Genomic DNA, 72,089 nt, shown 5'->3' on the forward strand with positions numbered 1-72,089 from the left:
CTTAATTCAATCAGTGCTCCAAGATGAGTGTTCTACGTCATACGTAAGTACTGTGGGGATTTTATGTGGAGTTACGTCGGTGCTTCACGCCCAACCTAGCCTTCCGGCTACATAGTTTTGGCCCGCACGGGGCAGCCAGCAGGCGACGCGTGCCATCGAACTTAATAACGATTCAGTCCCTGGGACACACCTAGACACCACGTAGAGTCGCCGGAGACACGGGCCTACGTGCTGCTAGCCCAGTTTATTTAGAGCTAGGTAATAGTGTAGTGTATTGTGCATCAAGATATTGTGTGCCATGTCAGAGTGTATTTTTTGTAACTATCGCATCACGTGTACGAGTCCGCCCCTCACGCACATAAAAATCGTGAGCCGCCACTGAGGAAGTGAGCTGCGCGTGTGACTAGTCGCGTCGGGCAAACCGTTACGGCCAGAACGGGCAGCACCATGTATTGGGCTGTGCTGTATTAAATTCACCAACTATCTTCAGAAGCTTTGTGTTATTATTCAGGCATCCCGAGTGGCCATAACAGCTCGGGGGGCCCTACTGCGTTGACCCTTACCTCTAGCCACAAGGCCGAACCTTCCCTGAGATCACGAACCGAACAAAAATTACGTCTAAATAGTCAGAGGTAGCGGGGACGGTGTCACAGTAAATTGGACATTTTCCTAAACCCATCGCATATTAGTACATTTTGATTATTTTAGGAATAAAATAAATTTCAGTCAAATAATCTACGACTCGGTGAAACTATTGACTACAGTATGTCATATATTTTTATCTGACTATACATAAAACAATTATAACGAGGTGAATAAGTTATTGCTGGTATTAAAAGTAGCTAAACTAATATAACTAGTCATTCGCACTATTTTACAATATTCAAATGTAGCTAACCTGACTTAAACCAACCATCCATGCGTTTTTAAAGTATATCAGAACGATAAAACGTCTATTTTCAACAAATCGATGTTTCAAAGAACATCAAACTTTAAAATGTCTATCGGAATTGTGATTCCGTCAGCAAAGGAGGTGGCTGAATAATTCTACAAGTTGTGATGTAATGCCGATACATAATTCCGCTAGCAAGTGTTCAAGAATAAAATTTAGCAAAACTCCATCAGAATTAAACATTCCCGCTAACAGAATTATTCTGACAGCATCTTGAATAGGGTCCCTGAAGAAAATAAATAAATTTTGTTTCTCACATTTTAAAGTCATAACAATATGGAGGTTTTTTAAAATTTCAAAAATTTAAATAAAATATTTTATGTTAAATTTAAGAAATATATATACAAGTTTGAAAATTTTAATTAATCTTTTGGATTAACTTTTGTGTATTAACAAAAACTGAGTATCTACCAAATTTAACTGCTATGCATCTTGGTTTGAAGTCACGAAAAAGTTTTTTTTTTTTAATTTTTTTTGTTGACATGTTTGAAGTTTGTGTAGAAAATAAATACTGCGACGTAATCGGAAACGTACATAAATATTTACACAAGCGCTCATGGATAGGGATAAAGAATTATTGCAATTGTTACTTCTAACAACAGCGTGGTTATTAGTAAAGAGACGGAATAAGCGAAGATTCAGTAGATGGATGCCGCAGGCCTCAGTTTTACCTCCGAAGACAAAAATACGACGGAGAGGAAGAACTAATGTCCTATTAGAAATGAAATTTGATGACCCTTGTATATTTGATTACTACAGGATGGATGCTAAAACATTTGAGGCTTTGTTAAACATCATGGGGCCTCATCTTATAAAGAATAGTCGACGAACACCACTTCCTCCGCAAGTCAGACTAGCAATGACGTTGAGGTTAGTTAAAGTTGGATTTTACCTCTAATTATTTTATTTCTTGCAATTCAGCTTTTGCTGGTTGGTAGGGTATTCTGTATAACTACAGAGGATTATGTATCTTGTAAATGGCGAAGAACGCATGAAAAAAATAACTTCAATTATTGGGCACAGAAGATGGTAAATATTTACAATCGCGGTAGATGCCAAAAAAAATGCTAAAAATCTGAAAATACTTTTATTCTGTGCTCTTTCACTTCCTCTTTTCAAATCAACCGGCGGAGGTAAGAAATTCCAAATACTTTAGGAGATATCGAATTTTTAAATTTTCATCACAATACCTGTGAATTCAGGCGGCCACCATTGTTTCTTGTTTACGAGACGAGTATGATTTTTTTTTTCCGCGACGTAGGTGAACGACTACATTGTTGCTTGTTTAGGAGTATCTATTAAAATCTGAAAATACTTTTATGATAGTTATGTTATGTTAGGTTAGCTACATTAAAACACTTTAAAACACTATGGACGGTTAGTTAGGTTAGTATAGCTACATTAAAATAAACAGAGAAATATAAATATTAATAAATAAAACCGAGGTTGGCCGAAGGTAAATGGTTCGGGTGTAATCGGGAATGGCAGAACTTTATGTGCGTCTTGATTTACCGTTCGTGAATGCCTAATTAATTAAAATGGTCGATTAGGTCAGGTCAGTTACATTATTAATGGGTAAATCTGTATTGTACGGATTAGCGCCAAAAAAAATCGTACAAATATGAAATAACTTTCATTATATGATCTTTTACGTCCTCTTTTCAGAACCGCCTGCGGAGATTAAAAATTACAATTACTTTTGGAGATATCGAATTTTTTAATATTCATTTTTTGGCGATTTTTTTTAAAAAAAATTTTAAAAATCCGAAAATACCTTTATTCTGTGCTCTTTAGCTTCCTCTTTTCATTAAACCCGGCGGAGATCAGAAATTCCAAATACTTTAGGAGATATGAAATTTTTTAATTTTCATGATGTGCACTGATGCGGCGTTTCAGCGGGAAGCCTACGATTCACACATCGTTCTGGACATAACCGAATACTCACGTTGGCAAGCCTTCTTTTCTTAAAATTAGCAAGAAGTAATTAAAAATACTTTAAAACACTGTGGATGGTTGGTTATATTAGGTAAGTATAGCTACATTAAAAAAACTGTAAAATCATTTTATGGTTGCTTAGCAAATAACTTTTTAATATGTAGCTATCCAGCGCTAGGAAACCGTATACATGATTTCACAGTATTTTTAATGTAGCTATCCTAACCAAATCAACCATCCACAATGTTTTGAAGTATTTATAATGTAGCTAACATAACCTAATTGACCATTAGTTTTCATGAGTTGCATATTTATTTACAATAAACAAAAAAAAAAAACCGAAGATGCACGATCGGGCGTTTGCCTCTCGTCTGTTGAAAGAAGGCTTGCCAACGTGAGTATTCGGGTATGTCCAGAAGGATGAGTGAATCGTAGGCTTCCCGCGTTCACCATTGTTGCTTGTTTACAAGTATGATTTTTTTTTTTTTTTTCGCGACGTAGTTGAACGACTACATCACGTAAAAATAAAATTACGTGAGTTCCTACTGTTCATCCTTTTTCCCGGTTTGTTAGGTCAGGTCAGCTACATTATAAATACTACTTTAAAACTAAACAACCTTTAAAATTAATTTTAATTATTTTTAATGTCCGTTCAGTTTCAAAGTATTTTTACTGTAGCTGACCTGACCTGATCTACCTTTGTCCCGTTTTGTTAGGTCAGGTCAGTTACATTACAAATACTTAAAACTATACAAGTAAAATTAATTGATATTATTTTTAATTTCCGTTTATTTTGAAGTATTTATCATGTAACTAACCTTACCTAATGGAAAATTTCTGTTATTTAGGCATTCACGCACACACGGCAAAATATAAAATGGCGTCTGTTGAATGATTACATAGGGCTTGTATTGCAAAATAAGAACGGCGATATCTCCAAAAGTAATTGGAATTTTTTATCTCTGCAGGCGGTTCTGAAAAGAGGACGTAAGATAGCATATAATGAAAGTTATTTCATATTTGTACGATTTTTTTTGGCGCTAATCCGTACAATACAGATTTACCTATTAATACTTTCAAACTAAGCAGACATTACAAATATTATAAATTAATTTTAATGGTTGTTTAGTTTTAAAGTATTTATAATGTAGCTGACCTGACCTAACAAACCGGGACAAAGGATGAACGGTAGGAACTCACGTAATGTTTTTACTTATTACTTGCGCAACAAATAAAACATTAAAATTTGAAACGTTAAAAACTCAGATACGTTAGAGGCGGGTACATTCCTTTGCCATTAGTAGAAAATGATGTAGTCGTTCTACCTACGTCGCGAAAATAAAAAATCATAAACGTAAACAAGCAACAATGGTCGGTTCACCTATGCGGAAAAAAATCATACTCGTCTCGTAAACAAGAAACAATGGTGGCCGCCTGAATTCACAGGTATTGTGATGAAAATCTAAAAATTCGATATCTCCTAAAGTATTTGGAATTTCTTATCTCCGCCGGTTTTAATGTAAAGAGGAAGTGAAAGAGCATATAATAAAAGTAATTTCAGATTTTTAGAATTATTTTTCGCAAATACCGCTACTCTACATGTTCAAAATTTAAAAATTCCATTTCTCCTAAAGTATTTGGAATTTCTTATCTCCGCCGGTTGATTTGAAAAGAGGAAGTGAAAGAGCATAGAATAAAGGTATTTTCGGATTTTTAGCATTTTTTTTGGCATCTACCGCGATTGTAAATATTTACCATTGATGAAACTTAACCTACCACTTCACAACTTCACTCCTGGTTTTTTTTTTCAGGCACCTTTGATATTTCGATTTATAACTCCATCGCTGAATAAATTGCCAAGTCCAGGATGCCTTAAAATTTAAAAACGGTAAATATGTAGTTGGGCGGTATTTGCGAAAAAAAATGTTAAAAATCTGAAAAAACCTTTATTTTATGCTCTTCAACGTCCTCTTTTCATTAAAAGTGGTGGAGGTAAGAAATTCCTAATACTTTTGGAGATATCGAATTTTTAAATTTCATCATATGTAGTTGAGCGGTATTTGCGAAAAAAAAATGTTAAAAATCCGAAAATACCTTTATTATATGCTCTTCAACTTCCTCTTTTCATTAAAAGCGGCGGAGATAAGAAATTCCAAATACTTTAGGAGATATCAAAATTAAAAAATTCCATATCTCCCAAAGTATTTGGAATTTCTTATCTCCGCCGCTTTTAATGAAAAGAGGAAGTTGAAGAGCATATAATAAAGGTATTTTCGGATTTTTAACATTTTTTTTCGCAAATACCGCTCAACTACATATGATGAAATTTAAAAATTCGATATCTCCTTAAGTATTTGGAATTTCTTACCTCCGCCACTTTTAATGAAAAGAGGACGTTGAAGAGCATAAAATAAAGGTTTTTTCGGATTTTTAACATTTTTTTTTTCGCAAATACCGCCCAACTACATATTTACCTTAAAAACGACTTTCTACCTTATGCACGCACAGTGCACCTTCAAGTACATAATTGTGGGTGTATTCCAGTGTATCAGCTTTGAGGGCACCTACTCTGTTTTTTTTTAATGTCCCTTTGATCTTGCGATTTATACCTCCATTGCTGAATAAATTGCCAAGTCTAGGATGCCTAATAGAAGAACTGACAGAGAATGGAACAGTTTTAAATGTAGTCAAAGTATTGCACACAAAGTGATAATTTTCACAACAACAAAGTATTATATAAAAAAAAATTGGTTGTCTGTAAAGTCGGTTTACAGACAATAGTTTAACGTGACATCATAACAAAACATTGATGAAATGATTGATCCAGAAGAAAAGGAAATATATTCGGCCTGAGACTGAGCCGTAATAGGTTTTTGCAACCAAATCATTTAGGCATGAAAAATATTATATTCTTTGAGGAAGAATTTTTTTTAATTTTTCTATCTTTTGCATGATAAAATCTACCTCTGCATACTTTTATGAATAAAATTGAATCATTTTTATTGAATTATCACTATTTTGTATGGATACAAAGGAGTGAAATGAAATGTGCAATTGAATTAATAAAATTACTTTCATTTGCATTCATTAATTCAAATATATTTATTACTTTTTAAATGTTGCGTGCGCCGTATTTATTTTTACAAGTACAAAAAAAAACTTTGCAGCTGCTGGGTTTCAAACCGATCACCTTTAGTTTAAGAGTTAGGTACGCTAACCACACGCCCACGAGGCCATACTAAAGTAATGTAGTTTCAGATGTTATATATAAATATATATAAAATTTTTGTTCACGGTAGGGGAATAATATTAACACGATTTTATAACAAATACGCATCCCAAATACACCAAACTTATTTATAATGTGTTACAATATTTTTTAAAACATTGTGCAAAAGATCCCGGGTGTAATTTGAATTATTATGTGTAACTGTAAAACACCATTGTTGGTCCAAAACGTATTTGAATTTTCAACATTACTTTTAAATAACTGTACCGATTGTGCTGAAAAATGGTGGACGATCGTTAAATTACATAATATTAATAATTCAAACGACGAAAATATGATTGAAAAGTCAAATCGATGGTTGTTCCAATCGAGTGGAAGAGAGATGCCACGCATGCGTACAATGAGCAAACAGGAGACATCCGTAGTGGGACATCCGTAGTGGGACACTTTTTCGTGCGTGCAGCCGGCGTTCATCGATTTATTAGACGTCACGTCAATAAATCACAAGAAATAAACAAAACATAATAATTTTAAGTTTACATAACAAAGGTTGGCATGGCTTATTAGATACCTTACCTACATTGTCAAATACTCCTACAGTTGGCATAATTACTTACAACATTCCAGTTAGTAAACAACAGTAGTTACATTAGTTTACTGAATGTATAAAAACTGTAAACTACCGGTAAACTATATACAGTATTGCAGTAATTTTTTATAGAATTATTAGGAAAAATTTTAGGAACTAAATATAAAATCCATTTTTAAATTTCAAATAACATGCAAACATCTTGTTCCAATAATTCCACATGGCAAAAATCATATCCTTGTATGAGCATACTAGGTACTGTAAAATAATTTTGCTTTGTGAATGAAATAATAGAAATGTCTTAATGCCATTATACATAGTGATTATGAATAAGATAAGGATATAAAAATTGAATTATAATTTTTTTGCCTTTGTAATTCAAAAGCAGATAAAAAGTTGGGACTCTTAAGAAATTCCTCCTGACTAAGTAAATTGAAGAAACTTGGTAAGAAAGGCTATGAATACTTGGTGAAATATGGTTTTACCAGTTACTTAAGGAAAAATGTTTGAAAATTATAATTTTGGTGGTTTAATGAGTTACGAAAGAAGGTGAGTTAACTAATTATTTTTTTTCATTATTAAGTATTTAATAAATAGGGCTAGGTTTACCGTATTACCGGTAATTTGTGTGGCACCTTTTCACCCCTTTATACCTACAGGATTTCATTCCCATTGTTTAGTACAATTTTTTTGATCAGAGAGATAATAACGGACAAAATGCTGCAGATCAGTAGGTGTGACACCTGCCGGGCACTCTCTTAGCTCACGCTTACATTTTGGGAAGCTGAGAGGCACAGTGTTTCTATACAGTATGCCACAACAGTGAGTATTAGAAGGTACAATTTACCATCAGTGTTCCACAGCATGTTCCACAGCACCTAAGAATGGTACTTATAGGCACAACAGGTAACAAACCATAAAACCCAATTGTTTACACTTCTCACTCAGGGTATAAAAGTTTTTTGCCTCTATAGTTCATGGATAGCATAATTCAGGCACAAACGCAATTTACGAAGCACTGATAAAAAATTAATTAAACTCAAATAGTTAAAAACCACACATCTGATAGATAAAATGTATACGTATATAGTTTTGACAAAGCATTGTCAACCTACAAATAACACTCCCAACAGCTGCATTTTAAACTTAATCAAATGGCATGCTTTTCAAGTTATTTACAACCCTACATTCAAAATGCATATTTATATTTTCCCTCAACTTACATATCAAAATTCAAAGTTTTTTTTTTTTTTTTGCAATGCATTTAATTCACTAGTCAGGTGTCCAAATTTATGTAAAACTAGATGACCCAGTGAAATTTGTACCACCTAAAATTAATTTGATTGTAACTCTTCTTAAGTGATTACCAATCATTAAGATAGAGAATTTTAGCCACATCGTTTACTGTTTTTTTTTTGTTATTAAGGTAACTATACCAGTAGTTGACATCTTTTAGTTAATAATAAAAAAATTAGTATATGGGTGCATTCATAACAATGTTTGAATGTGAAAAATGTAACCTGATGTTTGCACTCTATGGTGAACTTGAGACATTAGGAAACCACCCATTAAGCATTAGTTAGTCAGCCATTAAAGGTATACTTGTATTGGTAATATAATTATTGTGCTATTCTCTTGTAAAAATACTTAAGCAGGTGAGTTTCTACATGCTATTGCCAACTGCATTGTATTTTATATCTTAGCAACAACTTTTGCTGTTGTAGTACTTGATACATGTTATTAAATACATTAAATAAAATATTGATCTTATGTGATCAATAAAATTATAGTTATGTATTAGGTGTGTCAATTACTGGAACACACACAAGTATGTTGCACCAGTAGTTGACAGTTCATGTCAACTACTGGAACAAATAATAAATGATGAATAGTGATATAAGACAAGTTATTTATTTACATTGCTGTATAAGAAATACCCACATAGTGGAAATTTTTGTCTTTGAATACTGGATCCAGTAGTTGACACTGTTAAGCACTGGTACAATACAAGAGTCTCCACTACTGGTACATAACATCAGGTTTTTAATTTCAGTGCCAACAATGCCTCCTATAAAAGGCAAAATGCTGGATTACTCCATGATCCAAATGGAAAAGGCATTAAAAGATGTTCAACGTGGATTACCATTTGCTACTGCTGCCAGGCTACATGGTGTACCGAGGGTCACCCTGATGAACAAAAGTAAAGGAATTTCTCCATTAGACCGTTGAATGGGACCACAGTCTGTTCTTACTAAAGAAGAAGAAAAGTTACTGGTTTACTGGATTTTGTCTGTTGCCAAAGCTGGGTTTCCTATTACTAAAGCTGAATTACTAGACAGCGTTCAACATTTAATAAATGAACTGAACAGACCAAACCCGATTGTTGATAACCGACCGGGAAGGAAATGGTATGAGTCCTTTTTGAAACGAAATCCTGAAGTACGGGAAAGGGTAGCTCAGAATCTTACATCCTCTAGAGCAAACGTGACAGAGGCTGCTCTGAGAAGTTGGTTTCAAGAGATATATATTTACCTTGAAGACAACAATTCCCTAAATATTCTCAGTGAACCCAAACGTGTATTCAATGCTGATGAGACAGCTTTCTTCTTGAACCCAAAAGCTGGCAAAGTGTTGGTTGCAAAAGGAAGCAGAAATGTTTATCAACAAGTTAACAGCGATGAAAAAGAATGTTTAACTGTTCTTGTAACAGGAAATGCAAATGGAAATTTAGCACCTCCCATGGTAATATTCAAATATGAGAGAATTCCTTCACAAATTGCTAGAAGTTTGCCTCCTGACTGGGGGGTAGGCAAATCTGATTCAGGATGGATGACAGGCGAGCTTTTCTTTGAATACTTGTCTAATGTTTTCTTTCCCTGGCTTGAAAATGAGAAAATACCTCGCCCAGTGATTTTTTTCATTGATGGCCATGCTTCCCACTTAACCCTCCATACCAGCAAATTTTGCGAAGAAAATGGAATCATTTTGGTAGCTCTCTTCCCAAATGCTACCCACCTCATTCAGCCAATGGATGTAGCCATTTTTCATAGCATGAAGGTGGCTTGGTGACAGAAAGTTCACGAATGGCGTTTCATCATTTACATTCTCCCACAATTCAAAGACATGATTTTTCACCATTGCTAAAGGAAGTTTTGGCAGAAACAGTGACACCCCAGATGCTGCAAAATGGATTTAAAAAGTGTGGCTTGGTTCCATGGAATCCAGATGCTGTTGACGTTTCAAAGCTTCCAACAAGGGATGCTCTTCTTACAGATCCTAAAGCAAGCAGTATCTATTCAGAGAATCTAGTTGTAGCACTGAAAGTTTTGGAAGAAAAGATAGGTATAAACAAACTTGAGGCCTTCAAGAAATCACATGGCATTTGGAAGGGTGATAGTCATGATCATTCATTGTTTTGTGTATGGAAGAGAATACAAGATCAAGTTTTGGGTTCAAATCAAGGTAATGCCAGCATGCCAGAAACCAGTCAAGAAAAACCAAGTGACAACACAAATGAAAGTACAGAAGATGTGAACAGACAAGAAGTCAGATCTAAGAGCACGGAAAACAGTCAAAATATATCTCCAGAAGAAGATAGTAGACAAGAGGTCAGATCTAAGACAATGGAAAAACCGTTAGATATATCTCAAGGAGGACGAGAAATTGGATGTGAAAGCATTGAAAATAGGCCTACAGAAAATTTGGACAATGGCATAGTACAAAAAGTTCAGCAAACATCTAGTGGGAAAATAATTCCTTCTCCATTTAAAAGAGCCCTGTTTTGGCCTGACACACAGGTGCAGAAAGCTAAAAGAATGAAGAAAGAAAAGATACCTAGTGTTGCGACTTCAAAGGAGTGGGTTTTATATCATGAAAAAAAAGAATCCCAAAAGAAAGAAGAAACAGCAATGAAACAAGAAAGATTGGAAGAAAGAAAATGAAAGAAAGAAGCAAAAGAGAAACTTTTTATGTTGAAGGAGAAGAGTAAGAAGCAACAGAAAAAGAAATCTTTACTAAAAGATTCTTCAGAAACTGAAGATGAGGAAGAAGATTGGGTGCAGTCAGGGGATAGTCTTGATGACATCAGCCTTATTGGGTCTTCTGACAATGAGTGTGATAATGACTTACTAAATATTGAAAAGGGAGACTATGTTATAGTATCTTTTCCAGGGGAAAAAAAAAGTGTTACAAATATGCTTGCATAATTCAAGATTTAAATGACACCGAAGCAGAAGTCATGGCTTTGAAATCTTGTACCGATGCAAAAAAAATTTCAGGGTTGTTGAATGTGATGTTAGTATGGTCTCAGGGTCTCAAATCTTGTATAAATTACCCTTGCCAAGTATGGTTAGTTCAGGAGATTCTTTGAGATATCATTTCAAGATGACCTTAGATGTACAAGGCTAGAGAACAATGTAAGACACAATTATATATGTTGTATACTGAGTGGGAATCATTTTCTTCTAAAAACAATCCTTAATCTGTTTTAATATATGTATAATTCCATTATTATTTAATGTCATGTGTCCATTCGGTGTAACTTTTTAATTTAGTTGGTCATCTGCATACTCATGTAGTCAACTAAAACATTTTACAAGTGTCAACTTCTGGTACAGTAACATGTCAAACACTGGTACGCAAATAAATTGTGGGTGTCTAATACTGGTGCATATGCATACGCATCATAAAAAAAAATATTGTTTTGATGCTGATTGAACTAAATCAGATTTCTAGATGGTATATTGTAAATAAAAGTTTAACAAATTATAAAACATGTCACAATTTGGATTCGCTTCATTAGTTTAGTTTATTCATTTAAAATTTAGAAAAACACTTATTAAAGTGTCAAATACTGGTACAGTTACCTTAAATAAAACTTGTTTGTAATTTAAATGAATTCCATGTATTTTATTTACATGAAAGTTAACATTCAATGCAAACTTTCTGGTAGACTACCTACATTTTTCGTATTTTTTTTTGGCACGTAAATAAACAAAGATTATGGCTTTCCAACATGCGAACACGCACCATACAGTTGTCCATGAGCGAACCACGGAAACTCTAAATTAATTCCGCAAACTACAGTGGTCATCAGTGCGGTTCACACGTGAAGTAGCTCGCCGCACATTTAAATGACTTCGACGACCTATGTCAGTTCGTCCTCTCCTTGGCATTGTAATGAACACTGTAAAACAACACGAATTGTTTTCATAATCACTGAAATCTGTCGAACTTACCTTGAGAACTTTAAAACTTATTATTAACCTCAAACTTATTCATTGAGTTTTGCTAAAACATATTTGAATTAATTTGTGGTTATGTCTAAGCCTGCTATGTTATTTTGCCTTGATTGAATGGCTGATCAAAAAGAATGTTTGCAAAATGTAATCAAATTCACTTCAATCAAATCAGTAGATTTCACACACAACTGCACGGAATTAAAAACACTTTGAGAAAACACAGTTATGCATGGCGCAGCTATCAAACGAAAGTTCCGTCACGTACGCCATCTTTTGAATGTAATCAGAAGTGGCAATTCCTATACAAAATTACCATTTTCAATTTTTTTCATTATTTTGGCTGTTTCTTTGGGTTTTTCCTGATTTTTTTCCTAAACCACCTCTGAATTGAGGTGAACAAAAAAAAAATATATTCAAACCTGTCAAGCTATTTTCGAGTTTTAGCGAAACTAACATTATGCAATTGATTTTTATATATAGAGACTAACTAATGACTGGCATGCGTTGCAATGCCTCTTTAATTTTTTTTTTTCCAAATTTTAAAAGTAGGTATACATAAACAGTGTGTGTGAGTGTATCTCTATCCCGTTCTATCTCTATACCTCTCTGTAACTCTCTATATCTCTCTATCTATATCTATCTGTATAACTCTCTCTATATCTAACTCTATCTCTCTATATGTCTCTCTCACTTCCTCTCTGTTGTAAGTTTCAACAATAAATGATGTAGCCAACCTTTTGCTTTTAACTCATTCTCTGTTTACTAGTATCGCACAGTACACACATAGCCGACATGGCTGCAACGATAACAACATTCGTACACATACAAAACAAGATGGCACTTTCCAAACAAAGGAAGTCAAATCAAAGTCTATGTAGCAAATACAAATAAAACATTATTACTTTTGTGACTTATGTGTCTCACAAAATATATCCTACAGTTTCTCTTGAGACACTTAAGGTTAGAGAAACTAAGATTTCCTGCAGCACAGTATGTGTTCATTGAATAAAACCTTTGGTGTGAACTTACAAAAAAAAAACCATCAAACAATATTTGACTCAACTTCAGAACATATCCCAGTTCACGTCATTCATAACTCCTAGTTAAAACTCAAAACTTAACAAGCATGACAGACACTCAAGGAACACGTGCAAGATTCAGTTTTTCACACAGATACTTGATGCACGCACTGTTCACTGCCTTGGTGAACAAATCAGCAGGGTTCTCCCTACCAGTGATGTGCTTAACCTGTATCTTCCCCTTTTCCGTCATGTCCCTCACAAAATGGTGTTTGATATCTATATGTTTCGTCCTTTCACACACTTCCCATGGCTTACACATGGCTATGGCCGTCTCGTTGTCAGAGAGGATCACGGAAGGGCTGGGTGCAGAGCCATCTTGCCCCAATTCAGACATGAACTGCGATAACCATCTTGCTTCCTTTGTTGCTTCGTAGATTGCATAATATTCCGCAACTGCAGTGGAATCAGCAACACAGGTCTGTTTTCTCGAAACCCAGATAACAGGGCCTCCCGCTAAGGTTGCCACAACTCCTATTATAGACTTTCTGTCATGCCTATCGTTGGCTAGGTCTGCATCACAGTAGAATACGGCAGCGCCATTTTGTTTAGTAAATTTCAACCTCCAGTCTTTGGTTTGTCTCAGGTATCTAAGCACATGTACAATATCTTGCCAATCCCGAAGGGTTGGGGTCTCGCATTTTTGACTAGACCTGCACACTGCAAAGCTAATGTCTGGTCTTGTTGTTTGCGACAAATGTAGTAGGCTCCCAATTGCTTTGCGGTATAAGTGCTTGTCAAAAACCTTTGTTTTCAGCATATATCTGTCCCATCATCATGGTTGATCTCTATGGGGAACGCTTTTCCTCTTGCATTTGTCATTTGAAAAGTACGCAATAGTTGCTCGATGTAGTGAGACTGATCCAGTAATACACTCTCACCTGTGGAAATGATGTTCACTGAAAGAAAATTGGTCATCTCCCCCATGGCTCTCACTTTGATAATCCCAGACAGCTTCTTTTTCGTATACTCCACTTTCTCACGCGTCCCGAATATGCCTAGGTCATCAACGTAGACAAATATCACTAGTTCCTTGTGGTTATCTATATATACGCAAGGGTCTTTCTTCAACCTTCTCAAATTCCAGCCTGTTAGGATACCGTCAAGGGTGTCATGCCACTCCTTACCACTCTGTTTCAGGCCGTAAATACTTTTTAGCAGTTTACAGACCTTGTCACTCCCTTTTTTGGTACATCGGCGGTTGCTCCATGTAGATTTCCTCGGTGAGGACCCTGTTCAGATACGCAGCCAAGACGTCCAGGTATTCCCTGACCCAGCCCAACTTCACTGACAAAACTAGGACACAAACTGTCTTTTTCTTCACCACTGGAGAGTAAGTTTCAGTCAAATCTATCCCCGGTATTTGGGAAAACCCACGTGCTACCAGTCTTGCTCTGAACCGTACGGAGCTTCCATCCGAGCGCTCTTTTAATTTCAAGACCCACTTGCACAAAAAAACATTTTTTTCTTTGGGGCAGTCAAAAATTTCATAAGTGTTTTTGCTTGTCAAATTTTTAATTTCTTCATCCATCGCTCTTTTCCAATTTATCGCATCACTGCCCCCTAGAGCTTCTTCAGCACTCTTTGGTTCTTGGGAGCAAGACTCTGTAGACATAGTTATGCACCCGTATGGACAAGAAGGTGCTTCCGAGTGTCTTGACAGGAGTCGAGCAGACCTCCTGATTTCCACTACCGGTTTCTCTTCCCATCCCAAGAAGGGTTCTTCGTCTTCCGACAGGGTGTCATTGGAGTTTGGCTCATCATTTGTTCTTGGTTCAGTGCCTTCTCTTACCTCCTCGTTCTAATGATGTTTCTCAGTTTCCAGCATGCCCTCGCAGTTTTCTTCCAGTACTACAATGGTTTTGTTCTCTGTTGATATACCACACACATTGTACGGAAATTTTCTCTCCTGGAAAATAACGTTGTGGGCAATTTTGACCTTCTTAGCTTCTAATTGCCACAGTCGGTAACCCTTAATGTTTGTTTCATAACCTATGAAAATGCACTCGACACCTTTGCTATCCAACTTACTCTCCCATTCACATACATCCAGGCTCTGCAACCGAATCCCCTCATTGAATGTCTTCAGTTTCACCTTTTCTCCTTGCCACAGCTCCAAGGGTATCTGAAAATTTATGGCACGGGAAGGGATTAGATTTTTCACGAATGCCACAGTATTTGCTGCCTCAGCCCAAAATTCCTTTGGTAGGCCTGATTCTGCAAGCATACACCTTCTTTCTGTGACACAGTTTTGTTGCGGTGACTCAGCAATGGTTTTCCTGTGCACTATACCACATTTTTTGAGATGCGCCTCAAATTCTTTGTTGCAATACTCTCCTCCTCCATCTGTCTGAAGTCCCTTTATCTGGATATCATGCTGCAGTTCAACTTCATTTTGGTATTCCTTGAATGCAGCAAACACATCACTCTTCTTCGCCAAAAATTTCACGATAAGGTGCCTAGAGTAGTCATCTATGAAGGTTAGTAAATATTGAGCCTTTCCCAAGGACATAGGCAGTTTTCCCATTAAGTCAGAGTGTATTAGCTCCAGTGGTCCTTTAGATTTCCTTTCGCTCATTTGTGGAAAGCCCATTTTTTTCATTTTTCCTTTTATGCAAGTGTCACAAGCATTAAGCATCTTCCCCTCAATCTCCAGTTCGGGTATTTTTCTGATACTTTCTTCATTTAGGTGGCCAAGCCTTTGATGCCACACCATTACACTCTTCAATGCTGTAGCATCCCTAATTTCACAGTCATGGTTTGGCATATTTACTACATACTGTCCAATTTATTTTCAGAGTGTAGGACATATAAGCCATTTGAGACTGGAGCCTTGAAAAACATTTCGTCATGATCATAAGCTATGGCTTCTCTGACATTCATTTCCAGACAAATACCAATTTTTTTCCATCTTGCTTACCGAGAGCAGATTGAAGTTAAATTCTGGCACGTACAGTACATCCGATATGGTGAGAGTCCATTCCCCACATTCATCAGTGATTTTTATCTCTACCATACCACATCCACTGACCTTCGCTGTACCTTTACCCATCGTTATTTCCCCTTTGCAGTCTTTCATGTTGAGGAACAGTTCCCTTCGATTTGATATGTGGTCAGTTGCAGCGGAATCTACAACCCAGTCCACAGTGTTTTTCATGGGTGAAACCAAGCCACAAGCACTCACTAATGCCTTGTGTTTTAGCTTCCTATCCTGTTCGTTGCCAGTTGTGTTGTTATAAGGCTTTGACTGGTCATCCTCATTGCAGTCACTTGCCCAATGTCCATTATTTCCGCATCTGTAGCACTTCACTTTGTCACAAGTCTTAGCCATGTGACCCCACTCGTTACACCTGTAGCACTTTCTATCAGTGGGGGTACCATATAACATATCACTTCCTTGAGTATTTCTTTCAACATACCTGTTCTTCCAATACTCCGTTCCTTCATTTCCTTGTCTTCCTCCTCTTCCACGCCCTCTGAACGCTTGAGCACCTCTTAGAAGACCATCGCCTTTTGTTGCAAGTGCTGAAACTTCATTTTCTTCCCGATCTTCATTACTTTCTTCTAAAAGTCTTGCTTTTACCAACCTGATTGATAGGTTAGGTTCCTTTCCCAACTCTTCCACCAGTCCGCCATATTTATCCCACTGGAGTCCAAGTAGGATGATACCCGCAATCTGTTTGTCCAACCGGCCAATTTCACTTTCTGGTATTGTGTTTGCACACGAGCCACATATTCATGCAATTCCTCCCCTTCACCTTTAGAGATCAAAAACATAGCTTTTAGTGATCTCAATTCTTGCAAAAAACCAACCTTTATGTATGTCCGCCAGTATTTTCCACGCCTCTTTCACCAGTACACATTCCGCAATATCGTTAAAATATGAGTCGGACACGTTTTTGTACATAAATGCCAAAGCCTTCCTGTTAACCCTTTCTTGATCCACATTCATTGGTGGCACATATCCTTGTTCTATAGCATTCCAACAGTTAATTTGTATAAGTTTGCCCTTTGCCCGTAACTTCCATGCAAAGTAATTTTTGGAATCCAGCCGCGGAATGTTGCTTCTATATTCTGTAGTTTCATGCAAAGCCATCTTGAACCACTGTTTGCCACGTGCACTGATCGGCAAATTTACAGACTCACTGCCAATCACAGTCACAATCTCATCACTCGCAAAAGACGTCCTGGGCCCATAACCTGTTGTAAGTTTCAATAAATGATGTAGCCAACCTTTTGCTTTTAACTCACTCTCTGTTTACTAGTATCGCACAGTACACACATAGCCGACATGGCTGCAACGATAACAACATTCGTACACAGAAAACAAGATGGCACCTAAACAAAGTAAGTCAAATCAAAGTCTATGTAGGAAATACAAATAAAACATTATTACTTTCATGACTTGTGTGTCTCACAAAACATATCCAACACTCTCCCCCTCTCCCTCCCTCTACCCCTTCCTCACTCTCTCCCTCCATCTTCCTCTGTCCCACCCTCCCTCTCTCCATTATAATTTGGACTATAGCAAAAAGGAAATACTTTAAAATACGACTCGCGTGCCACTTAAATTCTGGTTTAAAGGTTTGGTGTTATCTTAATCTCACCTAGACAGTGACCTTCCTTGTGTTTCAAAGGTCAAGCATGCAAAATTTCATTGAGATTGGATCAGTTGTTTAGGAACGAATAGAGGACAAAGAGAAACATTCAAAAGTAATTTGAAGTGGCAATATCCGTACAAAATTACCAAATTATATTTTTTTCAATTTTTCGGGTGTTACTGTGAGTTTTTCCGAATTTTCTTTTCCTAAACCATCCTTGTAATGAGGTGAACAAAACAATAAAAAGTCATTGAAATCGGTCTAGCCGTTTTCTTATTTTAGCGAGACTAATGCACTGCAATTGATTTTTATATTTTAGAGAAGACTTAACACACAATAACTGGTGCTTTGCACTCCTGGGTAACAAAACCCAGACTTTGTCTCGATGCTCACTGTAGTCTGTCAGGACACGTGTAGTCGTGGGACGCTGCAATTGTAAATTCTTCATACAGCAGGAAAATATTAATAAAAATAGTTTAGCTGAAATTTTAAAAGTATTATAATTTTAATTCTTTTATATTTCTTTTTAAATTTCATCAGTAAAATATAATTTTTGCTGGAATTACATTTAACTTCTGTGCTCAAAACAATTTTTTAGAAAAGAAAGTTTATAAGTGTAATTTCTTTGAAGCTAGGGGATATTTTTTCTTTCAATTAACTGAGAAACCATTTCTAATGGAATTAAACTATCAAAACTATCAAGTTCTAGCATCTTTACCTGATTCTGTTTTGTAAAAATACTGTGTGTGTGTGTGTGTGTGCGTGTGTGTGTGCGCGCGTGAGTGTGCGCGCGTGAGTGTGCGCGTGCATGCGTGAGTATGTATAGATACAATTTTTGTCAATTTTCATGTCAAACTTGTGTTTTTCACAGGTATCTGGCAACAGGAGAAACCATGCAGTCCATTGCGGGAGCATTCAATTGTGGCAGAGCAACTGTGTGCATTATAGTGAATGACACTTGCCAAAGGTTATGGACGGTATTGGCACCACAGTACGTGAACCGCCCAGTTAGTCATGAAGAGTGGCTAAAAATCGCCAGTGATTTCGAAGATAAGTGGAATTTACCGCATTGTGTCGGCATTGTCGATTGCAGGCACGTTTCCGTTCGTACTCAAAAATCTCTGTTTTTCAGTAATAAACTTGGCACAGGTGTGGTTATGTTGGCCATATGTGATAACAAGTACTGCTTTAATTACTTGAACATTGAAGCGTACGACGAACAGAGCGGTGGTGGAGGCTTGATGAAGGCAACTGATTTTGCCACAATACTGGAAAATGATGCATTTGCTTTGCCATCTCAGTGCCCGCTGCCAGGGATGATCGAGCCCATGCCCTACTACTTTGTCGGAGACGAGCAGTTTCCATTAAAATTAAACTTAATGAGGCCTTATTCCTCAAAGGACGTGTCCGAGGTAAAAAAAAACTTTAATTACAGGTTGTCTAGAGTGCAGAGATGCATGGAAAACATATTTGGCATCTTGGTTTCTCGGTGGAATATATATCTGCACACAATCAATGCACATCCGCTAACCGTGCGCAAAATCATAAAAGCTACAGTTTGCCTGCACAACTTCCTGATGAAAAGCCAAGACCCACTGTACTGCCCAAGCAACGGATTCGTGGATGAGGAGAATGACTTTGGTGACGTCGTGCCAGGCGAGTGGAGAGCGGAAGTGAACCTGAGTAACTCCGCACTGCAGAGGATTGGTCGGCTGGGTTCAAACATGTCGAAACGCAGCAGTGTGCAGGCAAGAGACGTTTTGGCCTCATACCTAGTCGGTGAAAAAGGCTCAGTGGAGTGTCAGTGGCTCCAGGAAGTGGAAGAAGAACAGAATGTGTGATTAATGTATTAGTAACCTTTTTCATTCTGTTTGGATGACCAATAAAGAAGATATAAGAATAAAGTAACTTTTAATAGGGATTTTTAATAGTTTGGTATTTTTATTTTATTTAATAATGTGACTATTTGATTTTATTTATTTTAATTTCTTTTAAACAAATAGGGCTTCTGTGAGCGTGGACTCTAATTAAGAGGCATTACATTAATATTTGTTAGCAAAAGTAATAACTACTCTTATGTAAATATAAATCTACCTATGGTAGATTAGCTAACAATGTTCCCTAATTAACAGTTCAGTAACTTTACAGGACGGGGAAAAAAAAAATTATTTTCAATGACGTCAAGTACCTTTAGTGTGTATTTAATGTAATGGTATTATTTTAAAACAACATTTTGAATACTTTCTTTACTATCAAGCAAGGGTAACCAACAACACTCCTCCTATTACCTCAGCACGTAGCCTACTGCAGTTAGTAAGTCTGTTTTGTGTATTTTGGCGGTTCCATTTTTGTGCAATGATGCTTGTATCTTTATAGTTGTCAAAATAGTTATAATGGTGGATGAAAAAAATCCGCTGAAATTTGTTGGAACCAAATGTCAATTTCCTTAAAAATGCCAGGCAGTATTTTTTTAAAGTGACGATATCAAACATCACTACATGATGCAGACTTATATACAACCTTATGTAAGAGCATGGGAAACTCGAAAAAAAAATTTTTATCTCATATTTTTTCTAACATTTTCATCACTAATCACTATTATCTTTTAATTTTATAAACTTACAAATAAGTATTTTTGACGAAGTAGAAGTTTCAATTTTCAATTCTGTGACCATCACACCCAAACGAAAGATTTTACATAAAAACTATTTTAGTTGTAATATTTTAATAGTTTATGGTTTGTTAATACAGTTATTTTTGACTACAAATATCTTTTGGCACATTGAGGTTTCAGTAATGAGCCAATTTCAAAATTTGAGTCTACTTCACTTGACAAAAATGACCAGTCCAGTCAAGAAAGATCCTCACTAAATAAATAAAAAGGGGGGGGGGGGGGATAGGGAGCAAATACATTTACCATATATATGTTATATATTTTTCACATGTTTTAAAATGTCTGTCATTTGAAATTCTTCTTATCACAGTGAAATTATTTGACATCAATCCCTCCTATTGAAGCGGGTCCAGGGGTCCTCCCCCGCTAAAATTTGTATTTCAAGGTGGAAAATGGTGCTATTCAAGCAGTTTTATTTTTAAAAATTGATTAAACAGCACTTTCTTTGCCCCCGTTTGCACCCACTTCATGGTTTCAGAGGGGGGGGGGGGGGTGGCAAAATACCCTTGCCTTGTTGTTGCACCCCTGTTTGACATCATACATTTTAGAATGAATCATACTTATTCTGTGTCATTCTACATTTTAATACTATATGTTTATTTTAGTAAGCATCAAGAGATACTAGTATCATAACATCTGATTTCCATGTGAATGCTTTTCAAAATACTTTAAAAGTATCACTGTAACTCAATTGCTTATTTCTTGATCAGAAAAAATTGCAAATAACTAGAAAATAACTGATCTTATGCATGGCCGACTTACATCTCATTGCTAACTAAAGAGTGGCTTTAGGAGCGGCTGTATCACATTCTCGCTCCACTCCCCTCCACCAGATCATCACATTATTTTAGAATGGTTACTTCGGAGATAGTGTTTTATTGTGGAAAACCAGATGACTTAAAGAATTAGCTGTGCTCTTAAATAGTGATTGTTATCTTATATGATCACAAGGAACACTGGACACTGCAAAAATAAATTATGTAATTTTCAATAGTATTGTTACGATCGCGCTTGGCTGCAGTGCTTGGCATCGCCGCGCTCGTTCGGCCTGTCTGCGCCCCCTTCCACCCGCATCCTATCCCTGGTATCTCGTGTCATACTATCTCGCGACATCCTGACCGTCGCAGCACGCACCTGCCTCAGATCGAGTTACTTAAAAGAGGCCGCACTGCGGAATAAAAGGACTCAGACATGTTTATCGGCACGTTTTGTGGGAACCCGATGCTTGTTGCGTTTATCGGCGTTCTTTGAGCAGCCGCCGCGTCCTTCGACAGGACTCACGACGCGTTTCTGGACATTTCGATGGCGAAGGTCGTGCGATATCTCGGAGACATTCCCAATTGTTCTGGACGGGAACCCAAGGGCTATATAAGGAGGTTGGGCCGACCTTCGAGTCAGTCGGAGACTGAGTGAGTTCTCCCGCGGCGGAGATCCGGGCGATAGTGCCGCTGGTGCGGCAGAGTGGCGAAGTCCTTGGACGAAGGTTCCAGGGCAGGGAGTGAATGAGTTGTGGAGTCGCAAGTTTTCCCGCGGCAGAGTTTCTGGGCGATAGAGTCGCGGGCGCGGCGGAGTCCCGAACGAAGTTGCGAGCAAGGAGTCGAGTGGGATCTCGGTGAAGAGGAAATGAGTCTCGGCGGCGGCGGAGTGTGGCGACGGAGTCCCGCGGCGGAGACCCACGAGGGGTGCTGCGGCGAGAGTTGCGCCAGAGGTGCGACCCAGCGAGGTGTGTGGAACGAGTGACTGCGGAATAGACATATTTCTTTAAGTGTAGTTAATTATTTGCCATCTTAGAAGATTAATTGTAAGTGACAAGTAGTGGTAATAAATAAAACTGTGTGTGTGAAATACAATATTTAATTGGGCTATCCTTTACGAACCCGCGGTAAATCGTAACAGTATGTAGCAGCAGTGTCCACCGACCTTTTACACCTACAAAGTTCGTGATTTTTAATCCATGGAAAAATAAAATTACCTTCAAAATTTTAACATTGCAATTCTATGACTGAGTAATTTTACCAGACTGTTGGTCAATTCTTTTATATTGATGTACATATGTAATGCATGTGTGATTTTTACTTTCGTTTAGCAATTAAGCTGTCTGATAACTCAACCAACCTGTTTACTCATCATTTGAATGGAAAGATAGGGCCTAAGAACATGGGAAAATCTACAATCAAGTTATGCATTTGTAAGTTTTAATAAAAGACTCAAAATTTTTCTTGATTCCCAAGAAAAATTTGCATTAAATTACACACAATTTAGCATTGTTTTTACAAATAACAAAGACAGTTTGTGAAAGATTACACAATTTTTAGCTATATTTTTAGTCCAGATGTTAATGTACATTTGTAGATATTAGGTCATTGTAAAATTACTATAGAATTAGCATATTTATGTAACTACCATCACTAGTAAATAAAAAATAAACATTATTTATTTAGCACAGTGTCAGTGTGCATTTTCACACATACTTTAAAATTGGTTGTTTTACACGTTAGTTATCTAATTATAATAGACTTTTGTTTATGTTTATGGAATTCCCATAAATTTTTATAAACCTAGTTTTTTTTTTTTTTTTGTAAAATTACATAAATATGTATTGTAGTTCTGCTAAAACCAGTGTATCACAGCTAACATTTATAACTTTTGTTTTTGACATCGTACATTTATTACTTTTGGCATTAAAACAGTATTTGTATTTGAATTTTAGTCGTATATATGACACTCTGAACTCTATGCACATTGTTATTACAATGCCAGCACATTTCCCAGACCCCTCTAAGTACTATTTATTATGGCAAACGAAAACTAAAATATTATGAAATATGATACTCTCAGTGTGTGTCTAATTTAAATTTGTGTATTTACAGACTAAACCACTTTAGTTTCAGTTGTGTTATTGATATCTGGAAAATGTTTATCTGCACAGCCCTCCAGCCAATCAGACACCTGCAGTATGAATTTAAGTTAATTTTAAATGAACTGAAAAAGAGTGTAAAAGCGTCTAAAATGTTTTAACAGGAATTAGTGACGCGGTGTTAAGACCATTGAATTTTAGTGTTACCAAGTAAATTGACGATCTACAACAATAACGAAGTGTGTTACGATTGGTCTTAAGTGTGTTGATATAAAATAGTGTTATTTTAATCGAGATATCCAAGTGAGCAGTGTTTTAGTAAGTACATTGACCTGCTGATCTATTCCTCACACACAGACTGAACACTATTTTTGATAAGCAGAATTACATGTTATGTGTTTCATGTGAATACAAAAACACTGTTTTTTAAGTGATGTAAACTATCAGGTGTATTTCCACACACGTTAACAAGTTATTTAATGAACTCTGTAAATTTACACTATTTTTATGTAATTGATTCTCACACACTCAGTGGTCCTGTTTGAACAATTATTTTTGCCTGCACTGAGCTATACATATAATGTTTTTAAACTACGTATACTGAAAGAATGTTTGTTGCTATACATGTGTCTGACATATCTCCTGAATTTTACCTAGACAAACAGTAGTAAGCCGTAAAAGTTCCGTATTGTGTTTTGAATACTTTATTATAATTTTATTACTGATTGAATCATATTTAAAAAAACAAATTTAATAGAGAAAAAGTAAAGTAACATAATTGTACAGTAAATAGTATTGATATTTTGCAACTACATAAACTGTGTACCTATATCATTGTATGTTCATTTTAAAACACTATATGAACTGTATTAGAGTATTACTATAATTATGTTTCAGTTATCTTTTAATAAAATATATTGTCTATGCACAGTATATGTATTTGCCTACCATAGCACACACCAAATCTTTTTATCTGTGTTGTATTGTTTATACTGTGGATAAGCATATCTATCTAGACAATAATAAGTCAAGGAGTATCAGCACAGGTAAATTTTTTTAAAATAACTCACCCAAAATGTAAATTTACTCAACATTTTTCTATAGTGAATTCAGAGCAATTTGTATAAAGAATAAATTAATTTCAGTTTTTTTGCAAATGTTTTATATTGACATGGCCCAGGGCCTAACTGTCCTTGTACTAAGCGGGGGTTCGCGTCAATGCATGTCCTAAGATTAATTTGTGGGAGAGACTCTTTTTCAGGGTCGTGACGTCGCCCATGTGAGGCGTGATTTTAACCCCCCTAAAGCCAATCCTAGTACTTGCTACTGGCCCGCTCTCAGCGTCGGGCACGCTCTTCACCTATGCAGTGGGCTCTTAAGGCGTTCTACATGCCGTCACACTCAGGATGTTGAAATAAATAAATACAAATAAAATCGTATGCCCTGGTTTATTTAGTTGCTATTTCGCCTACACCTTTGATTATATTACTCAACGCCTGCGGCACGGATCGGTTCACGTGAGGTGGGACCTGACCACGTGGTCACACTATACAATTAGTTAATTCACGGTAAAATAACCATAGTGGCCACTTATACAATTACTTAAACAGTCTCCCCGCCAAGAGAAGGCCTGAGGACTAACGTACGAAAATATTTATGATGATTAAAATTTAAACAGAATTACTCAGCAGTGCAGACAAGCAGTGAGGTCCCCAAGGTGCTGATGCGTCTGCTCTCGGTCGGTGTTGGCAAAGGAATGGGGCGTGCTCAGGGCTCCGCTAGCCTAACATGGCGTCTTCGCGCCGAACCAATTATTGTTATATCTATTTACCATTACTTGCCACAGGAAGCTACAGGTAAGACATAAAACACTCTTAATAATTAGATTACACTTAATGCATGATGAAAACTATTAACTAAAATTACAACAAATTATTATCAATGTTAACCAGTCCGGCTTCGGCGGACTTCGGTTCGTCTCGTGCATGTTCGGTACGTCTTTCCGTTGTTTACTCTTACTGACTATGAATTAATTAAAGTACATAAAAACACTCCAGGCCAATCTTCCGTCACACGCCACTTGGGGAAAAATAAGCAAAAAAGAATTACAATGTTTATCACTAGTTAAAGGGGTGTGATGCACTGCTGCTACAGCGCCCTCTTGACGTTCGTGGCGCGCTATTCAAACACACGTCCTAAGCCCTAGTGGTAGGGAAGGATGGAGGGTGGGGTTTGTTTAGGCGGTGGCATATCGGGCTTAAAAAGGCAGCAGACCCGAACGATGTCAATATATTTAGTGAAAGAGATTTTTACCTGTTTTGTTATCCTCACTGCTATAATGCCGATGAGCTATTTGGAGGATGATACACTCACTAACTTAGCTTAAGGAAGCCACTAACACCCACGTCACAAGCCAGACTTGAACCCACAATCTCTGTGTTGTAGAACAGGCACAATGATACATTTTGCATAGGTAACGAGCAATAAACAAAATTATATAATTAAATTTCTTTCTTATTTATATCTTGGAAGTTAGCACTGGTGGAGTCTACGTGTTTGCCTAGAGGTTCAGATGACACCTAGGCAGAAGTTTCTATCATGTAGTAGCAGCAGCATCTGTTACACTGGAACATGTCCTGTTCAGGATTAATAAATAATATTACTTACAAATTTTGTATGGTAAAAAAAAACACTGATTTCATAATGTATAAGCATTTAGCTAGCAGAGTATTTTGCTGCACGAATCAGCAGAGAATCCAGGTTGGTTGTGGAGGGGGGTAGGAGGCCGCTGGGACTACGGCCTCCACCTCTGACCATATATTTTGATAGAGATAAGTTTTTAAAAATATGTTGAAGTAAGCCATAAGCTAATAAACAATTACTGTTATACAAGAAACTCAAGGTTTTATGTATCTTGAGACTTATGTTTCTGTAAGCATTAAAATTATTTAGGAATACGTGTATCTCTTTACTAAGTACCATTCTTGAGTGCACCCCAATGGATGGTGTTTTCTGTGCGTGCCTCAACGAAATTTGAGGACAGCCGAAGATTCACCCCCTTAGATCGACATGCCCTTCGGGCTGGTTCGTAAATGTTCGGGTTTGTTTTTATATTTTTTTTTATCTGTACGTTCAAAACAAACATTGCATCATTGACAAAGTATTGTAGACTAATGTTATTTTATATTTTTTAAGAGTAAAACGCATGTACACTAATATTGCCCTGTTACTAATTATGAGATTTTCAGGTAAGTTATTGAGCTATTTCTGTTTGATTTGTTAGGAGATTAGTTTTGTCCGTTTACAAGTTAACATTGCTTGTGTTATTCTTGGCAAGTAATAATTTCTTATACAAATTTTTGTACACTATAGGCTTATTATTTAAATTTTAGGTAGCGTGTAGAGATTTCATCTTATGTTCATGAGCGCACAACGTATAAAATCATAATAAATGTTTTCTGGTGGTGTGTAGCAGTTAACCGCATTTAAGTAAAAATATTTTGAAATAATTGTTACCAGAGCTGAATTACATTCAGGTGAGTGCACTTAATATAATTTGGGGTATTGCAGGAAAAATTATAAATTCCTAAAGTGTTTTTTACTTCCTGACATGTTTAAAATTATTATTCTCTATGAGGGTTGTTTGATTCTGCAAGTAGTTTATCATGTTTAACATGTGGATAGGTTAGGATTATTTATTACAAATCTGTAATATTGAGATACTGCCCTTGGGTTAGCTGGATTAAAAATACAGTGAAATTTGTTAGGTTAGTAACAATATACGTACAGTGATTCTAAGTACAGTGGAATTTACATTTGGTTAGCTTACGATAGCGCCAATTAAAAATTCTGTAAAATCAATTGAACGGTTGGATGTTACTAACCTAATTTAACCAACCAATATACATTTACAGTGATTTTTTAGGTTATTATCTCACGTTGCTGCGTTTTGTATGCAAAATAAACTTTGGACTCTTATTTATTTTTTTAAATCTCTAAATATGTACCTGTATTTACTCTAAAAAAAGTTTTTCTAAATTCAGACTGGTTTTTGAGAAATCACTGTTTATAGGTTATATTACATTACCTGTGCAGTAAAGGGCCTGTCACCATGTTAATTAATTGAGTTGCAGATCTTCTTGTTTTTCATACACAAATTGTATATTTTTTATTTGGATATTGCAATGCAGTAACGTAAATTATAACATTAAAAAAGTTATGGGACTCCTTATTGTGCATTACAAACCCAAAGCATCAGTCCTTGAGAGCAATATTTTTTAGCAGTTTATAGGTGCAAAATTCTAATTTTTTACGTGAGACAACACATAACCTGACATATAAAATAAATTTTCATTTTGTAACAAATGATTCCTTTTATACGTCAGGTTACGTGGTATTGCAGGTAACTAATCTACGCTTTGCACCTCCATACTGCTGTAAATAAATCCCTGTCAAGGGTTGGCGTTTTGGTTTGGATACACATTAGGGACTCGTAACTTTTTTAAAACATTTATTTACGTTTCATTGGGTTATAATATTCAAATAAAAAATATATACATTCTTATATATATGGAAAACCACAGGATCTGCAATGCAATTGGAGGAAAAAATTGTGACAGCTGCTTTACTGCATAGGCTATCTAGTGTGACCTGCAAAATGTGATTTCTTGAAAACCAGTAGGAATTAAGAAAAGCTGTTTACAGTTTTAATAGAGGAAGATTTTTAGTGTCTGAAAAGGTATTTTCAGAATTGTATAATTTCATTTATGGATAAGCATCAACAAAAGAAAATTACCTTTTTTTAAATTTAGCTAACCAACCATTCACATGATTTTACAAACTTTGTATTGTTTATACTTACCTGCTTGAACATTAAACTACTGTGAAACCATTTATTTAATTTTTTTTAAATATATTTGGGAATTAGCGCAGTGTAATCGAAGACGTTGACTGTATTGATGATTGATTTACTTTATTGATGAGCAATGAAGTTGTATCATTGTTGGATTGGTTAAGCAAATTAAAGCATCAAGGGTACTGATCAATGGTTTTTAACATATTTACTTGAGTCCATTGGTAAAATGTTAAAACACTGGATAGGCTAAATTTCCATCGACTGCTTATGTTATTTCCTCATTCTCACTTGAAAACAATTACAGGGTTATACTGTAGTTCTCAGTTGCAATACTTGGTTAGGTTAGTTACATAAGTGCTGTTAAATCACGAAAATGGTTAGGGAAAGGTAACTTCTTCATAACTACTGTAAAATGGTGTAAGCAATTCTTTAGGTAAGTTTACCTAGACTTTAAAAATAATTTATTTGGCGAAGTACGTAGTACTAAGAATTACTATTTATCAAATTTGGTTTGTGTGGAAAAGTTGTTACTCTAGGAAATTTCTGAATCCATCTTTGTAGGAATATAAACTAATATTATTAAGAAACAAAAAATACAATGTGTGGTATATTTTAATTTTCTAACTCCCTCTGAACTCTGCAGTTATGCGATTATCGATAATAATTGTAAATCATTGCAATGTACATCCGACACATTTTGTAGTGATTTCACAACTGTACTATGAAGTAATGCCATTGACTGCTGCAAAATAACATGCTGACATCTATTCTCGTGTAGGCATTTTGTTGATACGACTAAAATATGAGCATATAGGATACATATAGAATCTTTCAAATTTTGGTAAGCTACCTACTAATACTCTCCCCGAAGACTTTGATTAGATACATGTGAAATGCATTACATGAAACAACTTGTAAACATTTTGCTTGAATCAAAGCCTAGATTTGCTTAAGCTAATAACAAGCAAATACTTCACTCGAGGCCCTGAGAAACATACTTCTAAAATTGTTTAGTTACTTGGATTGTTAAATACCTAGTTTTTCTGCAATAATGGGCACAAGAGCTTAATTTTACAACTCAAAAGTTGCTGAAGCATCAAATAGAATTATGTTTTGCATATAATTTTTTTTCACATAAATGAGTATTTGTCAAAAAGTATTTGGAAAAAAATATCTGTTTGAAAGGACAAAGAAAAATGTTAATTGTAGTACATAAATGAGAATTTACCAAAAGTATTTTTGAATGTATCAAAATTCTAACTAAAATGGTTTTGAAAGTAATTTATCATTCTGGTACGCATAACTTTTTTCTTTGATACATTTATTTATCAGTTTCATTTCTCTTTAGTACATTATAAATCATTTAACTTTGATTTCTTTTTTGTTTCAGGCTTGTGGAGAACAGCTTTTTTTTATCTACTCTTTGGCTGGCCAATGTAAATAAGCAATTATTTCATGAATGCAGGAAGAGAGTTTATTTGATGTATTTTAAAATCACTGATAATATTTATTGGTGTATTTTAAAATCACTGATAATATTTATTGGTGTATTTTAAAATCACTGATAATATTTATTGGTGTATTTTAAAATTGCTGATAATATTTGTTTTGTGGCTGGAATGGTGACTTGTGAATTTTTATTAAGGATTAATAAAAAGCAGTAAAAATTATTAATGGTTGTCACAAGGAATTTTTTTTTCAATAATCAATCAATCATCTACACTCTACAGTAACAATTTTCCTTAACTCAAATAATATTTCAATACATATCTTATAAAGTATTCATATATGTACAATATAGACCAATTTTGAGCTATTCTGATATCAGTATATTAGTTATTATGAACATATACTATCAGAACTACCATTTGCATATAGTGCACATAATACATAACACTAGCCAACAACCATTAAAAAAAAAAAAAACACTACTATATACACTACATAAAAAAAAAAATCATAGACAAGTACAGATTATTCACTATTATATTCTAGAGCCAATTCCAATAAGTGTGAGGGCGTACCGGTGTTACGATTTGAATTATTGGTGGAAATAGTGGGTGCCACCACATGAGTGGGCACGTGGACCTGGCTTGATATTCTTACTCAGGGCGTTACGTGGCCCGTGTGCGGCGAGATATTAGCCCTCCTGATACCTAATTCAGCACCTGTCCCTACCCAAGCCCGTTCTCAGCGTCGGGCACGCTTATACTTAACCACAGTGGGCTCTTAGGGCGTCCCACACGCCGCTGACTGGGTTAAGGACCCACGTGGCCTCCCCCAAACACAAAGACACGTGACTCAATTAAGTTGGTTTTATTTACTTACACGTTACACGCCCTTATACAATCCTTCCGTGATACTGTTAAAAAAACGCCCGAGGCACGAATCTGTTTAGTTGAGGCGGACCACACACGTCGCCTCAAACCTTTACTTAGAACACGGGTGGTTAAAAACTCCGGAGAGTATATAAATCACTAATTAAACAGCCCCACCGACCGAGAGAGACCCCGAGGGTGAAGAGAAAACGATTTGAATTAATTAACTCAACAGAACTACTTATCGGTGAGACAACGGTGATGTCCTCGGGGTGTCTGCAGAGACGTCCGCTCTCGGCCGGCTGTAGAAGGAGACTGGGGTGAGACAAGGGTTTGCGGCAGTAAACATGGCGCTCTTTATAAAAATACCAGATACACATCCATGACCAGACCGTCTGTAATAATTACTTATGTGATAAAATATAGTTTGAATAAAGTTATGTGTTGGTTCCGTCGTCGCCCGCTAGGGAGCGTTCGTGGCCGTGCTTGCACGTACTTTATTACAAATATATAACATATTAATAAAACAAAAGGCACTCACTTACTGAATCGTCGTGACACTATTTTAGGGGCGAAAAGAAAAGATTACAATAATATTAATTATAAATAGGTGTGCGGCGCACTGCAGCTAAGCGCCCTCTTGCTGGGCTACCAACACACGCACTCGCTGGCGGGAGGTTTGAATATGAACAAAGGATGGAGGTGTTTGGGCGGTGGCATATCGGATTCGAAAGAGGGTCGCAGGCCCGGACGACGTCAAGTGTATTATCAACAAAAGAAAATAATTTTTTTTAAATAACAATATTTCGATATGAAGGAAAATCCGTATTCTAAAGTTCTTGTATATCTTTGGTATCAATCAATGTAAATTAATCAATCTTTGATAAAAAAAATCCCAAAAATGATTAATAAATAAAAAAAATTATTATCAACCAGCTCTGGGTTTTGCATGAGGGTTCAACTTCTCTGACTTCTGAGATTACAGACAAGATTTTAATTAATAATACTACAGTCATTTGGGGTAACTTTGTTCCACACAATGAACATAATGTGCATTTATCACTACCAAATCATATTCACATATTTCTTAAGACCAAAACTATTTAAAGATGATATCAGACTACAATATAGCCAACAAATAAAATTCATATAATTTTAATATTTAAATAATAATCATGATTTAATAGTGGACCAAAGTTACACTTATGTTTTGGATAACTTTGTACCAATTTTATATAAAAGAATTTATATAAAAAACAGAGAGTTAAAACAATATTTTACCTTATCCAATACGAAGACATGTTATTAACAGTGCAAATACAAATGGAAGTTAAATATTTTCTTTTAATTCGAACTTGCTGCACATCTTGGTACCCAAACACATGTGATCATCTACAGTGAAATGTAAAACAAACATGTACAATTTCAACCATTCATGCTTCAATTAGACCTTTCAAGTATTTCAAAATATAAAGAATGGTATTTACTATATACACCAATAATCACAACACTTACTTCGTTTTTTTTTCTCACTAAAAATATAGTTTCTAATTCACTCAACATCATCAGAGCACAGAATTGGATCATTTATGCGCATCATTCCTCTTTTGTTCACAAGTTTCATGCAAGATTCGTCAAGTTTTTTAATTATATCTTCTTCCTGGTACCATATGGTATCTTTCTTCTCAGGCCACACCACGTTTTCCCTTTTCTTGTCATACAGCTTATTTTATATAAAGTAGTATTCACTTGATCTTGTCGTTCTACTGTGATCACTTTTCCAGGGTAATGAGCGCCTTAGTATGAAACTATCACAAAGTCCTGTATATTATATTCATATGTCGGTTTAGCAAGTTGATTTGTTACGAAGTTAAAATTTGGAACTTTTGGCATATATTCCAAAGCTGATTCACAGATATCAGTGTCTCGATCTGCAATCAGTGATGCCGGCTCACTGGTTTTGGCCACATCACAGTTGTTAACAACTATCTCGGCTAAGAGGTGTTGAATAGGAGCACTTTCTTCATCATTGTTTTCTTTTGGAGTAGGCACTATTGTTCTAATCCCTAACCTAGCTTTACATCTTCTCCCTCCTCTTGTTCTGGCACTTGATATTGGTCGTGATGCATTCTCTGATATGTCAGTATAACAGTTCCGGTCTAGTTGTTCAGAACTGCTGTTCACTTCAAGTGTTCTTTTCTGTCCACGTGTGTTGCCACATTCTTTGTTAATGTAGTATTCTTTGACCTCCTCCACAGAAATACTTCTTCCTGGTTCAACGGGTAGTCTGTATTTCTTTACATTTTTAACAGTCAGGTCTGACTCCCTAATATCTTCAAGATATTTCCTGAACTCAGTGCCCACACATTTTGTTTATGAGTGATACTGGTTTTGCATATTCTGGAAGAGCTTCAAGTACTCTGTTACAGTCCACTGGGTAAAGGCCACTCTTCTCAAAACCTTTAACCAAGTTTGATGATGCTGTGCTTTGACCGCGAAGCAAAGCTTTGGCTAACAGTTCACTAAAAACGCCTTTGGGTAAACACACTTTCTTCTTTCCTTCTGGTGTTTTTCTCCACTCAGCTAGGACTTGTCTCCAGTTTGTCTTCAAAGATGAGAAGTAGGCGACGTCTAGTGGTTGCAGGAGATGTGTCGAGTTTGGCGGGAGGCATATGAAGCTTATATTGTTTTCTTCACATAAATTCAAAGTTTTAATTTAAATATGGGAGGACAAATTGTCCTCAATCAGTATTTTTTTCCCCTCTTTCCTTATGGCAACTGGAAGAAAGTGAAACTCAAACCAATCATCAAACACAGTTTGATCCATCCAACCACTTTCAGATGAATTAAGTTTTGTTCCATGAGGTGCATTATACAGCCAGTCTGTCCACTTCAGTTTTCCCTTAAATATAATATAAGGGAGTATGAATTCGCCCACAGCATTGCCGCAGAACATTACAGTGTAACAAGACTTTTATGTGTTGAGAATTTTCTCTGGATGTCTGCATGCCCCATATGGATCAATACTTTTCCTTTTGAATGGGCGTCATGGAATCCAGACTCGTCATAATTGTACATGTTTTCTGGTAGAACATTTACAGTTTCCATTTCAAACTGCTCAAAGAATTTCTTTATTGTTGCCTCATTCACGAGAGCTCTTTTTCTTGAAATGTTAGTGGCAAACCTTTCACCGATTTCAGATTTGTGTCTTTCAATGAATGACTTACCCCATTCGCATCCTGGCATATTTCCAGGAAAGCAACGTACTTTCCTTTTTTGCAGAATCTATGTACGATTTAACAATCAATCGTAAATCAAAGAGTGAAATGGAAATACCCATATCACTAACAGCGATGCAGTGCCTTACAAAAACAATTTCTTCTTCTGGAGAAAATATAATAGGGCGTCCGACTTTACGAGTATGTCTATTTTTTATTTTGTTAACAATTGTCTGTCTTGGAACTCCATACACTCTAGCTGCTTCTCGCTGACCAATACGACCTGCAGTTACATCTTCAATAATTTTGGCTAACAGATCTGCTGAGTACCTTGTTTTTGTGCCATACTGTCTCGTTCCGAGTTTAACTGGTCGTTTCCGCATCATATCTGAGATGAACAAAAAACTGTTAACATTTGAGTATGTAATAATATTATTTTTAATATTTAGGTACACATATAGTATTAAAATCTGCAAATAATGCTGTGTGTAAACAAATTTTTTAATGTAATTCAATGAGTAACAAGTTCACTACTAATATTTAAACATGTATGTATATATTTACAACCTGTGGTGATTTCAGTAAAAGTTATTGAAAAACAATGTTATTTCAATTTAATATCGTAATATACAACAAGTAAATTCCTAAACATGTAATTATATTACAAGTGATGTATATCAAGATAACTTTGGACCACATTTGGGGCAACATTGTACCGGTACAATGTTACCCCAAAACATGTTTGAAAATGCAGTGATATTTTTATAAGGTTCCGTTTTAATTAAATACGCCATTATACCATTCAAATAAACAGATACCATAATTAATAACCTAACTAAAGCATTTAAGGATAAACACTACACTTAATAGTAACAAATTTTACTTACTGTTGCAACTTGAAATCGGTCTACAAAAAGGCGCACTTTATACCACCATAGAATAACTACTACTGCTTCCCAAAGACTGTGCACACAAGATGGATAACTTGTAATGCTTCTGCACAAAACATGACAAAATTAAACTTTCCTGAAACCTTTACTATGAGCAGCAAGGGTAATTTGAAAAAAACATTTTAAGTGAAATGAGGGACTGGTACAATATTACCCTGAGGGGTACAAAGTTACCCCAAATGACTGTATTGGCTTCATTACTAGATTATCTTTCAACCTAACTTATAATTTATTATTTGAATCAGTTCATTGAACTCAAATATTTGCAGCAATTTGTTTAAATGTTCATGAACTTGGATTATTTAACATACAAATGTAGGTAGGCTTACTAGACCTTTAATGCTAGAAGATTGTAATCACATAGGCCTAATTTCACATTTACAGCTAAGTCTTGGAGCTGATTTACATTAATATTTGTGCTAGACTTTGTAATTCTTAAAATTTTATTTTCTGCAATGTTCCAAAGAGCATTGCTCTATTTTGGAACAAAACAATTTAATCTGACAGTTTGTTACAACACTATTCTTAATAAAACAATGCACATTAGCCTGTATAATATGAATTAGATCTAACATAAGAACTACAAACTGCACATTTGTACTTAAAATATTCATCAAACAGTTAGGGAAAGAGATTAAACAAAACATTTAACTCTTAAATCGTCATACATCATTTTAGTTATCACACTTATGATTGTATGTGAAAGGGATCAGATATTAACACTGCAAATGCATATTTAACACTAATAATTATATCAAACACAAATTATATCAGTAACATCATACTTCATTTTTGGTGTTACATTAAGCTTCCGTAAATGTTTCTTTTTCTCTGAACATACATCAGAAAACTTTTCTTGAATTTAAACATTAGGCCTACAATAAATTTTTAAATAATGATTTGTTACATAGCAAACCTTCAAAATATGATTTACTTCCAATTTTTGGATAAACACCATTGAAGTTTTGCATTGTTTGCCATGGAAAACTATGGAAATAAATAAACAAATAAATAATTAAAAATATAAAGACACAACTGAATCAGCTGTAGTTGAACATACAGAACCAGCGAGGGGAATCAAAATATAATAAAATATAATATGTTCACTAAAGGTATGCAATGAATGGAGGATGTCCTACATTAATAATAATTAGTAACAGAACAAAGCAAATTTGTAGAGAAGAGACTTTTAACAGTAGTAGAATAATAAAATTCCGAAAAGGGCTGTTTCAAAAATTGCAAACATTCCTACACATAAGAAGCCCTTAATCTCAAAGACTTCATTCAGTATACTAGTCATTACCTTCTGCTCACGATCTGTAAAGGTAAGGTAATTCAATTAATGGGGGAAAAGGTAAAAAGCAATTGGTTTGTGGTCTTATAAATGTGGTCATTAGAGGCAAACATTAGGTCTCTGTGTTTAAGTGCTCACTTTTCTGTCACCAAAGTGATCTGGGTTTGATTCTCAGCAGGGTCATTAATGGATCTTTTGATAGTGGGGAACATAGCAAACATTGCTGTGGTTAGTTGGTTTTCTCAGAGTTCTTACGTTACTTCATCCATACATTCTGTCATTATATCATTAGCATTTTATAGCCCTTCATTTTTTTTGTAATGATCTAGAGGTCACCAAGCTGAAAGCTCAATTCATTTCCTTCATTGATAGATATAAGGGTTGAGGATTTGAACCAAGCAAGATAAACATTTTGATGTTGCCTGCTTCGTCTTCTATGGAAAATTAAATCTTATATTTTGAATTGCTTCTGTGCTGCACTACTGAGAACGAGTAACCTGCACTTTTTAAGGCATCAAATAAATTGTTATAACCGGTATCACTGTCTACATATCCCGGAATAGTGTTATCTTTATCACTTTTGGTACAATTTGGCAATTTATCACTTGCTAGCTCAAAAAACTATGTCATTGTTCACGTTCAAAAGCTGTAGCTATAGCAATTTTTTTTTTTTTTTTTTCCTAGCCTAAGTTAATTCTAAGTGTGTAGGGGAGGGTCCAGGTTAGGGGAGGATCTAAGTGTGTCTCAGGCCGAAGCCTATACACTCTACCATGCGGGTTTTTAACCATGCAGGACAAGGGCGCGTGCATCATGTGCTTATTGGGGTTTATTGGCCAGCCATGGCTGCAATTGGCGCCATGACTGATGCCCCATTGGTCGCCTAGCTTAAAAGCTAGCTAAGTGTGGCCCAGGTAAAACCTGCATAGACACAGGGAAAACCCTGGGCCGGTTAGCCCGCGCTTTTCTATAACCGAAGTTACCCGATCGAGCGACGTACTTCGGAACTGTTCGGGCATGTCGATCTAAGCGGGTGAACCTTAGGCTGTCCGAAATTTGATGGCCCATAATCTATCTTGAGTGCAGAGGAAGAGTAATTCTAATTTAAATTAATTTTTAAATGCAAAAGAATATTTAGGACTGTAAAGGTGAGTCTGCTTCACATTTTAAATTAAACTGTGCAATTTAATACAAGTTTAAAATATCAGCATAATATTTCAAGTTTGCAGGATTTCTGTCAATGTTTTTATTGTAAATATTAATTCATTTTTAGACGTTTTGATGTGCTAAATAGAAAAAAAGCTGTACCTATGCTTTTATGGCATTTGTAAAGAAGAAATTTATACCTAAAGTTTATTTATTTTTTTACTTTTATAATAACACCACAATGAAGTTTTTGTTAGTGCTGTTCAGTACTGTAGAATAGGGTGAATAGGAACAGTTTTCATCTTCCCCTTCTTGGAGTTTGAAAACTAATAGAGAAAAATCTCATACCTCATGAAACCCTGGTACATGGGTGTATTTACATCTACAATATGGTATAAGCTAACAGATTTACCAGATTTTTTGTAAAAATATACGGCGTTCATATTTACCCACATAAGTGGGTGAATGGGAACACTTAATAATTTTGCCTGGAAAATGCAATTCAGCAGACTACTGGGTAAGAAGAAACACTGAAATAAATTTTAAAAAAAGTAAATAATGATTATAATGTATTATACATTGAAATTTACTACATAATCTTGCATATCTACATATTTTGTCTTAGCCATAGCTAGATACAAAGCAGAAAAAAATTAATATGTTATTCTGTACTGTAGCATGAGCTTTTTGTTCCATCAGTAAACTTTCACTGTTAAACAAACCCTTCATATGGTCCTTCTACATAGAGAAGTCCTCTACCATACTTCTGAGGTGAATCAAGTTTTCCCTTGACTTGGCAAAATTCATTTTTTTCTCGCTTTGACCTTCCATGAAGAAATTCCCCAGTCATTATGGTCCCTTCAATGGAGATAACTTTTCCAATGTAAACTGGAGCAAATGATTTAGATGAACTCGCAGATCCTTCATATAAGGAAGAGACACCACCAACCAGTCACTAACATTAATGACTTCTACTGAAAGTGGCAAATTCAATTCAGTATTATGACATTCATTTTCCTCATTTACATCACCACTGCTGGATGCAGGTTCATCTGATGAATCTTTAGGAGTGTTGGAATCTTATTCTCAAGAGCTACAATTTTACCAGCTTCCACATTTAGTCTTTTTCGCCTCTTTGCAGTTTCGGCAGAGATAGAAATTCCACCTGAATTTCCATACCTCATTTTCTGAAAAAGATTAAAATTTGAGTCATCCAATGCTGGAATGCTACCAGTCCCAGCATCATCATTTTGAGGCAGTTGTTTCAAGACTTCTCTTCGGTTGATGGGGACTATTCCACACTTGCGAAACCCAGAAAGAATTGTCTCTTTGGCATTGACTTCAATGGCACCCAAAAGCTGGGATAACAACCTCGGAAATAAATCCTTTCTTATGGTTGTTTCACTTCTTCCTTGTCCCTTCTTCCAGGCAAGTAAAATATTTCTCCATGCCCGTTTCAGGGGAGTGAAGAAAGCCATATCGAGGGGCTGTGTGATATGTGTAGAACTCTTAGGAAGGAAAATAAATCTTATGTTCTCAGCACTACACAGGCGAATTGACTCAAGTGACAAATGGGATGATAGATTTTCCCTATCAGCACTTTAGGCCCTTCCAACTTTCTGAAATATGGTAAAGCTACTGTGTTTATCCAATCATCAAAACAGTCTGCATCGAACCAGCCAGTTTTCGTCCGATTGTATCTCATATCTTTTCTACCACCTTCCATCCAAGACTTGTACAAATTAACTGATTCGTAAAAAAACATAGCATGGCAAATGTGAACCATTTGCAGATGCTGAAAACATAATAGAAGTTGATGACTTGATATGATTTAGAACCCTATCAGGCTATTTGCAGCCTCGTTTCACAAACACCTTTGTTCGGCCAGGATCATCCAACAGATTGCTCTCGTCATAGTTTACAATACTTGTAAGAGGAACACCCTCCAATTATATCTCAATGTTATCAAAGTAGGAATTGACCTAAGGCTCTGGCTTGTTTAATGATTGGCACAGCCTTGAAGAGAACTGCTTGGCATGGCATTGTAGAAACCCAAAGCAAATTCTCTTCCAGGAAAACTGTTCTTGAATCTTTTCACAGTCTTCCCACATTTGTCATGATAGTTCTTTTATAATGCTCTGAGATCGTATTGGTCCAGAGGATACCCCCATTCTGAGCACTTTAAAAGTCTGTCAACAATCATTTCATCTTCTTGATTTTGTTAACACAGTTTTGCCTCCATCTGATTTAACAGAAGCACCTTTTTTCATGTGTGTATGCAACACAGTTGTGGAAATATATTTCTTGGACACTTGCCTGTAGCTCAATCCATTAACAAATATGTCATTTTTTGCTTTTACTAATGTTTCTTTATCTGTTTTCTTATATGTTTTTCCACGTGGGTCAAATTTATAATGTCTAGGCATGTTACTATTCACCCACAACTCAGATCAATATAACACCAAAACAATCAATCACTACAAAAGTTTTAAATTTGTTTAAAGCCTCAATTATTACTGCTAGTACATTGCAGAGTACAAAAAAAATTAATTAAAAATGATGACTTGTTGATAATTTTCACTTCATATTCTATCATATCCAAACAAATTTTTTAACCTGAAAATATCACAACACTAACAACTGTTAATTCATCGACTAGTGAGAAATTGCTTACCAGGATAACCAACTTAAAAAATTTACATTTTACAGTCATATGGTGTTGACGTCGTCCCAAGTGCTCCTCCGGCTCGCTGAGGCCATTATTGCCCGTTGCTGCTTCAGGCTTGCGTGTACGCCGGCGCCCGTGCGCAAAAGTGTAACAAAGGTTTTGTTTATGTAATTATATGAGGGTGTAAATATCTATTTGTCTTGTGTACCTGTAGATGTGTTTCCCGGGCGACTGAGTCGCGTCTCCCCGCCTGTGACCATGTGGCTCCACGCACTCGCACACGAAGGGAAGAGGGGGGAATCATGTGCGCGCGGCAAGGGGGGAGGCCGCTGAGATGTCGCGGAGCGTGGGTCGAGTCAGTCGCCTGAGTGGCACGAGAGAGTGCGGTCGCGAAGTTGTGAGTGTGAGTCGAACGGACACTGTCAGTCGTGTCACCGTTGTCACGTCACCGTCATTCGCGTTGTCAGTTACGTCATAGTCTTTCGTGTCATCGTCATTCGCATCACTGTCAGTCACATCACCATCAGTCACGTCACAGTCGTTCGTGTCATCGTCATTCGCGTCACTGTCAGTCACGTTACTGTCTTTCACGTCACCGTCAATCACGTCACCGTCGGTCACGTCACCGTCGTTCGCGTCGGCAGTTACGTCAGTCTTTCGTGTCATCGTCATTCGCGTCACTGCCAGTCACATCACCGTCATTCACGCCACTGTCAGTCGCGTCACTGTCGTGTCACTGCCAGTCAGGTCACTGGTAATGTCGTGTCGCGCTCAAAGTGCGTGGAGCTGGGCCTCGCCCTGATGGACTGTCACAGAGGGGAGCCGTGACAGCCCATGTACAGTGTGTGACGTGTGCATTAAACCCAGCTTAACGTCATAAACTCTTTTATTTCCCCAAGTTAGGGTAGTTCCCTTGCCACGTGGCACGTACCCTCTCTACCGGAGCAGCTGGGCAGCGACTCCGAACCACGGGAACGGCCCTAACGTCGACAGTGTATTGTAATTAAATCCATAGAACAACATTTTTAACTGTTATTAAATCATATTTATACACCAAAATATAAAAAATGGAAGATTTTTTCTTATTTACCCCATTCTACGGTATCTAGGTGTATTAAAATTCTTCCTTATTTGCGGAGAAAAAAATATTTTGATTAACTGAATCTAGATTTTTTTTTGGTGTTTGAACTGTTTGTAAGTAAATTTACCTATTTTGAATATCAAACTGTCATACCTTACTACTTTACAGATAAATCTTTTGTCTGTAAGTAGATTTAGGCCAGGGCTACACCCTCCCCAAGTCTGAAGTGTGTTGCCCCACTTAAGGAACATTCTCCTCTCACCATCGCCCACTACGGCAACGACGTATTTCAAACCTCCCACCAAAAGCTTGTGCTAGTCCGTCAGCACAAGAGGTTTAACTAGAGTCAGTGCCAGGTCCCCTAAAATATTTTACTAATTTGTTGATTTTAATGTATGTTTCCATTTAGTACCAAGTGTATATGTTTCCTGATATTATTGTGATGGAATGATGCCATGCGCAACCATTTCAGATCACACACACTCATTCGAGCGGTTTAAACTTAAAGTCCAGTATTAGACATGTATGTATATAAATATTAATACATGGTAAATACTTGTGATATGATGCATTGAGTTTGAAGGGTTCTGCTATGTTATTATTACCCTCGCGTAATTGTTCATGACCTAACGGTAACGTGAAAGCTTCCTGAGGCCAGAACACCTTGACTCCTCCGCAGTCTCGCTCGACCACCTCCCAGAGTAGGAAGTAACCATCGCACCTCGAAGACTTCAATGTTTGTATTACATATCTGTTAGCATCTGCTGCTTATAATTATTTCTTAAACATTCTCTTTATCTTCAAGGACTACTCTGAGTGGTAGATTGCTTTGACCTAATGATTTAAGATTAATAATTGATGTTTCAAATGAGACGACAAAACTTAACTTCAATACCAAGTCACGGCGTGCCCCGGTCTGCTCCTAAGCAGATTGAATTGCCTTTGGCACATTTACAATATAATTATGTGTAAAGTTATTGTTAATTACAGTTCTCGTGTGGAATACTGTGTGAATAAAATCCATCTCACCAGAAACTGCTCGACCACATGTGCTCCTGTAAAGGTACCAGGGCATGTGGGATGCCTGGAGTGTTATGGATGCTCTAGTTGGCACTTATGGTAGAGAGTGTATGATGTAAGATGGCGTATTATGAATTAATTGGAAGTATTGGTAAACATACATAAAAATAAATAAGAAATAAAACATGGCATAGTTGACAGGATTTAGCATCTTTTCGCATTTTGTCAACCATTGACTTGTTGGAAGATGATAAACAGTTATGTAAAGGTGAAACAGGCCATTGAAAAGAATGTACTTAGACAGTCGTCGTGCCCTCCTAGGCTTAGAGGCCATTCCTGCCTATCGCCGTGTACCTGAGGGGGCACGCCCTGTTCCCCCCCCTCCCCCAGCCGGTGCGGTGCAGTGTTCATCGTATCGACACACTCGCGTGCTCCTTAAAGTGTCCATGTTTTAAAGACTGCTCAAAGATAGACAACTATTGTATGGGTGTAAATATTGCTTGTTAATAGTGCCATGTTTATTAGCGTTCTTGTGTAGCGATGTAGAGACCGCACCTGGATTACGGCGAGCACGTGGTCTCGTTCATACCAAATTCCCCCTCCTACACCTCTCCCCCCTCGCGCAGCACAGGGCGCGCGCGCGGCGTGAGCGCCAGTCGCCGCTCGGCTGCCACGGAGTGTGGACCTGCATCTCCGCGCTCCGCGAGTCTCAGCGTCCGTGATCACGTGCGGACTTATGTCTACGGCCAGTAACGTTCGATAGTCTTACGGATTCAATAACTACGTTTATGGTCGGGAGTTTTCAGTGGTTTAACGTTTTCGCGGTACTACGACAGGCGAGCCTTACCGTTACCGCGGGACAGGTGCGGTCAGGGCAAAGGCAGACCAGCCGCAATAAACCAGTGTACGAACAGTTAGCGAACTTTACCTAATTTCGACCTGATTTCCACCCTCATCAGCCCATCCAAACCTTTCCTCCTCAGTTTCCGGTCCCGGCCACAGTAGGCCTGTACCCCTACCTACTTGCTGGATTAGCCGGGCAATTTACATTAATCCATATTCCAGACTTATTTCGGGGACCGGAAAGGGGCTTAGAGCCCTGGGGACGTCATATGGCGCCCAACTAGAGTGGCAAAGTGTAACTAAAATTCGCAAATTCGTGGAGTAGCTCGGCGGAGGCTGGCTGGCGTACGTAGTAATGCAGGACTCGCGCGCGTGTTCGCTAGGGAAAGCGCTAGGGCGCGTGGCATAAAGGCTGCGGCAGAACCAGTGCCTTATGTTCGCGAGGAGAAAGCGTGGCATTCCAGTGACTTGGCCGCACACCGCTCCTCCCCTTCGGCAACGCCATCCAAACAAGGGGCTGCCCTTTCTCCCGCCCCTCTGACAGGATCCCTCCACAACCCGCTCAGAGCGTTTCCGAGGGGGGCGCCTCTCCCGACCTGTCCCGTCCGCCGCCGACGCTACGGCCCGCCACCCGAGTCGGAACCGCGAATCGCGAAATGCAAGACTGCGCGCACATTACTATTAACATGGAGGACTTATGCCGGGACTGTCGGAAACCGCACGTGGCCATCTGCCCGGCTGAGAAATATTATTACCTGTACTGCATGTGCCAGCAATGCATCAAAGCCGAACACCAAGCGGACAGTGTAGAGGACAGGGCTAGTGCGCGATGCGCAGCAGTACATTGTCACGGGCGCCCCGACGAGACCGCACGCTGTCACCAATGCGGTGTCATAAAACATCGTGCATGCACTGAGGCCCGAGAGTTTTCGAACTTTCGTGACGGCCTGTTTATGTGCGGAGGGTGCGAGGAATGCACAAATAAACAGTGTCACGGACAAGTGGTGCCGGTCTCCCGCATCACAAGAGGACCAATTACTCTTCCCGAATTCGCCAGGCATACACACGAGGACCCGTGTTCATTCACACATGTGTGTCGGGACAAACTGACCCGCTACAGCATCGCGGCCGACGAGTGGACAGAGCGCATCAGCAGCCAATTGAGAGGCGAAGCCCACACCTGGTGGCAGCAGATGGGCGAATATGACATGGACTGGAGCGACTTCACTCACCGCCTCGCGTCGCGGTTCAACAACTCTCGCGCACACGCACGATGCCAGCGCGAACTGTTTTGTCGTGTTCAGACCCGCGGCGAGAGCGTGGAAGCCTTCGTGTACGAAAAGCTCCGCCTCCACAGACGCCTCGCGACGGGCAGCCGGTTTGGGGACTTGCTGTCCAGTATAGTCGAGCTACTAACACCGGAGTTACGTCCGTTTCTGCAGGGGCAGCCGGGGGAAGCTTGGACGATTTCCTCACACTAGCACGAGATATAGAAGAGGACCTCAAGGCCGCACATTACACGCGTGGCCCGGTACACTCCCGGCATGCAGCATCGCCCCCTGCACCCATACCACTAGAGAACGCACGTGCTGTCGTGCCTTACGTCCGCCAACCCCCGCAGCATAGAGATGCAGCAGGACCATGATGAGGAGGGGGCTCATCACAGTCGGCCCCCTCAGACCCATCGTGGCGCGAGCCAGGTCGGGAGGGGAACGATGAGCGGCCACAACGCTTCTGTTACTGCCCGAAAGAGAAGCAACACTGGCACCGCTTTTGCCCCACAAAGGCCGCGCTGGAGAGAGCGCGCGAGGGCGGCGAGCGGTCAGCGGGAAACGCGGAGCCGGGGGCGGACAGACAGCTGGGCGCCGCGCCCCGGGGCGTCAACCACCAGCGGGACCAGCGACAGAACTAATCCACCGATTATGGCATCCGTCGAAGACCTTGACGCCACCTGCGGAGCAGGACCGTGCGCCGTCGGACGACAGCGGGGATTGGGCATCGCTCGAGCCAAACGCACCCGTGCCGGGGTCGCCTTCGGCACAGAGGAGTGCCATCCAGACTCCCGTTGCCTCTTCACCAGCCGTCCTGGAACCGGGCCTGTCTCTCCGGCGGCCTGGGGCCAGAGCTGCAAGCGGAGCCCCTCCTGAGCTCCCCACAACCGGATGACATGGGACCCGCGAGCGAGGTGGGCCAGGTGCAGGTCCACTTGGGGCGAGTTGGACCCGAGGAACCGGAGCTGCTGCAGATACCAGTTCGTACCAATGACCGGGAAATGCTGGCGCTGGTGGACACCGCAGCCAGCCAATCCTTCGTCGCGGCTCACCTGGTCGCCGAGGAGGCGGTGGTACCGCGCCCGGAGCAGGTGCAGCTGGCCATCAGGGACACCAGCACGACGGCGAGAGGCACCACCCAGGTAACACTGAACATCGTTGGTCATGTCAGTCGCATCGAGGCCTGGGGGGTCCCCGACCTGCGCGAGGGGCTGATCTTGGGGGCACCATGGCTGCACGAGGTCGATGCCGCTGTGGAGGTGCGGGCCGGACGGATGCACTTCAGCACTCGCAGGCGCTGGACAGTGTATTGCATCCACCAGAGCTCCCTCCCCCTCCCCAGTATTTCACCCACCTGGAGGACCTCAGGCACAATGTCCCGGCAGAGCATGCCAACGCCATCAGTCGGACCCTCGAGTCCCGACCTCAGGTATTTGCGGCGGCGGACTAGTTAAGGCGCACGACGATGATGGAGCACAGTATCCCGATGTTGCCGCACCGCCCGCCGTTTGAGAGGATGGCATCATTGTCTATTCTGGGACGTGGGAGGACCACGCGTACCACCTGGCGCTGGTCCTGGAAAGGCTGGCCAGACTTGTGCCCCGAACAAGTGTCACATCGGGGCTGAAGAGATCGTGTTCCTGGGGCACCTGGTGACGGCAGAGGGGTGCCGTCTGTGTCATTCCCAGCTGGATCTCATCGAGGAGAAGCAGGCGCCGAAGACCAGGAAGCAGCTCCAAAAGTTTATGGGACTGCTGAACTGGATGTGGTCTTTTGTGCCTGACTTCGTGACGATGACGGCCCCGATGACTGACCTGTTTTCGCCGAAGGCCATGTTCTGGTGGATGCCCGCTGCGGACAAGGCCCTGCGCCAGGTCAAAGACAGTTTCCGGAATTGTCACATGCTGTCGCGACTGAAGCTTGACCAACCTATCTTCGTCCAGACGGATGCCAGTCAAGAGGGGATGGGTGTGGTGCTGTACCAGTTGGACAGCGATGGTGTCAGGCGTGTGATTGAGTATGCCAGTGCGAAGTTTGGGCCGGCTGAGAGGAGGTACCACGTGAACGAGCAGGAGTGCCTGGCGGTGGTCTGGGCTCTTCAGCGCTATCGGCACCACCTCGAAGGCCGCTCGTTTACGCTTAGGACCGACAGCCAGTGCCTTCGCTGGTTGGACTCCGCTCAGTGCCGGAAGTCCAAGTTCACTCGCTGCGCCATGCTGATTCAGGAGTTCTCGTTCTCGGTGGAACACGTCCCGGGATGGGAAAATCAGCTGGCCGACGAGCTATCCAGGAATCCGGATTCCACGAGTGTGTTCCGTGACGACCAGGGCTGGGAGGAGGTGCTTCCCCCGATTCACGAGCCCATAATCGAGAATCCGGGGCCGCGGCCGTGCGAGTTGTATGTGCTGCCTGGCCCCGCGGTCCCCAAACCAGACACACCGCCGGAGATGCTAGCCGACCTGCTTTCGCGGGTGCGTGCGGAGCAGCTACATGACCCGGACACCCAGTCCCGGCTGACCGAATGCGGGGAGAGGGCGGTACCGGGCCACTGGAACCTCGATGGATTGCTCCAGACCAGGGGGCCTCACAGGTCGAGACGGTGGCAGACCCACGTGCCGCCAAGGGCCAGGTATTGGGTACTGGAATACTTGCACAACCACCACCTGGCTGTACACCCCAGAGCAGAGCAGACGCTTCGGGAGTTCCGGTGGACTTTTCACTGGCCAGATGACGTGGCAGAGGTGGGACGTTACGTCAGAGCCTGCCAGCGTTGCCAGAAACGTAAGTCCCGGAGACCAGACGGCGAGGAGCAACAGGTCCTACGACGGCCCCGGAATCCCTTCCACACTGTGGTGGTGAACATCATGGGGCCGTATCCTCGCACGTCCCGCAGCCGGCGTTTTATCGTGGTGGTCATGGACGGCTTCACCCGTTGGGCGGAGGCATTCGCTGTGCCGAACTTAAAGGCCGGCACCATGATCGCTTTGCTTGAGCGCGAGTTCTTCCCGCGATACGGGTACCCCGCAGTCCTCCTGACGGACAACGGTGTGCAGTTCACCGGGAGACACTGTCGAATGTCCTGTGCGCGGTGGAGGGTGGAGCATCACACCACGCCCACCTACCACCCGCGCGCGAATCCGACCAAGAGGCGGAACCAGGACATCAAAGCTCAGCTCTGCATCCGGTTGAACGAGTACCACACCAAGTGGGACCTGCACCTGCCGACGCTCTTGTACTGCCTGTGCCGCTGGACACACGTGGTCACGGGCCACTCTCCCGCCGTACTGGTGCATGGCCGCAATCTCGCCCTGCCCAGGGAGGCAAATGCACTCGCCGACACGAACACAACGACCGTGGACGACATACGTGACGACGCCCGACGGCGCCAGGAGCTCTTCCTGGCGCGACGAACGCCGCAGACGACTCGGCCTCCTGGCCGGCTTGAGCCAGGAGAGTGGGTATACGTTCGGTGCCATCACCTGTCGTCAGGTGACAGAAGTTTTTGCGCTGGCCTGACCTCTAAGTGGGCGGGCCCGCAGGAGGTTGTTGTCCGACTGGGTAGCGCAACGTACCTCGTCTGTCGCGCTGACAGGCGCACGATGAAGGTACACAGGACGACCTTCGACTGACGGACCTGACTGATGACGACGCACCTCAGAACACCGTGCCTACAGATAGCCCGGAGGATGAGCCCGATCAGGCTTGACAGGAACAGACGATCCCGGAAAGGGGACCAAGTGGTGATCGACCGCCACGCTCAAGCGATGCAGGAGAGAGCGACGACTTCTGACGCGCCTGATGGAGGGAGACCACGGGGAGCTAGTCTGGATGAGCTGGAGCGCCTCATGGCCGCGATTCTCCCCAACGATGATGATGAACAGCACGAGGCAGACGTCATTATCGAGGACGTGTCCACCAACGACACTGTCCTCGGAGACCTGACGGACCTAAGCGACCCGACGGTGATGTTTCCGGACCGCGGGGCAAGGCACTGCAGGAGGCCCACACGCCCGTTGGAACGCCAGGTGGAGAGCGCGCTGGCGATTAGGGACGATGCGACGACCGATGGGGTGACGACAGAACTCCTCAGCGGGGAGAGCGACGTTGACCGGGTCCAACCCGTGGTCCTGAACATGCCTTGCGAGGGTCGATGACAGCGACGGACGTGGGGGAAAGGCCGGAGTTGCGCCGGTCCATGCGTCACAGGACAGCCCCTCGCCACCTACAGGATTACGAATGGGATGGGCGATACAAGTACAGCGACATACGACGTACAGACACGGGCGGACTGTGCTGTAGCGTTATGCAGCTGCTACTGCAGTTCGCCCGACCTCTGACGAACGACGAGAGCATGCCGAACCGAACCTACGAAAGGACTCGACCACATCTGCCGGTCTGAGCCGACGTCAGTGGGCAGAATGGCCTCGGGAAGAGGGGGAGCATATGACGACAGTCGTCGTGCCCTCCTAGGCTTAGAGGCCGATCCTGCCCATCACCGTGTACCTGAGGGGGCACGCCCTGTCCTCCCACCCCAGCCAGTGCGGTGCAGTGTTCATCGTAAGGACGCACCCGTGTGCTCCTTAAAGTGTACATGTTTTAGAGACCACTCAAAGATGGACAACTATTGTATGGGTGTAAATATTGCTGGTTAATAGTGCCATGTTTATTAGCGTTCTTGTGTAGCGATGTAGAGACCGCACCTGGACCACGGCGAGCGCGCGGTCTCGTTCATACCGAATTCCCCCTCCTACACCTCTCCCCCCTCGCGCAGCACAGGGCGTGCGCGCGGCGGGAGCGCCAGTCGCCGCTCGGCTGCCACGGAATGTGGACCTGCGTCTCCGCGCTCCGCGAGTCTCAGCGTCCGTGATCACGTGCGGACTTACGTCTACGGCCAGTAACGTTCGATAGTCTTACGGATTCAATAACTACATTTATGGTCGGGAGTTTTCAGTGGTTTAACGTTTTCGCGGTACTACGACAGGCGAGCCTTACCGTTACCGCGGGACAGGTGCGGTCAGGGCAAAGGCAGACCAGCCGCAATAAACCAGTGTACGAACAGTTAGCGAACTTTAACTAATTTCGACCTGATTTCCACCCTCATCAGCCCATCCGAACCTTTTCTCCTCAGTTTCCGGTCCCGGCCACAGTAGGCCTGAACCCCTACCTACTTGCTGGATTGGGCGGGCAATTTACATTAATCCATATTCCAGACTTATTTCGGGGACCGGAAAGGGGCATAGAGCCCTGGGGATGTCAGCACGATATATATCACTCAGCAGTGCCAAGAGAATGGGGAAAGTTTTGACCATTTTTTCACAGCCCTACGGCAGCTTGTCAAGAACTGTCATTATGATCACAGAACTGGTGAAATTGCAGAAAACAAGATGCTTCAGGATCGTATTGTTCACAGTGTTATGATTAGAGTTGTTCCGATACCGATACCCCGATACCAGTGTTTTTTTTATTATTTTATATTTTTACATTCCAATACTGTTGTGCAGTAATGTAAAAATATTAAAAAAATGAATCAAAATATAAAAAAATACTTTTATTTTTACAAAACAATTAAAAATGACAAAGTAATAATTCAAATGTTTGCACAGTATTAGAAAGATGGCAAGCTAAAGTAAATCTGATGCCCATTTTATACACACATTCACTTCCCATACAGCACAAAATGTTACAGATATGTTTCAGAAATATAACTTTTGAAACATTGTAAGATGTTTGAAACATTTCGCAACCTACCTGAAACATCTCGGATATATTTCAGAAACGTCAAAATGTCCGCCCTGTGAAATATTTCAATGAAACCTCCCTGCAATATCAAATGGTAATGTTTCTGAAATGTTTCCACTAATGTCCCATCAATATTTCTGAAACATTTCACCGAATTATTTCAATAAATGTTCTGAAATACGTATAAAATGTATCATGTGACCTAAAATACTTCTGGAAATTAGGACGACTGAGGGTATATTTATAATTTAAAAGAGTATTGCACTTTAACAGATACCATAATGTTACAGCTGCGGATTCGGGTTTTGACCATCGAGTGCGACAGTTCACAGAGAATGTAATCTGTGGTCAGTCTGGATAGTGAATTACAGCATGATGTAAATTTGCAGGTTACCGAACATTTAACTATGGAGGTGGATAATAGTAGTTTAACTAAGAGGAAATTGCTAACTGAGGAAGTTACTGAAGTTGATAGACAAGCTAAGGCTCATAAGATTGCAGATCCACAGCAACACAGTTCTCCTAATAACAGGTATGTTCATCGTTCAGAGTGTCGTTACCCCATTAACCATCCTGGCCCATATATTGTCCTGATATAATCAATGCAACATAATATAGGTAACTTACACCCTTTGACCATTGGCAAAAAACTTCATCCTAACCCTTATATTGTCCAAATTCAGCGCTCGGGGCCTAACAGGCTGAAGATTACCTTCGCTACCCTACAGGCAGCGAACCAATTCGTTACTTCAGAGCAAGTCAAGTCACTTCAGGTTAAATGTCTTATTCCCCAAGGCCTAATCCAGCGGGAGGGATTGATCTATGGCATCCCTTTGGACGTGGCCATTGACGATCTGCTAGAGGGTATCGAGTCCCCTCAACGCGTCATACGTCTTGAGCGGTTGACTAAATATATAGCTCCAGATACCCGGGTACCCATTAAACTGGTTAAAGTGACGTTTGAGGGACAAACCCTTCCCGAATATATTGCCATCTTTAAAGAGCGTTTCATCGTCAAACCTCGTGTTCAGTCAGTCCTTCAATGCCATCGATGTCACCGCTTTGGTCACTCGCTCAAGTTATGTCGATCTAAGGTTCTATCATGTGCAATTTGCTCTCAGGAGCACTCCTTGGATACATGTCCCCATAACGATTCTCCATTATGTGTCAACTGCCGGGGTAACCACCCCTCCACGGACAAGGTTAAGTGCCCTGCTTGGGAATTTGAGAGGGAAATAAAACGGGTAATGGCCTACAATAATCTCTCATATTCGGATGCGAGACAGCAGGTACAGCGCGCTACTGGTCGGATATACCCATTACCTAAAGATCGTATGGATCCCCACCACTTGCCGAGACTCACCAGCTTCCCCCCTCTGACGCAGCCTTCACCTATCGGTCCACAACACATTCCCATTTCTGATCACTCTTACGCACAGGCTCTTCACTCCGACTCCTCGAATCCACCCCTTCGACCGGATGGGTACAGGGTTTGCTATAAAGCAGTACCACCGATCACGAATGTGACAAGTCAGAATTCTTTCAATCTTCAACATTATTATTCTCAGTTTCGGCCCTACACGCCTGACATCACCAATGGTGTGGCACTGCCGGGGCCTCCCGACGGAGGACTGTCCCCTTCTCCCCCTATGATGCATACGCGTCATCCTTCACAGGATGCCCTTCAGGACACTTCCTCTTCTGACATAGCTCCACCTCCACACTCCACACGATTAAGGCTTAACATGGAAAAACTTAAGTCATTGGTCGATACCATTGAAATTATGATAGCTACAGCTAAAAAGGAAACTGATTACGCCTTCGACAAAGAAAGCCTCATCGCGGCTTTTGTCCAGGTGCTCGTTTAACAATGCTTCTCAAACACCCCTTCTTGCTTCTTCAGTGGAATGCGCAATCTCTTTCGGCTAATCGGTTCCCCCTGCTCCATTTTCTCTCTACAGTCTCATGTGATGCAGTTCTTCTTACAGAAACTCTTTTAAATTCAGGACATCATGTTACTTTTCCCGGCTATACCTTATACCTCTCGAAAAAGTTGGATAGGGGTACGGCCATTCTGGTCTCTCGAAGACATCCCAGCACGGAAATTAACGTGTCCTTCCCTCCCTCTATGCAACGCGTAGATGCTATCGCTATCAGGCTCCTCCTTGATGATGTTCCCCTCACCATAGTCTCGATTTATGTCCACCCCCGATCTTCGTATACATCTCAAAATTGGGAAGACTTTTTTCAACAATTCGATGGTGCTGTGTTCATTGGGGGTGATTTTAATGCCCATCATGTTTTCTGGGGCAACAAATCTAATGATGCAGCTGGGATCAATCTTCTTGACTATTTACATACGTCTCCTTATATTCTATTAAATGGTACACAACACACCTGGATGGGTCCTCCTACTGCGTCATCTACTGCAATCGATCTCTCTTTCATAACGTCTAATCTGGCTGGCAACTTTAAATGGGAGGTTCTTTCGGACAACTGGGGCAGTGACCACTTCCCTATTCTTATCACCACGTCACACCCCACTACCCAATGGCACTCAGAATCACACTGGTATTATACTTTTCTTTCATCACGGGCCGATTGGACTTTGTTTTCTTCGTGGCTGGAATCTCGGACCGCTGCTACGTTCTGCTCTTCCAATGATGACCTCCTTCACTTATACTCTAGCTTCTATAATAACCTCTTCCAAGCAGCTTGCGCATCTATGCCATTCCGGTTAAAGGGTCCTGTACATAAACAAAGTAAGGCTCCCTGGTGGGATGAACACTGTGCCAGTGCCAATCGGCAGCGCTTAAACGCCTTACGGACGTACAAAACACGGTCTACTTTGGACAACTTTATACTTCTTAAAAAATCCCAAGCATTTGCTAAGTTAACCTGGAAACAACGTAAACAAGCTCACTGGCGATCTTACTGTGAATCTTTTTCACGTTCTACCTCTCTGAAAACGTTATGGCGACAATTCAATACTTTTCGACATAGTCTCACATCCACGGCCTGGGCATCTCTGCCTCCCCACTTACTCCATGACTTCATGTCACTGGTCGCTCCTCCTACAGTTTCTCCTCCGCCTTTCATCGATGACGTTCCTCCGGTTCGCCCCACGTCAAAGGATAAGGACTGTACCTCGCTCCTACAAGACTTTTCTTTTTCAGAACTCTCTCAATGTGTCCAGACTAGGCCTGATTCTGCACCCGGACCGGACTTGGTTACTTATAGTATGATCCGTCATCTTCCTGTAAATGCGCAGTCCTTCTTATTGCACATTTTTAACCTCATTCTACAGCTTGGCATTATTCCACCTAGCTGGCGCGAATTCTACATCCTTCCGATACTTAAACCAGGCAAGTCTCCTCTTGAGGCCACCTCCTATAGACCTATCGCTCTCCGTTCGTGCTTGGCTAAATTATTTGAGAAGTTACTCAAAAATAGGTTGGTGTGGTGGTTTGAGTTTCATAACCTCCTTCGTCCAGAACAATTTGGCTTTCGTTCTGGTATGGGCACTGAAGATGCAATCTGCTCCCTTTACTCTCAAATTCGTTTAGCCTTTCAACGTAAAGAGATATTCTCTACCATATTCATGGACATATCTGCGGCTTTTGATAATGTCCAACTTCCCATCCTGTACTCGAAACTATATAAATTAGGACTTCCTAGTCAGATTATCAGGATCCTTTCTGCCTTACTCTCTTCTCGTACTTATACACCGCGGATGGTACGACCTGCACCTTACACCCGCCAGGTGTCCCAGGGATTAGTGCAAGGAAGCTCTCTTAGCCCTCTTCTCTTCCTTCTCTATACTCAAGACCTTATGTTTCACATTGGAACTTCGGCTAAATTGACTGCGTACGCCGATGATGTGGTGTTGTGGTATCGTGGTTCTACTATTCTTGACACTAGTACTACTCTTTCAGCTGCACTCACTAAGGCTCAACATTGGTTGGGAACGCATGGATTCAGTCTGTCCCTATCGAAAACGAAGATAATTCACTTCACACGAAAACGGGTTACGACGCCTGCTCAAGCTATTTCATTGGATGGTGTTCCCTTACCTATAGTCACGTGCATCAAATACCTTGGTGTTTTCTTAGATCAACGAATGCTCGGTATCACTCACATTAATTATGTCATTGATAAATGCTCTCGTCGGTTACACCTCCTTAAGGCTCTAGCGGGGAAAACTTGGGGGGCTGATGTCCGTAGTCTTCGCTCATTTTACATTTCTACTATCCGACCGATCCTTCTCTACGGTAGCCAGGTATTAATGCACGCGTCCACTTCCCAGTTGCAAAGGTTGGAAACACTTCAGAATAATGCTATGCGAATCATCCTAGGTGCGTTTAAATCCACACCTATCATGTATATGTACATTGAACTAGGCCTTATTCCATTATCCTTATCTCGCCGTATGCTATATGCCCGCCATTGGGTTCACCTTCGTATCGTAAAGATGCCAGGTTTACGACGGGCTATGGACGCCCTATATGACATTCCCACTCCAGTTCTTACAGCTGCTCGATCCATTGATCCTGGACTGTATTGTTATAAATACTGCTACTCGTTTGATGTTCTTACTTATGTCCCCTTGGTTCGTATTGAGGGTCATAAGGACAAACCCCCCGCGGTGCTTCGGCAAATATACTTGGACCTTCTTGCATCATACCCCTCTGCCTCTCGCATATATACGGACGGCTCTAAACGTCAGGATGGTGTGGGTGCCGCATGGTTTGACTCCTCGCACGGTCGATCTGGACTTTACAGGCTTCCTGATTACACTTCCATCTACTATGCCGAAGCGCTTGCAATACTTATGGCCTTACAATATATTCTGTCGCACGTGGTTCCCATTCCCTTGATTGTTTCAGATTCTGCCAGCGTTCTCACGTCCCTCTGTTCTTCTCATCAGACCTCTGACTTGCTTCTCTTACGTATTAAACACCTCTGCCTTCAAATTGAACCACATTCGGGCCCTGTTACGTTCCTTTGGGTTCCCAGCCATGTTGGCTTGGGGGGAAATGAAACTGTCGATAAGATGGCCAATTTAGCCATATCCACCGGTCACCTAGTACAACCCGCCTCGTACCAGCCTCTGCTCCCTCTCGTGAAGAGATACTTCAAGGAGATTATGTTCCAGGATTGGATTGCTTATGCCCACACGCATTCATCACTCTACCCTTCTCTCCATCCCTCTACGGTTCCAGTTTACAAAACGCTTCCCCCATATGCTTCTCGCCGTCAGGCGGTCATGTCCTTCCGTCTTCGGTCCGAGCATCTTCTGACTCCAGAGCACCTCTGTCGATTGAACATGATACCCCATCCGACCTGCCCTTGTGGGGCTCCTGTCGCAGATGTTCAGCATCTTTTATTGGAATGTCCCCGTTTGAGTGCGAGAACGCACCTCCTACGTACTTTTCAGGAACTGGACTTGCCGTCCCCACTATCATACCCTAATATGGTATACACCTCCACCCACGCTGCATATTTGGCAATCATCGCTTACTTTTTGTCCAATGGCATCATTTTGTAACCCTGGGGTTGCTCTTGTAACTTCCTTGGTGGCCGGCCCTCCCCAACTCCTTGTTCCATGCTCCACGGCCTACTCCACCCTCGGTAGACGGGCCTCTACCAAGAAGATGTAGTTTATTCTCTAGTCTCCTCTTCTGATTAACATGCTCCCGACACTCTGAACTATGGCCGTGGGCTTCATGCTGTAGGCCACTATCCAAAAAAAAAAAAAAAAAAAAAAAAAATGTTACAGCTGCATTGGTCAGCTAGTTGCAGTGAAGTGCAGTGACTGTGTTCCAATTCATCACAGCATGCCCTCGTACACTTCCTCTTGATCACTTTGTGCATAATGCCCCTTGACCGCTCCCTTAGAAAGTGTTAATCGGTGGATTGATATGATCTTGTTCGTATCTTTTTGTTTTCGTCAAGTTTTGCTTGTCCGTAGTAATGTGTCATTTTTTGATTATATAAAAAAATAGATATTGTAATATTATTTTGTTTGAAATTATTTTAAAGATGTGCTCTGGTAGGGCATAGAATGTAAATTTTTGTCGTTTTTAATGTAATGATAATTGATTATATTACTTAATAATTTGGCTTGTACAATTGCTAAAAAACCAATTAAAAATCTACTTATAATTTCTAATGTAAGATTAAAAAGGCCTGCCGACAAAATCCAACAATTCATGTAAATTAATGAAACCATATTCTCCAACCTACTGAGCTAAATTTATATATATATATATATATATATATGAACCAAGTTAAAGAAATAATTTAATTAATCTAATTAGACATCAGATGTGTTCCCAGGTCAGCGTACCAGACTTGCCTAACATTAATTTTATAAACTATTTTATTATTCTAAAAACAAATTATGGTCATGGAAGTAAAATTTAAATAAGTCTTCAGTATGCTTGCAAAGTGAATGAAACTTACATGAATGTCATAGGAAGCCCAGCACTGGTGTCCATGGTTCCTGTCCATTTCATTTTAATGGGGAATTTTAATGTGATATAGTGGCAGGCAGGCATGTATCTACATCACTAATATACCTATATACAATACACTAACATATTATAATAGAAAATTCCTACTTGTATGTTGCACAGGAAACCGATATTAACATAATGAACAGCCATGAGACGACCTGTGCTCGTATTGTGATGTACTTTTCTCCTTATTTAATGCTACAGTAAGTATATATGGCTGGTGCTTGTGATTTGGACATTTGCAAGAAAAAAATGTGTGCTTGAAAACCCTCAAAAGACATGTAACAATTTTATGTTATAATTAATGTCTTTTTCTTCTTAAACACACATATACTAATTTACAGAGGGTCTAAATATGAAACAATGCAGTCTTAATACAAATTCATCATATAGCTTTATAATCGACATATTGTTTTCTATTTCACACAAGCTCAACATAAATGAGACTGGACTGGAATCGGCTGTCCTCACTAAACGAAAAACTTGTCTGACCAGCCTAAATTAAGTGAGATGGTGGTGTAGTAGTGGAATATAAATGGGAATGAAACAAATGTGCAATGAGAAATACTCTTTAACATTGCAATGTCACTTTCCCTAATTGAAAGACTTATTGTATCAGACAAGAGCTCAAATTGATCCAGCTTCCCTAACATTGAGTGGCCAGTGACTTGCTGAAGATACAATAGTGGCAGTCCATAAAAAATCTGGTTTCCTTAATTTTTTCTATAGAAAGCATGTTAATCTACCTAAAGTTCGTGGATTAAGCTAGGTTTTATATTTGTATTTTAATACTACCAAATTGACTAAATAGCCTAAGGATAAAACAACAAATACAATATGGCAATAGTATATAGGGTCTCTAAAATCCAAATTTTCAAAGTAAATACACGAAATAATATTAACACAACAGTACTTCCACACAAACTATATTCAAATGAGATCACAAATTTATTGTAAACAAATAATATAAATAATTTTGTAATATGCAGTGACGTCGTCTGGCCGACGACCACCCCAGAGCCCGACCTGCACCCGCCAGTATACGCTCCCGCTAACGGAACACACCCCTGGCCATGGCCCACCCGAGTCAGGCGAGCCGAACAGCAATTAAAGGCAAAACCGCGGAAACCTGAGTAGACAAGAGAAGAACCGTACCCATTCCTCCTGAAACATTAAATTAGGATTTTAGCGACAATAAAATCTCTTCCAGACACACCCGTTTGGAGTCTAGCGTAATGAGGTCACGCCTGGCGCGAGAGAGGCCGAGCCTCCCTCGGACGCCATGCCAGTTCGGCAGTTCAGCGCAGCTCATGGACCGGGGCGGACCTACGTCCCACGGAGAGGCAACATCCTTTGTCTACATTGAAAGTAACGTCCGGTAAATATAGTCACTAATTAACAAAACCCCCTTTATTACTTAACCTCTCCGTGAGTACCCGGTCCCTTTTTTCGGTCCAGGACCTAATCCGGCCGCATCAACTTAAGGACACCCCGCACCACACTTGGTCAACGGGGCTGCTCTTCAGCATACGGCACGGGCCGTCTCCCGCAACGTACAGAACTTTATTTAAGGTCACGCGCACGGCGCTGACCACAAACCCGCAAGGGGAACTTGGACAAACTTAATTGCGGTGCGTGTTTCACCACAGTGGGCACAACATCCGCGCCGAGACATTTGCATACGGGATTGGCCGTCTCCAATCGCCCGCCCCCTTAATTCAGTGTATTTGTGTATCCCGTATTTTGTACTGCTAACTTACGTTACCCGAGTAACGAGTGCCACGTAACTTGTGCGCGTCCCCTTAATCCAGTGTATTTTTGTATCCCGTGTTTTGTATTGCTAACTTACGTTACCCGAGTAACGAGTGCCACGCAACTTGTGCGCACCCCCTTAATTCAGTGTATTTTTGTATCCCGTATTTTGTATTGCTAACTTACGTTACCCGAGTAACGAGTGCCACGTAACCTGTACGCGCCCCCTTAATTCAGCGTATTTTGTGTCCCGCCTTTGTGTTACGAAATTACGTTACCTGCGTACCCAGTGAGACGTCTGAGACATAACAGCATCCGAGGCCACGTAACGCGGAACACAAACAATACGGCGCCACGGAATAACAAGTAACAACCCCCCGGGGACCTCTGTAGAGTGTTGTATTGTGTACGACTCGCTCCTCTGAATAAAAGGTACGACACCACCACCTCAACTCCACGTCTCTTATTTAAAATCATCTCACGCAACACCGCCGCCGGCCCTAGTGGGCCACGCAGGGGCACATACATCCACGACCCCAAATTCACGACTAGAAACGAGCTAGTCTGGCGCCCACCCGGACAACACAGATCAAGAACCGCCTTTTCCCACTAGGAGCCACACCGGGACTCGAGCCCGAGACCCCGGACGACGGCATTAGTACAAAATTTTAAAATAATATGCATGGCGAGTTATACTTTGTACAAAATAGAAGGTAGCTAGTTTGGCCTAACTCGTCAACAATGAAATCATTAGAGATAGAGAAACTTATTCAAACAGACAATAGGGTTTTGGATTGTAACTTCTATGATCTATGTTATGAAACCAGCCAAGAATGCACCTGAAGTAAGTTAAGAACCATGTATAACCATAATCAGAAAGCCACACCAGGTCAAACCAGGTTCTTTCCATTTGAATACTTAACAATAGAGGCAAAGATGAAAAGGGGTATTTTCAATAACAAATAACAACGTAGTCTGAGAAGTAGACTTTAATAAAAAAAAACTATATATATATATATATATATTATATATACAATACATGAAATTTTTAACTGACTCTCTATGCAGATGAGATTTTTGCTGAAAAAAAAAGAGAAGAAAAAAAATTATTTTTAACTTGTTTCAGGTCAATTATGACATGTATGTGAGATTTTTTAACATGTAGACACTAAGTTGTTACATTATTTATTTTTAAATTACCATGCAAACAGAAAAAAAAAGTTTCTGATGCCAATGATAAATTTCAAAACTGAAAGCATCTTAAAAGGGACAAATTTGTATTGCAACCTATGCATTTTTTTTTCAAACTTATTAAGCAGGAATACTTCTTCACTGGGAATTTCTTAACATGCTATTTACATTCCTAATAATCAATTTAATGGTGTCTGGTTAATGCAAAGAGGCCCATGACATTGTATAATAACACATTTTAAGCAAAGTTTTAAAAGAAAACTTAAATTTAAATCCTAATGATTTCCTAATAAGTGTCTGTGTGAACAGTGCCTGTGATGTTACATCATTACAATTCAGCCCATATTTTTGTGCAATAATACTCTAAAATTTCTAGTAATTTTTTGAGCAGATTCTCAATATTATCCTTTGTAGTGCACATATAATGTTTATTTTCATTATTTAAATTGCTACCACTACATAACTATACACATGTAATCAAATAAATCATCATTAAATATGTTTCCTTTATTGTCATATAATGGATGGAATTAGGTTTTGTCAAACTCTCCAAATCAAACATACTTGGTTACTACCATAATTTAGCATAAGAAAAACTAATTTAAATAGAAATACCAATGATGCTTATGCTTAGTACAACACAACTCAAAGACTTGTACCTTCTCTGCGGTAAAGGACAAAATTTGTTTCAATTAGGGTATTTTGCGCAGCAATTCCAGCCCACCAATAAAATGAAGGCCAGATTGCAGAAATAACTTTGTTAAGCGAAATGGCAATTAATGAAACCGCTGTCGAATTATATGTGTAGGCCTAGTGCATTCACTTACAATAAATTACATTTATGACAAGCCAGATATAATAGCAGGCTTTATTAAATTTCCGTTAATAGTAATACGTAGGCCTACAACATACGATGTAAGTACTACAGAGTGCGGAACATAATAAAAATAATTACTTAACCCGTAGAATTGTAAATTATTTCAAATTAAACACTTCAATATTTATATTAAAATAAACACAACATAATTAATTTATGTGTTGTGCACAGTAAATAAACATAAATTACCCTTAACTACATATTATAGGTAATGAAATATATTTACTTAAGTATATTATAAAAGCCCGAAGGTGATAACTGAATAAAATAAATTGGTTTAATCAAATGCTATTAAAACCAAAATATTTAGGAACCTATAAGCCTATACTTGTGATTTTTAACTAAAGATAACATTAAAGGGACTAACCCATACATTAGCATTCGTGTTCTACAGTCAACGACCATATAGCGGCATAGCTACAGTAAGTAGAAAACTTGTTAGATGCTTTAGCAATTTTATTAAATCGCGAATATCCTGTTAATGCATCACATAAATTAAAAATCAGACTGAAAACAGCGCACATATAAATATGGCACGGGAATGTTTGAGCATAATAAGCATACCGACATTCCTTAACCTACAGCTTTACACATTTCGAAGACGCATAAAAGATTGTTTCTATACCGGTACTTGCTTAAGTGCGAAAGTGAAAACAAAAAATAGTAAACTAACATGAAATAAATCATGTACAAACTTACAATTTATTCACCACATAAAATGGCGGCGCGGTTGGATGTGTGGTGTTCTCGGCTGTGTTAATTAGGACGTTTATAGTTGAAATTTTCTGCTGAGGCGTGTGATGGAGTTTTAAACTGAGTGCGGTGTTATTTTCTAAAGTCAACACAAGTTGCGTGAAAGGGGGTTTGAATAGGGAGAACTTGAAATTCGGAGCGAAGCTCGGTGGCAAGGACACGTGGCTAGGTGGTTGTTATTAAGGATGGGAGGTAAGGTTATATGTAAGGGCTGTAAGAAGGTGTGGAAAAAGGGGGATGAGGGAGTGCAGTGTGATGGGTGCCACGGGTGGTTTCACGGAAAGTGCGGCGGGGTAATGGCGGGTCTGGAGAGCCTAGTGGATGTAGTGTGGTGGTGTGACAAATGCAATGGGGAGAAGGAGAAAGCCGACAGGGAAATGTTGGTTGAAAAGGGGGAAGACATGTGCACGGGATTGTGGGGGACGAAGGAAAAAGGGGATACTATTCAGAGACAGGAGATAGTGAGGTTAGGAGGAGCAGTGAGGCCTGGGTGGAGGGAGATGCAGGAGTGGATAATGGAAATGCTAAATGGAAGGATTGTGGAAGGAGGAGGAGATAAATCTTGTCAAGAGTGTGACAGATGGAAAAGGGAATTGGAAAGGAACCTAGCTGGGAGGGAGAGGAAAATGGAGGGACTTGTAAATGAAAACAGGAGGGAAGTGGACTCGATGAGGACAGGTTGGGAAAAGTGTGAGAAGGAATTGGGCCAGCTAGGCCAACTGGTAAATTCGCTGAGGGCGGAAGTAAGGAACTTGAAGGAGGAGGTAGAAGAAGGAAAATTGAAAAGACTAAATGCGGAAAGAGATAGAGACAGGGAAAGAGACCGGTGTTGGGATCTAGAGGAAAAATTGAGGTCCCTTGAGGAACAGAGGAAAACACAGGGGGGGTACAGGACCGGGGACAGGAAGAGGGTGTGGCAGGGGACAAATAATGGGAAACCAGAAGTGTTGATGAGGGACAGGGAGGAGGGAGTGGTGGGTAGAAAGACTGGTGGGAAAGACAAATGGGTGAGAGGAGACCACTGGGCTGATGTGGTGAGAAACGGGGACCTGGAAGCAGGTGGGAATGCTGCTGAGGGGCTGGAAGAGGGTGGGAAAGGATTTGTTACAGTAGAGATGGACAGGAAAAGGGGGGAAGAGGTGGACATAGTGAGGAGGAAGAAATTGTTGGGGAGAAGCGAGATTGCAGGAGTAGAGGAGGATAAAGGAGAGCGGAAGAAAATTTTCATGATTGGGGACTCAATGATGAGGGGAGTTAGGGTTAGGGGTCATGGGGAGGAGGTGTACAGAACATTAAGGGGCGGAAGGAGATTGAGGGACTTGACAGAAGTGGTAAGGAGCATGAGGAGGGAAGGAAATGTGAGGTCAGTGATAATACAGGGCGGAACTAATGATGTAATTTATGCGGATGGAGTAGAGCATGTGAAGGAGGGATTGGAAAACCTTGTGAGGGAAATAAGAAAGAAATGGGGCCAGGAGACGGGCCTGGTAGTTCATGGGGTTCTCCCAAGGAAAGGAGTCCCGGCAGGACGGATAGAGCAGGCAAACAGGGAGATGAAGGGAATTTGTGATAAGATGGGAGGAAGATATGTGAATGTGGGAAAACACCTAGGGGAGGTAGATGTCAGCGAGGATGGCATCCATCTTAGTCAGAGAGGGCAAGGCAAGCTAGACAGGTTCCTGGAGGTGGAGGTCGAAAAAATGTGTAGGGCGGTGGTAGGAGGGGGGACCATTCGGGAAACGGAGAAATGAGGGGAAGGAAAGGGAGCGGATAGGGGAAGGTGAGAGATTAGGACTGTCAATGGAGGGGGCGGAAAGAGTAGAGGGAAGGAGGTGGAGTGGAGGGATCAGGAGAGAGGAAGTGAATGAAGGAAGAAAGCGGGTGAGAGTGGCGGTGATAAACTGTAGGAGTGTCTATAGAAAGTTGGATGAGTTTTGGAGTGTCGTGGAAGCATATGGGGTGGACATTGCCATAGCAGTAGAGACGTGGCTGGACAAGGAAATAGGGGATGGGGAACTGCAGGGGGCAAATTATGAAATATTTAGAAGAGACAGGAACAGGACAGGAGGAGGGATTATGGTATGTGTGCATGAGGGACTAGTAGGAAAGATTGAATGGGTGGGGAAAAGTGTGGAAATAATGGAATTGAAAATAAAAGGGAAAGGGAAAGATTTCATGCTGCTGGCAGTGTACAGACCCCCAGGGCAAGGGGAGGCAGTTATACAAGGGGTAAAGGACAGGCTGTCCCTGTTGAGGGAGGATAGGTGGGTGATAGTGGCGGGGAACCTAAACATGCCATGGGTGGTGTGGGAGCAAGGACCAGAGGAAATGGGGGTGAGGGAGCAAAGATGGGCAACCCAGTTGGTAAATAGTGGACTGGAGCAGGTGGTGGGGGAGAACACCAGGATGAGGAATGGTGAAGGACAGGGGGAATCTGGGAACATACTAGATGTGGTGCTGGTGAGGCCTGTGGAGGTAGTAGTAGGCACTACGGTGATGGAGGGCATCAGTGACCACAAAATCCCGGTGGTGGAGATAGATATGGGATGGAGGGAGGTGAAGGAAAGTAGGAAGGAAGTGTTAAGACAGTGGAGCAGGGCGGATAGAGCAGGGGCGGAGGCATTTCTTGAATTGGAGTTCTGTAGGTGGGAAGGGATTGCAGAACTAGAAGGGAAGTGGGAGGTTTTGAGGGGCATATTGGATCAAATGGTGGAGTGCTTCGTACCCCAAAGGAGGGTAGGAAAGGGTGGCGACCCGCCCTACCATGGACGGGAGGTAAAGGTATTAAAGCGAAAGTGCAGGAGGCTCCACGCAAGAGCCAAGAAGCGTGGAGGGGAGGGGCTAAACGCAGAAATGAAGGAGCTGGCGAAGGAACTGGGAAAGAAAACTAGGGAAGCACGGGATGCGTACATGGAAAGGATGATGGAGAAAGGGGGGCGGGGAAACTGGGTGGATCTGTACCGATATGTTAGGAGAGTAAAGGGGGAGAAGGGACTGCCAGTATTAAAGGGGAGAGAAGAGCAAGAGTGTGTGAGTGACCTGGAAAAGGCTCGTTTACTGCAGGAACAATACTTATCGGTTTTTGTAAACGGGGGAGTATGGTGCGGAGCACAAGAGGAGAAGTCAGGGGGAGAGAGAGGGTTGGAAATACGGAGGGATGATGTATTAAGGGAGTTGAGGAGACTGAATGTGAGGAAGGCGGTTGGGCCAGATGGGATAGGGAACAGGCACCTCAAGCTGGGAGGGAAGGTGATAGGAAAGTACCTGCAAGTACTGTATGCGCAGTCACTGGAGGAGGGACAGCTGCCGAGGCAGTGGAAAGAGGCTGTGGTGGTGCCCATCTATAAAGGGAGTGGAAATAAGGCACATCCAGCCAACTATAGGCTGGTCAGCTTGACGTCAAACGTAGGCAAGGTGATGGAGAGGCTGGTAGTGAGTTATATAGTAGAAAGGGTGGAGGAAAGGGACTGGATGGATGAGAGGCAGCACGGCTTCCGGAGGGGTTACTCCTGTGAAACGCAGATGGCGGGGCTGCTGGAGGACTTGGTGGAGGCAGTGGATGAGGGAAAGCAGGTAGACGCTATTTTTATAGACTTTGAGAAAGCGTTTGACAGGGTGCCGCACAGGAGGGTGATGGAAAAGGTGGAGGGGTTGATAGAGGACAGGAGGGTGGTAAATTGGACAGGGGACTTCTTGAGGGACAGGATCCAGCGAGTGAGAGTGGGTAAGGAATGGTCAGAAGAGGGAAATGTGATGTCAGGGGTACCACAAGGCAGTGTCATGGGACCCCTGCTCTTCCTGATCATGATGAATGATGTAGGGGAGGGGTTGAAAAGCAGGCTGCGGTTGTTTGCGGACGATTGTGTGCTATATGAAACTGTGGGGGAAGGGGCGCACCTGGCAGAGGACTTGCAGAAACTGGAGTGCTGGTCGAGGGAAAACGAAATGGGTATAAATGTAGGGAAAACAAAGGTGGTGAGGTTCACGAGGAAGAGAAGGGTGGAGGGAAAAGTGTACTGCTGGAAGGGACAGGTGATCCAGGAAGCTGAGGAGTATAAATACCTGGGAGTGATCCTGCAGAACGACTTGGGGTGGGGAAAGCAGGTCAAGAAGGTGGTGACGAAGGGCAGAATGGGGTTAGGGCTGCTTAGCAGGACACTGAAAGGGACAGGTAGGAATGTAAAGGAAAAGGCGTACGTGACATTGGTACGGCCAGTGTTGGAGTATGCCGCGGCGGTGTGGGACCCCTATGTGGAGAAGGAAATTGAGGAGTTGGAGAGGGTGCAGCGCAAGGCAGCGAGATGGGTAATGAATATGTGGAGGAGAAGGGAAGGCGAAGGCAGGATGGGGGAAACTCACAGACCATCGGTGATGATGAAGGAGCTGGGGTGGGACACACTGCAAGAAAGGAGGAAGGTGGAAAGGCTGGTGAGAATGAATAAGGTAATTCGTGGGGGGGAGGGGGGCTGGGGAAAGCTGGGAGCTAGGTTGCACAGAGGGCTGTATCGAGGAAGGAGGGATCATGAGTGGAAGATTCAGAGAGAATGGAGACGGACAGAGAGAGGAAGACAGGTATTCCTTGTGAGGACGGGGCGTGAGTGGAACGAACTTGAGGGGAGGACACTGGATCTGGGAGGAGGGAAGGACTTACGAAGGAGGCTCCAGAGGGGGGAGGAGTGAGGGTAGTTGGGGTGGGAACTCCTTGCCACCGGGCGGAAGCCCAATTGCAGGTGTAAATTATTATTATATATTATTAAAAATCCAAGTACCAAAATACTGCGCCAAAACAAAAAAATAATACACAAAGACAAAGATTTCTAAACTTTAGCGCCAACAAGCATGATGGGAAGTTTCAATATAATGTCTCAGATACATTTCAGAATCAACCACAATGTAATATTGCCAAAGGAATCTTGCTGAAATGTATCTGAAACTTCATTTATAGACGTGAGTACTATGTGTCCAATGAAATGTTTATGAAATATTCCAGAAACATGACAGATGAAATGTAATCTATTCGAAACATAGTAATGTTACTGCAATATCACAGACATGTTACTGAAACATTGTGTGCTGTATGGGTTTACTTAAGATAGTGCAAGTTTTGTTTCAAAAACACTAATTGGTTTACATGTTCAGGAAGCAATAGACTGTGGTGATCTGTAACAATAAGTCCAGCTTGTGACACGACTTGTTCAGAGAAGACTGAACCAGCTGGTACAGCAAGCCAGAATTTGGCCAATCTCTTGAGATTCTTGTACGGTGAAGAACCCCAGAAACTAGCCGGGGATGTATCATAGCTGACAGGAGACTTGCTAAGAGAGTCATTCAGTTCACTCTCAACACTGGTTTCACCAACTGCGAATCTTTTGTTTTTGGCCTTCTGACTTATCAGTCTTTTGGTTACCTAGAAAATAAAACAATGGACATAAAAAATCGACTCTTATACAAAAAATTTTTATTAAAATTTTTGATCCATTAAAATTTAGTTACTAACCTGCAAAAGAGAGCGTTGATGATTTTCTGTCACAGTTTTCACATTCATTGTTGTTATCATCATCATCATCGTCATCATCATCATCATCATCATCATCATCATCATCATCATCATCATCATAGTTTATACTATTCTTGGAAATAGCAGCAGGTTCAATGAGAGAAATTTCTTCGGAAATCAGTTCTCTGCACTTTCTCAAAGTGTTGTCAATGTCTTCATCATCATCATCGAAGAAACTGTATTTGTATCTAGGATCCAGCACTGTTGCCAAAATATTAGCCTTGGAGTCAAAAAGTGGAAACCATCTTACCAGCTTTGAATGTAGGTTATTCAATAAACCTGTTACATTTTGTTTTTCCAGTTCTTCTTGCAAGTCAAGTAAAACTGATTTCAGGCCATGAATCAAAGGCCAAATATCAGCTTTAGATGTGTCTCGTTTACTGATCTCATTTGTGAACTTAGCAAAATGAGATAAAATTGTTAGGACATTGCCAGCCAAGACCCAGTCTGATGGTTGCAAGTTTGTAACTTGTTGGAATTTATTTGCTACAACTGAAACAATAAAAAAGTTATCTTACGAAAAGGTACATTTAAGGCTTGTTTAAGAATGTTGTAAATATGGAAAAATGGGATAGAATAAAATGAAATGAAAATACACTAACCTGCAACTGCATCTTTCTGTTCAACAAGCCGCTGTAGCATAAGAAATGCTGAATCCCATCTAGTGGGTTCATCTTGTAATAAGCAATTTTTTTTACTCAATGATAACTGCGCTGAATTCAAAGCCTTCATTCCAGATGTTGAATGCTTAAAAAACCCAACAAGTTGTCTTGCCATTTTGAGAAGCTTTCGTACATTTGGATGGTTCAAAACTGCTTGATTGACAACCTAAAACAAAAATAAATGGTAAATAGGCCTACATAAAATGAATAAAATTACTAGTAGAATATCCTAATCATGAAACTGATCCATTAAGTATCAAAAATTAAGTTCAGCAGATTGATAGGAAATCTCTACAATAAATTTAGTAACATACCTAATAGTTCACTTACCAGCTGGATTGAATGAGCTGAACAACCCACATGCACAACACTGAGTTTTGCTACTGCTGCAACCATGTTCGCAGCATTGTCATTGACTACTACTTTCACCTTAGTTGAGATATTCCACTGTGCAAAAGCAGTTTTCATAATATCAATTGGGCACTGTGTGTAGCACCTTCAAATGGCATCACTTCCAAGAGCAAATGATACTTTTTGAAGTCAGGGTCATGGAAGTGTGCAGTAATGGAGATGTAATCCCTATTTCCTACAGCTGTCCATAAGTCTGAGGTGATGCATACTTCATCTGCTCTAGTCAATATCTCACTTATTTTTGCTTTCGCTTCTTCGTACATTTCAGGTAGTATCAAAGAATTGGCAAAAAAATTTCTACCTGGGATGTCATATTTTGGACATAATATCTTGTTCATCAAAACTTTAAAACCCTCACTTTCCACAAATCTATATGGTAGTTCCTTCAAGCAAAGCATTTCTGCAATTGCTCTGCTTATTTCTTTCGCCCGTTTGTCATTATTCTCATACTTGCAATTTTTATTGTATCTATTAACCCTTTTCTTGGCAAAATTATAAAATGCAAATTATTTTTTACAATTTTTGTTTACAAAAAAAACACAAATTGCCGTCACCCGACCATAAGGCCTGGGAGGTACCTGACGGGCGCTACGGGCTTCATGGTGCTGCTGATGTCCGGAGGGCGCCAGGCTAGTGCAATACTAGGCCATTGATGGTGGGTCGTGGGTACTCTGCCCCCACGTTCCCCGCCAAATACGCGGCTTGAAACCTATCCTGAGTTGCGGCGCTCGGCCGTGTGGAGGACGGAAGGGTGCAGATTGACGGTAGACTACACAGTTTATATTAAAGGGTGTTTAATTCACGTACTTTCCAGTGGTACGCGTGGGTACCTGGTATGCCCTACAGACACTATGCAGTACAAAGTCGCTACATAAACTGCGCTAATGTGCTGTGTGGCATCTACGCCGTATTACATTTACACTTTAAAACAAAACACAACACTACAACAACCCTTGGATTTTACCGCGGCAGTCTCGCGGGAACGTGATTAATGTGTGCTGGAAACGACCAGCGCAGAGAGTTAATGAGTCTGGGAGGGCTCGACGAACGTGACCCTAAATTAGCTGTAACATTTACGTGACGTTGGAGCCGGCAGGCGTATGCGCGGCGAATTAACTAAAAAACACTGTGGCTGGAGCCGGCCAGTACCGTAAGTGATGTGATCCGCGACGCGGTGCGGAATCACTAAAAAGACGGTCGGGATAGGCCCGGTTCCGCAGAATACACGCCGAGTCGACGTGAGCAGCAGCGAATTAGAAGGTTACGTGATTACATTACTTACAGAAGGAGTGGTCAGTGAGCACAAAGGTGAAGGCTGCTCACGGACGAACACGTCTTGACCCGGCGCGGAGTGGTTCGAGACTCCCGAACATGGCCGCCTCGAAAGGGGGGGGGGGGGGACTTTCACTTCCCTTGTGAGACGACGCAAAAATCTCATATTATATTAATTGGTTCAAGTATAACAAAAAACACATTCCAGAAGCTTAAATAAAATCTAGCACCTGGTAATCGGGTGCTTAAGGCTTAACACTTGTTTTGTATTATTTAATGATTTGAAATGTCGCACCATGTTGACGACTGTCAATATAGTGACAAATTGTCTCAATGTAAATTGTTTAGGTTGGATTTCTCCTAACCTGACTTGATCAGGTTCACGGGCACTGTAATTATGGCCAGTGTCCGCGGCGACTGGTAATGAGGTTCGTTGCCCACTCCGTGTGTGCGGTGCTCGCACGGATTACCTACGACGCACTTGCTTAATGCTTATGAATAATTACTATTGTTCTAGTGTCTGTTTCATTGATTGTTTTATGAAATCGAGTCCCTGGAGTCTCGTCTACTGAAGTTTATTCGAGTTTATTGAGGTCACGCCCGGGGCGCTTGTTTTACTCAATCCGGCTGGGCTAGGGGTGCACTCCGAAAACGGGATCCGGTACTGGCGGTAGGAGCACGGGCTTAGAGGCCATGGTCGGTACGACGTCAAAATTAATAAGACAATTGATAAGAATTTAATAAGTTGTATCTTTTGAGATACATTGCCAGAAACAGCACAATTTACATCTATTTTATTATGTTGACGACCGTCGTCGTGCCCTCCTAGACATAGAGGCCATACCTGTCCACCAATGTGGGCCTAAGGGAGGTATTTTCCCCATTAGTGCCTCTTAAGTGCAGTGTAGTGTCTACGATCAGGGATGCACCCGCGTGCGCCCTGGAGCATCCACAAACGACCATGTGTTTTGTTAAATAATTTCTACTGTTTTATAATTATCGAGTCATTGTGTTTCCTGTTGTAAATATCCACGAGCGGCTGCGTTTTATATAGTAATTCGTAATGTTTTCATAATTCTTAATAACTTGTGTTTACGTCTTTTGTATAGTAATGTATAATGTTTTCATAATTCTTAAAATATTTGTGTTTAAATATTTTAAATATATTTTCAATTGCAGTGCTTGTAACATCCGCAACCTGGCCCGCTGCGAGTCGCGTCTCTCCCTCGCCGGCCTACTTCCCCTTCCCCTCCTCCGCGGCCCGCTCATAGCAGCGCGCGGGCGGGCGGGGAGGCAGTCGTTCGCCAGTCTCCGAGCAGGGCAGATGTGCTCTCGCTCGCTCCGCTCGAGGCGCGTGCTAAGTACGGCAGGATTCTCGCAACCAGTACGTTTCGTCACGGGACTGTCTCCGCAGTCATATCCGGTCGCGTATAAGTTACTTTGTACGGCTGAATTCTCGCAACCAGCAAGTTTCGCCAAAGGACTGTCTCCGCAGTCATATCAGGCCGCGTATGAGTTACTCGGTAAGGCTGAATTATCGTAACCAGCAAGTTTCGTCACAGGACTGTCTCCGCAGTCATATCAAGTATCGTACAAGTTGCTTTAAGTGCATTTCCGGGAGTCCGGGTCGGGGCGAGGGAGAACGTTCATCCTGCAACGTGCCGGCCAGGATGCGATAGGGCTTCGGCGGAATAAACCAGCTCGTGGAAACGGACAGCAACATATTTTCCTTTCTATTTTATCCAGAACCGCTAACCTCTACCAGATTCCCTCCCGGTCCTACGTTCCCCGGTCCCGGCCACGTTGGCCTGAACTCCACTATCTCTCCGACTGGAGCCAGTGCCGTATTAACGTATAGGCACACCCGGCAGCCGCCGGGGGCCTCGCCCCCCAGGGGGCCTCAGTCTGCCTCACATAAGTCACCATCGCCAAAGAAAACACACACTACAATTGTTCTGTCTGTGACAAGTGTGTGACAATTCACAATTGCAAGAAAAATATTTCTTGTTCCGGCTTGAGGAATAAAAAATAGTCGATGATACATAATTTCTTACATTACGTATATATTTTTCGTTTTTAATAATTTATACATTACACACTAGCAAACCAATCGAAAGGAATCGTATCAAGCAGCTAGCTGTCGAATGGTGGTCAGCGTGCAGGTGCACTGCGCGCATTCTGTTGGCTGTACATTTAAACAATGTGCGTTTTACCTATCGAGTAATCGATCTACTGCGTAAAGAAACAGTTCTGCGCTGGGCTATGAGATAAGCGAAAGTTTGTTTCCTGTGTTGTTACTACAAATAAATTGTCGTTTTGTAAAATGTGTGTACAGTAACGGTAAGTGATTTGTATCACTGGGCTTAGCAATAGCATGAGAAATTTAGCCTACTGTTTATTCATATGAGGCCCAGTTCCGTAGTAGTTTTTAAGATCTTTCTACAATGGCGCAGAAGCGAAATAACTCGGATGCGGACCTGAAAACGTAGTTTGTTTGTTTGTTTTATTTCATCCTTAGGATATTTTTCATACCCAATTGTACAAAGATATTGGACAAGTCATAAGGCTTACAAAATAAATGGAAAAAGGTTATGCATTTACAATATTACACATGTTTAAGGAGGCCAAGTGTTGTGTCCTATATTTGTCCTCGGCCTCTCTCTCTGCAACCAACATGGCCGCTTCGCCAAGAAAGCCGTATCCCAACAGGCTTCTCTACACCAGCCGTGGGATATAGGCTACGAGTGGTGCCGCGAACATATCATAGATGGCAGCACGCATCTTTTGAACGGTTATAGCAGTGCATATGGATTTATTAATGACTGTATAATATAAAATGTGTGTCAGTGCTATATATGTTATAAGTAAATAATATCCTAGTGTGTGAATTACTGGGGAGGGCACAGGATGGCCTGTTTTTCTGTATTGGGGAAAGATTGTCGTTTTGTCAGTGACCAATGTCTGAAGGAGCTGTATTTAAGCTAGGTCGAAATGTGCCTAGCCAGACACCACTTCGCACCAGGCAGTGGTGCAGAGAGGACAGCCTCTCTAAGGCCTAGCTTCGCTGTTCATATCAGTGTATGTCAGCCACCACTGCTTCAGGTATTAGGCGACCCGGCGGGTCGGATAGCCCGCGAATCGGAACCGCGACAGGGACAGGGATCATGGCGAGTACGAGTACAACTACACACGAACAGGCCATGGAAACCCAACAGGCTAACGCCAAACGCGAACGCGCTGACGATGAGATCGACTTCCAACAGGTCTCGGGTAAAAAGGCCTTGAGGGGAAACCGGAGCACATCACTCGGTAGGCGTCGGGAGACGGTACTGGCGAACAGTGAGGACGCGCGGATTTCGAGGCGCGGCTCCGCACAACAACACACAGCAGCGACATCCGCAATCCCGCTGCAGAACAGCTACGGCGTGCTGGCAAATTTGCCTGCCGACACACAACCACAGACAAGTGCACAACCACAGACCACAACCGCGGCCGGCACACGGTACAGGGGTGTACCGATAATGGTCAGGGAAGTTGCGA

At 41.0% G+C, this 72,089-nt stretch overlaps 1 protein-coding gene across 3 annotated transcripts; it reads left to right on the forward strand.

The window, feature by feature from the left end:
- Positions 1-1,411: 1,411 nt before the first annotated feature.
- LOC134527401 (uncharacterized) lies at positions 1,412-29,845 on the forward strand. Of its 3 annotated transcripts, none has more exons than XR_010074184.1 (3): positions 1,412-1,822; positions 18,497-26,692; positions 29,402-29,845. XR_010074184.1 is itself a non-coding variant. In XM_063360065.1 (2 exons), the coding sequence occupies exons 1-2, from the start codon at positions 1,509-1,511 to the stop codon at positions 19,464-19,466; spliced, it is 1,284 nt and encodes a 427-aa protein (XP_063216135.1). In that variant the 5' UTR covers positions 1,412-1,508; the 3' UTR covers positions 19,467-19,546. The 3 variants fall into 3 exon arrangements, 1 of the variants encoding a protein (XP_063216135.1); XR_010074183.1 differs by having other exon boundaries at positions 18,497-26,404; positions 29,402-29,844; XM_063360065.1 differs by lacking the exon at positions 29,402-29,845 and having other exon boundaries at positions 18,497-19,546.
- The last annotated feature ends 42,244 nt before the right edge of the window (positions 29,846-72,089 follow it).

The sequence above is a fragment of the Bacillus rossius genome, chromosome 1, assembly GCF_032445375.1.
Source record: "Bacillus rossius redtenbacheri isolate Brsri chromosome 1, Brsri_v3, whole genome shotgun sequence".
NCBI classification, from domain to species: Eukaryota; Metazoa; Arthropoda; class Insecta; order Phasmatodea; family Bacillidae; genus Bacillus; species Bacillus rossius.

Excerpts from the sequence above, each read along its gene's own strand:
- LOC134527401 (XM_063360065.1), top strand. The coding sequence starts at position 1,509 with ATGGATAGGGATAAAGAATTATTGCAATTGTTACTTCTAACAACAGCG. Across the intron at positions 1,823-18,496 it reads AGACTAGCAATGACGTTGAG|GTATCTGGCAACAGGAGAAA; the intron begins GTTAGTTAAAGT and ends TGTTTTTCACAG.